General features: G+C 44.2%; 1 long non-coding RNA gene and 7 other non-coding genes across 8 annotated transcripts; 6 read left to right on the forward strand and 2 right to left on the reverse strand.

The window, feature by feature from the left end:
- Positions 1-22023: 22023 nt before the first annotated feature.
- On the forward strand, positions 22024-26127 carry LOC144670496 (uncharacterized). Its single transcript, XR_013573890.1, has 2 exons — positions 22024-22058; positions 23758-26127. It is a non-coding gene; the product is annotated as an uncharacterized LOC144670496 (long non-coding RNA).
- Positions 26128-34835: 8708 nt separating this feature from the next.
- Positions 34836-34926, forward strand: trnar-ucu (transfer RNA arginine (anticodon UCU)). The gene is given in 2 exon segments: positions 34836-34872; positions 34891-34926. It is a non-coding gene; the product is annotated as a tRNA-Arg (tRNA).
- A 2970-nt stretch (positions 34927-37896) lies between these two features.
- trnap-cgg (transfer RNA proline (anticodon CGG)) lies at positions 37897-37986 on the forward strand. Its single transcript is given in 2 exon segments — positions 37897-37932; positions 37951-37986. It is a non-coding gene; the product is annotated as a tRNA-Pro (tRNA).
- Positions 37987-41858: 3872 nt separating this feature from the next.
- On the forward strand, positions 41859-41948 carry trnar-ucg (transfer RNA arginine (anticodon UCG)). The gene is given in 2 exon segments: positions 41859-41895; positions 41913-41948. It is a non-coding gene; the product is annotated as a tRNA-Arg (tRNA).
- Positions 41949-47389: 5441 nt separating this feature from the next.
- trnal-cag (transfer RNA leucine (anticodon CAG)) lies at positions 47390-47472 on the forward strand. Its single transcript has one exon. It is a non-coding gene; the product is annotated as a tRNA-Leu (tRNA).
- Positions 47473-51608: 4136 nt separating this feature from the next.
- On the forward strand, positions 51609-51690 carry trnas-gcu (transfer RNA serine (anticodon GCU)). The gene has a single exon. It is a non-coding gene; the product is annotated as a tRNA-Ser (tRNA).
- A 17283-nt stretch (positions 51691-68973) lies between these two features.
- trnat-agu (transfer RNA threonine (anticodon AGU)) lies at positions 68974-69047 on the reverse strand. The gene has a single exon. It is a non-coding gene; the product is annotated as a tRNA-Thr (tRNA).
- A 1221-nt stretch (positions 69048-70268) lies between these two features.
- trnal-cag (transfer RNA leucine (anticodon CAG)) lies at positions 70269-70351 on the reverse strand. The gene has a single exon. It is a non-coding gene; the product is annotated as a tRNA-Leu (tRNA).
- Positions 70352-72089: the final 1738 nt, after the last annotated feature.

Here is a 72089-nt window from a genome sequence, read left to right on the forward strand (position 1 = left end):
CCTTTCACCCCAAGAGCTATATCTAACTCCTTTTTGAAAACACATATCTCCTGCCTATCCAACTCAAATAATCTATCCACATTGTACAGGATTGGCTGCCTTCACAGACATCAATCATTTCCACTGAAAATGAATGCTTCCCAGGGTTAATTGTCTCAGCCAATGCTGATTACTAATGGGGTTTCAACCACAATAGGGATAACTCGGCATCAGCTTCAGTCTGCAAAACTGTTACAAAGCAGCTTTATAAACCCTCAGTTTTATCATGGGATCCACCCCACTGCAGTCAGCTCCCATTCTCTTCTCTATTACCCTTTACATTCTTTGATAGCAGATATGGTTGCCCTCAGCTGTGTCTGTTCCCTATTCCAATCCTCCTACTGAAGTATACCTGCTTTTATTTGATTACTCTTCTGAAATGAGTAATTAACTAGTTTGGTTCTAGTTTAATATGTTTCCTTCCTTGAAATCTAGGGAGCTACTGTTCTTTGCTTGGTTTAAAACATCATTTTCCAAGTTCACACTTCCAGTGAGAAGCCTGATCTGTCCAGGAGGTAAACGACACATACACTCTACCTGATTTCCAACCATTGAATTCAATTGGCATCCAGACTTCCATTTTGCACTATTCATTAGTGAGACTCCTCATTCACATCATGAGGTCAGATAATTACAGGTTTAAAGTTCAGTTGATAAGTCTGACACGTTTAAACATTTATATGCATCAAGGTCACTTGATAAAACTGACAATCTTTTGTTGTATTGTTGAAAAGAAGGAATGGATCATGAATATTTGAATTTAAAACTGGAGTGGTGAACTTTTCAGACTGGTGGCTGTCGCAGATGTGAGCTTTCTTCTATTAAATCACCGGATGTGGTCCCATTCCTAACTGCCCTGGAGAAAGTATTGGTGAGCGGCCTTCTTGAATAGAACTGAATGGTTTGCTTGGACACTGTAGATGGCAGTTCAGGGATAAGCTGATAACTGAGGTTTGTTCTGAGATCACATATAAACCAGACTGGGTAAGGATTTGGATGGTAGTTTTACTTCCTAAAAAGTTTAAGATGTTAACTCATTTCCAACACCATGCCTGAGATAACCATTGAATATAGATACACAATTAATCCCAGAGTCACAAGCAACATCAAAGATTGAGAGCAACAGAATAAACTCCACATTCACAAAGAACCGGACACTGTGAAGTACCCACAAATCCAACACGTTTCCAGACACTGACATATACAGAATGAAGTCCAAGGCACTCAGCACCAGAGATACACAGAAACAGAATAAATCACACACTCACCGACAGTGCCAGAGATAGTCAACTGCAGAATGAATCCCATGTCTCACACAGCAGAACTGACTGATAGGTACAGAATGAACCTCAAACAGTCCCAGAGATGTAGAGATGGAGAAAGAATCTGAAATTCACACGGTGCCACAAACTTACGCACACACAAAACATTCATGAACACACGTTCAGCCTCAACCCACTACCACTCACACACACATACTCACACAATATCCCAGTAAGTCGCACACGTTACAAGAGTTCCAGGAGGAATCCCGCATTTCCGTTCAGTCCCTCTGTGGAGAAGGGCTCCTCACACGGACAACCAGGCGACAATTCCCGGTGTATCTTCACAAACTGGGACTAGAGAGAATCCTGATAAAATTTATTTCCTGATTGTAGAAAAAGCGCTAATGATTGGTGGAGAAGTCGAAATTTGATTGGTGTCTTTAAAAATGCAATCACAGAAAAGTACAAAATAAGTGGCTGTTGTACTTTTTTAAATGTCCAATCAGAATCATTGTTTCCCCCATCCTCATTAGCATAGGTGTGTCAGACTGTCTATTTAATCGGCGCTCGGAAGGGGTTTGTTTTATTCTGTGTTTGAAACTGACGATGGTTGATTTCTGGGCGGGGACTTCAACTGCATCATCGATGCGGCTGGACGATCCGGCAGGGCCGGCAGCAGATTGGACGCTACGTCCAGATCCCTGATGGAAACAGTTAAGGATGCCAAGCTGCACGACGTCTTCAGCAACCCTGCAGACGGAGCGCAGCGTAGATACACCTGGTCGCGGCCAGACGGGTCCATTCGTTCCAGGATAGACTTCCTGTTTGTGTCCCGTGCATTCACAGTCAGATCCACCGACGTCAAGCCGGTGTTCTTCTCTGACCACTGCCTCCTACTGGCGGACTGCCACTTGGAGGAAGACCTGAGGGTGGGCAGGGGGGCATGGAAGCTAAATGTGCAACTGCTGACCCCAGAGAACATTGAGGAGCTCAAGAGGGATTACAAAGGTTGGAGAACCGTGAAACCCCTCTTTGAGTCCCTGACACACTGGTGGGAAGTGATCAAGGGAAGCATCAAGAGGTTTTTCATCCGCAAAGGCACCCAGAAAGCTAGAAAGGAACAGAGGGAAATGTCCCGACTCCAGGAAAAGATGCAGAATCTGCTCCGGCTGCAGTCGATGGGGGTCGATGTCAAGGAGGAGCTCCAAGAGGTGAAGGGCCAGCAAGCCTCGCACTTTGCCTCGGAGGCCTCCAAGATCATCTTCCGTTCCAGAGTCCGCTCCGTGGAGCAGGATGAGACGTGCTCACGTTTCTTCTTCCAAAAGGTACACAGAGAGCGCTCTGTGATCAGCAGCCTGAAGGAAGAAGACGGCTCAGTAAAGTCATCACGGTCCGACATTCTGAGGATCAGCAAATCCTTTTATGGCGGACTGTATGACGTGAAGCCCACGGACAGCACGGCCTCCCAGTCCTTCCTGTCCTCTATCACGGAGGTCTTAGACCACAGTACGCGGGAGAGCCTAGACAAACCGCTAACTCCTGACGAACTGACTAAGGCCCTCGAGTCCTTCGAGAAGAGTAAAACCCCCGGAAGCGACGGCCTGCCGGCGGAGTTGTATTCGGCTCTGTGGGACTTGATCGGCCCAGACCTGCTAGAAGTGTACGAGAGTATGCTCCTGGCCGGCAGCATGTCAGAATCCATGAGGAAAGGCATCATCACCCTCATCTACAAGCACAAGGGGGAAAGGGAGGAAATTAGAAATTGGCGACCCATTTCACTGTTGAATGTGGACTATAAGATTCTGTCCAAGGTCATCGCCAACCGGGTCAAATCCGCTCTGGAATTGGTGATTCACCCTGACCAGACCTGCTCTGTGCCAGGCAGGAAGATCTCTGACAGCCTGGCGCTGCTCAGGGATACGATTGCCTATGTACAGGACAGGGGTGTGGATACCTGCCTCATCAGCTTGGATCAGGAGAAGGCCTTTGACAGAATATCGCACACCTACATGGGGGATGTGCTCTCCAAAATGGGCTTTGGGGAGGGAATTCGAAATTGGATCCAACTGCTCTACACTAACATCAGTAGCGCAGTCTCAATCAATGGGTGGGAAACAGATAGCTTTCCGATTAAATCTGAAGTCAGGCAGGGCTGTCCTCTCTCGCCTGTCCTTTTCGTGTGCTGCATAGAACCCTTTGCCGAGTCCATCAGGAAGGATCCGGGCATAAGAGGAGTGACGATCCCAGGCAGTGGAGGCACTCAGGTAAAAGCCTCCCTGTACATGGACGACGTCGCCGTCTTCTGCTCGGATCCGCTGTCGGTGCGCAGACTGATGCACGTCTGCGACCAGTTCGAACTGGCCTCGGGAGCCAAGGTAAATCGTGGGAAGAGCGAGGCCATGTTCTTTGGGAACTGGGCTGACCGATCCTTTGTCCCCTTCACTGTCAGGGCTGACGGCCTGAAGGTGCTGGGGATATGGTTCGGAGGGACCGGGGCATGCGTTAGAAACTGGAAGGAGCGAGTGGCTATGGTGAAAAGGAAACTGGGCATGTGGGAGCGACGCTCCCTCTCCATTGCGGGTAAGAACCTGGTCATCAGGTGTGAGGTACTCTCGCTGTTGCTGTACGTGGCGCAGGTCTGGCCCATTCCACACTCCTGCGCGATGGCGATCACTCGAGCCATCTTCCGCTTTGTCTGGAGGTCGAAAATGGATCGTGTCTGCAGGGACGCGATGTACAAGCCTCTAGATAAAGGGGGAAAAAACGTTCCCAACATCGCCCTCATACTGATGGCCACCTTTGTGTGTGGCTGCATCAAGCGGTGCGTAGACCCTCAGTACGCAAACACCAAGTGTCACTACGTGCTGAGGTTCTACCTGTCCCCGGTGTTGCGAAGGATGGGTCTGGCCACGCTGCCGCGGAACGCTCCAAGTAGTTGGACTGTGCCGTACCACCTGTCCCTGGTGGAAAAATTTATGCAGAAAAACACCTTTGACCACAAGTCCATCAGGCAGTGGTCAGCACGTAACGTCCTAGAGGCCCTGAGGGATAAGGAGAGGGTGGACCCTGTGGGATGGTTCCCCGAGCAGACTGTCAAAGTCATTTGGCAGAATGCCTCATCGCCAGAACTTTCCAACAAGCACCAAGACGTAGCTTGGCTGGTGGTGAGAAAGGCCCTCCCCGTCAGATCCTTCCTACACGCCAGGAGTCTCACCCCCTCTGCACGATGCCCTCGAGGTGGCTGTGGTGGGGAAGAGACCGTTGTTCACCTCCTTGTGGATTGTGCCTTTGCAAAGAAAGTCTGGAGAGAGATGCAGTGGTTGCTGTCGAGGTTCATCCCGAGCAGTTCTGTGACACAGGACTCTGTTCTCTACGGGCTGTTCCCAGGGACACACACCGAGACAAACATCGACTGCAGCTGGAGGATCATCAACTCGGTGAAAGACGCGCTTTGGTCTGCCCGAAACTTGTTGGTCTTCCAGCACAAAGAGTTGTCCCCGACCGATTGTTGCGGACTGGCACAATCCAAAGTCCAGGACTACGTGCTGAGGGACGCACTAAAGCTTGGGGCAGCTGCCGCAAAGGCGCAATGGGGAAGGGTCGCTGTCTAAGACCTTTCTACCACAGCGCACCGAGAGACTGGGAACTGTTTAGAGCCCCTCGGGCTGTACAGATCAAAATGAAAGGCTGTAAATGATTGTAATATTGTTTGTACTGATGCACCTGGTGATACATTTTGTAAAAGTTTAACCTGGATTGTACCCTTGTAATGTTGTTTTTGAAATGGTTTTGAATGTGATTGAAGATTTTTTATGAATAAAGTATATTTTTACAATAAAAAAAAAAAAACCAGCTCCTAAGAAGGGAGCCAAGAAAGCCTTAAAGAAACCGGTAGCGAAGGGCGGCAAGAAGCGGCGAAAGTCGAGGAAGGAGAGTTACGCCATCTACATCTACAAAGTGATGAAGCAGGTTCACCCCGACACCGGCATCTCCTCCAAGGCCATGAGCATCATGAACTCGTTCGTGAGCGATATTTTCGAGCGCATCGCGGGTGAGGCTTCCCGCCTGACCCATTACAACAAGCGCAGCACCATCAGCTCCCGGGAGATCCAGACCGCCGTGCGCCTGCTGCTGCCCGGGGAACTGGCCAAGCACGCCGTGTCGGAAGGGACAAAGGCGGTGACCAAGTACACCAGCTCCAAGTAAAACCCCACAACTCCCTGAAAAACACATTCACAACACAACGGCTCTTTTAAGAGCCACCCACAATCTCTTTGAAAAAGCTATATGACTTCATTACTTCTAATTTATGATTTTACTATGAAGCATTTCGAATAGCGAAATTGTTATTTTGATCACGTTTCAATCAGATTCACGGCAATGTAAATTTAACCCTCGTTCAATTGTTGGGTCTCGTTAATGATGCCCCATAAATTAATGACTTGCCGCTCACCCTCTGCGCTTTGTTTTAAGACGCGTCATATTCGACCCCTTTCCCTGGTTTTGGAGAGAGAGCGAATAGAACGCAAATGCTTCAGGTTCCAATTCGGTTCAAGTTTGGCCTCAATAATCGATCAGTTCATTTCCTATAAGCACCGGTTGTGTAGCAACCTTCAGCCTCAACGCTGGCAAATTTACTCCAAGTATGTTCAATTTTGGCTGTCACAAATATCTACAATTTCCCGTCTATCAGCAGAACGATGTAAATGGCACTTTCAGCCGGCTGCTTAGAAGCTTTCATGACGGATCGAGATTTTCTCGAATTGATGCCGGATTCTTAAAGCGAATCTGGAGTTTAGGATAAAATGTGAAATAGTCGCATCAGGGACTGACATTTGTAAAACTTTGTCGTCAGACCGTGTTCGCTATTAACTGGTTTTCTATATGAAATGTATTTCTTGTTTTATAAATATATCGGCGGTAATTTCGACGTCGAATAAAAAAATAGATTATGTAAATTTGCGCCGTTATTTTCGACTTGTTTTCAGATACACATAAACCCAGACAGAAAATCAGAAACTGAAATATACAAAAAACTGCAGTCCGGGGAAAGAGAGAGAGAGATGAAGTGAACGTAACATTCGTATACTAAATACTGAATAACCATTTCCAATTAGTACTCGAAACGTCAACTTTCTTCCTATCAGTAGATGAGCTTTTCCAGGTATTTTTGTTTTAGTTTCAGATTTCCAGCATCAGCAGTATTTTGTTTTTATCCAATTAGTACTATGTTCGATCCGTTCTTTTTTGGCTATTTTTTTACAAATTTGGCGGGCTTTTGAAATTTGAAAAAAAAGATCGGTTGGAATTTCAAAATTTGGCGCCGGATTTTGCGCCCTCCCTCCGTGGAGTCTTCGGATTGGTGAGTTCAGTAGATATCTGATTGGTGATATGAACAACATTATGTGACGCAACACAAAGTGACCAATCAGCAATGCCCGCAGCACCATTCCTCCCGAAGCTATAAGAGAAGCGAATGCGAGTACCTTTCCTCATTCTCTGTGAAAGTGTTTGTGAGATTGTGGAAATGTCTGGAAGAGGAAAGACCGGCGGTAAAGCTCGCTCCAAGGCCAGATCTCGCTCCTCCCGGGCTGGACTGCAGTTCCCGGTGGGCCGTGTTCACAGGCTCCTGAGAAAGGGCAACTATGCTGAGCGTGTGGGTGCCGGAGCCCCGGTCTATCTGGCTGCTGTGCTCGAGTATCTGACGGCTGAAATCCTCGAGCTGGCCGGTAACGCGGCCCGGGACAACAAGAAGACCCGCATCATCCCCAGACACCTGCAGCTGGCCGTCCGCAACGACGAGGAGCTCAACAAACTGCTGGGAGGGGTGACCATCGCTCAGGGCGGGGTGCTGCCTAATATCCAGGCCGTGCTGCTGCCCAAGAAAACCAGCGCCTCTGCGGCCTCGAAGACTAAGTGAAGCGGCTGTTCTTTAATCTAATAACCCAAAGGCTCTTTTCAGAGCCACTCACATAGTCTGTGAAAGGGTGAACTATTGACTACCGCTACGTGCCGAATTTCAGTAATGCTGAAGCGTTTCTAATGATCCGCAAGGACAACCAACTCGCATTAAAAGAGAAATTACATTTCCACCCGCGTGGTTCGGGACTGGAATGCACTCTCTGGAAGTAGTGGAGGCAGGTTCAATAGAGCCAGTCAAGAGGGTATTAGCTGCTTATTTGAATATAAACAAAGTGCAGAGATGGGGCGGGGGGAAAGCATTAGGTCATAACCCTCATTTGGAGAGCAGGTGCAGGCACCGAAGGGCCGAATGGCCTCCCGTGCTGTACAAGTTCTTTGATTCTATGATAAATCTGTGCACCGGAGGGATACACGCTTGCTGCTCAGGGCGTTGCCTTTATTGACATCATGAGCACTGACTTGTATCCCGCAACTCAACCTTTTCCCGGGATTGATGTCTGCTCGCAGTATTTAATACATTATCAGCGCCGCCATTTATTGGAAGTATCCTAGAGCACTAAGGTGACAGCAGTCCCAATTTTCTGCTGAATTTAAGACACCATCTGCGCTAAAATTTACAACTGCATCGACTGTGATTATCAATCCCACAAGAGGTTTGTAGACATGAAAAAATAAACTGATGCAAGGTAAATGGTATCTTCGCGATGTGTAAGTGCTGGAGTGGTCAACAGGAGATCGCAGCTCTTTCATTTGTCGATTTAGTGGCTCTTAAAAGAGCCGTTGTTGTACTTGGTGCTGAAGCCGGGTTTTAGGCGCGTTCCCCGCGGATGCGGCGGGCCAGCTGGATGTCTTTGGGCATGATGGTGACTCGCTTGGCGTGGATAGCGCACAAGTTGGTGTCCTCAAAGAGCCCCACCAGGTAAGCCTCGCTGGCCTCCTGCAGGGCCATGACGGCCGAGCTCTGGAAGCGCAGGTCTGTCTTGAAGTCCTGAGCGATCTCTCGCACCAGGCGCTGGAAGGGCAGTTTGCGGATGAGCAGCTCGGTGGATTTCTGGTAGCGGCGGATCTCCCTCAGAGCCACAGTGCCGGGTCTGTAGCGATGAGGCTTCTTCACTCCGCCCGTTGCTGGAGCGCTCTTCCGGGCCGCTTTGGTAGCCAGCTGCTTGCGGGGAGCTTTCCCTCCTGTCGATTTGCGCGCTGTCTGCTTGGTCCTGGCCATTTTCTGAACAGATTCACCACAATTTGATATGCAAGAACGATTAATACAGTCTGCTCTACAATCCGCCTTTTTAAACTCTGTGAGGAACCGCCCCGAACAGTAATTGGCTGCAGCCTTCCGCCCAGGCAGTTTTATCCAAAATCTAACCAATGAACTAATTCCTGGCAACTCAGGTCCCCATTGGTCGAGTTGATTTTAATCCCTCATTTCAAAATATCCGCCTTTATTTCCAGCCGTTTACCGCCTCGACATCAGAAGACTTCGTTGCCAAATTATTTAAAATTAAAAATTTTCACTGCAAATCATTATTTCCTAACCCGAATGAAATTCCTGTTTATTTAACCTATTTCGACAATTTTTAAACCCCGCATCAACCTGGTGAACCTGCTCATTTTTGGACAGAAACACCAGTCTGTTGTTTGAACTGTGTAAAGTCAGTGCTGGATTTCGCTGGCAAAAATTGAATTACTGTCCATTGCTCCCTACAGCACAACCAACCCTAAAAATCGCCGCTCGCTTAGAGGTCTGGAGTGGGTAATAAAATGGAATCGGTGCTGGGGTCTTCAGACTCCTTCCCATTGCCCTCATTCTGGGCTGTTCATGATGATAAAGAGCGGGGAAAGGGACCGGCTCGATTCTCCCGCTGTTCCCGGCCTGACAGGTACCGGTTCCTGAAAGGAGGTGACAAATTCAAACTGTTCTTAAAATAGCGCCAAGATTTTGTGACAGGGAGTGCAATATAACAGATATAACAGATTAAAAATTGTAGCCTGAACATTAAGGCTATCTTGTATTTTCCAACACTAGAATTGGCGGGCTTTTCGAATTCGAAGAAAAGGAAACCAAACATAATTTTCGACCTCATTACCCGACTCTGCGATTGGTTAAGAATTAGACTAAGAAAACGGTGACCAATCAGAGCTAGAGTCCGGCTCAGACTGCGGGAATTCCAGGCCGCCGAGTGGCTGAGCTGAAACTGTTCAGTTTCCCAAACCCTGTCAGTAACTTCATACGTGCGAACATTGGGTTTCGGAGCAGGAGGAGGCCACTCAGCCCTTCGAGACTTATCCTATTCAGTGAAATCATGGCTGATCTGAGTGTAACCTCAACTCCACTGACGCATTGAACGGCTGGTGTCACCGGGAATAAAACATTTCGAAAATGTGAAGTAGTAGAGAGGCTTTTCAGCGTCAGTGGAGAATGTGCCATCCAGGATAATAAAACAACGATTAAATCGAGTTACTACCCATCGAACCCCGAAACAAATCAGGCACTAAAATGAAAGAAAAATACTGCGGATGCTGGAAATCTGAATTATAAACAGAAAATGCTGGAAACCTCCGTAGGTCTCACAGCATCTGTGGATAGAAAAGAGTTAACGTTTCTAGTCGGTTTGACTCTTCGTTAGAGCTCTTTTTTCTGTTTCAGACACTAACATTCCCGATAACAGACCATCCCAGCTCCCGTTCCCAGGACTCTGCTCTCTCTGTGAGGTGGTGGGTGGCTCTGAAAAGAGCCTTTGTTGTGTGTTTGGTAGAAAGGATCGAGTTGTTCAGCCGCCGAATCCATAGAGAGTGCGGCCCTGGCGTTTCAGAGCGTACACCACATCCATGGCAGTGACCGTCTTGCGCTTGGCGTGTTCAGTGTAGGTGACCGCATCCCTGATCACATTCTCCAGGAAAACCTTCAGCACCCCGCGAGTCTCCTCATAGATCAAACCCGAGATCCGCTTGACACCGCCACGGCGAGCCAGGCGGCGGATTGCTGGTTTGGTAATGCCCTGGATATTATCACGAAGCACTTTGCGGTGCCTCTTTGCTCCGCCTTTCCCCAGTCCTTTACCTCCTTTCCCTCTGCCAGACATGATGATTCTTCACTCAGATCACTGCAGAATATGAGACACGAGCTGCTTCACGTTCCTCTTTTGAAGAGCCCGCCCGGACCTGACTGAAAAAGGCGGTTTGAGAGCAGGGAGGGGAGGAGACAGAGTGAAGATTAAACAGAGAGCGGGAGGGGGGAGAGAGCCGGAGTGACAGACAGAGAGAGAACAGCCCCTGATCTTTCAGCTCCTCCTCCAGTTTCTGCAACCGCCAATTTGAACCCGTTTATTACCAATGGAACCGAGACACAAACCCGGACAGACCCGGGCTTCACAGTCAGGAGTTTCAGCAAACCCGGAGCTTTGAAATATGCTCTCGTTATAATTAACACTCAGTAATATTCCGACCTAAACACAGTCTATTCTACAACGGGAATCATCCTCAGTAACATCACCATCCTCATACACACACGGTTCCAGCATTTTACAAGCTGTTTGGGGGAATCTCCTGTGTTAAAATTGATGTTGTAAAGCGGCCTTTACCCACCAGTGTACCACCGCCACACGTCCACTCGCACCCAACGCCCCTTGCCCCCCGCGCCGACACAGGTTCGGAGATTTTGTTCTCTCTGTGATGAGAGTGAAATGGGGAAAATTCCCATTGATTTTAGTGGCTCACTTGTCGCCGAGAGATGTGCATGCGCTGTTTAAACACGTCCCCGGTTCCGTCACCATGAGGATAACAGCGCATGCGCAACCGCTCCCCCAACAATGGCCGAGAGCGTCATTCACTCAGTGAGCGGAATAGGGTTTAATTCAGCAGCGATCGGAGACATCACCGCCCCAGAGGGAAGTGAACAAACAGCATCTGCTTAAAGCAGCGCATCGGTTTGGAGCCGCGTCCGCAGATATGCTCAGAGATTGGCATTGAGTGTCCGGGCAGCTGAGGCGGAGGCGGCGGCTGTTTTTAATGGGCTCCCTGGAACACGAGCTGCTCCCGGAACATGGAGTGAGCGGGGGGAAGGGAGAGGCCATTCTCGAGCAGTGTCTGGACAGAGTGAGAAGAACTCGCCATTGAAGATCATTGCTGCTTTCTCTCCCCAAACCCGAGTGAAGCTTCCTGGCTTAGTTCCGGCTCCCACTGCCCCTTGTTATTGGACAGAGAATGGCGGGGAAAATAGCCGCACAGTAACAATGTTTCCAGTTACACAAAGAAGATCAATTTCAGGCACCAGGTGAGAAGTGTGAAAGAGACATTTTAAACTGTACCTGCTTGTTTCCGGGTGTACAGTTAGTTGAAAGGGAGCAGCAATTACAAATCTGACCCTTGCCAAAGTCACTCCTCCATCGGATAGTCTAATTCAAGGAGCAGTGCACAGGACGGGATGTTTCTGGACGTCATAAAATTGTTGTAAAACCGCTCAAAATAGCAGCTAAGCAGAAACAGATTGCTCCAGTACCGTGGTGGGGTCAGACACTGGTATGCTGCTAGCTTTGCTTTGTTGATTGTTCATTATAATAACACTTATTTTAAAAATACATTGATCTCTTTTGTATCTTCTACTTCACCTATTCTTCAGGTAAAGGAGTTATGTTTTCTGTGTGCACGGAAAGAATTGAAGGAACCAGATGGTTCTTCGAAACAAGGAAATGTGCAGCCTGATGGTTCCAACTCACAGTAAGTACAATATCACTCACAAAGCGCAGAGATACTGCCAGGTCTTTAGGCCAAAATGAAACAGATAGAGACCGACATAGATACCAAGATTGAGAGGCGCCCTTTCAATATAAGAGTCAAACAGAGCATTGCTGGGAGAAGTTGTTTACATTAAACCAGTACACCTGAGGACGAGATACATCAATCCCAGGGCAAAAGCACAGCCACTATTCGATTTAAATACACGATGTCATCTTGGCCACAAATTAAATACTAATTATTAACTACGTCAGACAACATTTACCCTATTGTAATATGCAGGATGAATTGCTACTAAGCACCTCAGAATGTAGAGTGAGCTACACATTAAATACCAGTTCCAAAATTTCACTAAGTGTTAGACTAGAATATTAAAGTATGAATTCTGTTTTTTTCAAACTGCAGGAATTAAATAATGGACCAGGTTTGAGATTGATGCATATAGTATCACTCGAATTTGTTCTCACAGAGATAAAAATTAAATACCACTACACAACTCGCACAGAACTACTGAATGTATCTTTAGATCATGCCTGAGATGCAGGTGAAGGACCAATACAGAAAACCCGCACAGTTGCATTCAATGGCAGAGACACATAGATCGAGAATGAACCCCACACTCACATAAAATCTAGAGACAGACACAAGAACAACAAATTCCAAATACCACATTCAACCCAGGGACTGACAAATACAGAATTAAAGCTACTTTCGTATCCATTGCCATTGACTGAAAGATGTAGAATGTAGCCCAGTGTCACATACCCTACCAGAGACTGGCAAAGGTATAATAAATTCCAGAGTCTCTTATTGTACCTGAGACTGACGGCCAAAAATAAACACATTCACATCGAGCAGTAGAGATTGAAAAATACAGAATGAAGCTCATAATCCCATTCGGTATTGCACAGTGACAGGTACAAATAAACCCCCCTACTCACACCCTTTACGAGGTAATGACACAGAATGAGCAGCACATTCACATACAATACCAGAAACTGACAGATATTGAATGATTCCCACCCTCAGGGTCTGCCAGATGCTGATGAAAACTGAATTAATGCACACTCACATTCAGTTTGAGAGACTGACTAACACAGAAGTATGTCCACACTCACCAAAAACTGACATACACTGCATTAATCCCACTTTACACAGGGGACCAAACCCTGAAATGCAGAAAAAAAAATCCACAGGACTACACACAGAAAAAGACAATAAGGCATAGACCAAAAGCAGTCATTTAAAGTATCACCGACTGACAGGCATAAGACAAATCTCATTCACAGACAGCAATAGATGAAGATAAAAGTAAAATCAACTTCACTGACACAATTATTTCCAGATATGGACAGCTAAAGACTGAATGCCACAGTCACATATATTAGGGTTAGAGTTAATCTCATTCTCATGTAAATTATCTGGGACCGACTGATACAGAAAAAATAACACATCCACGTGCAAGACAAGAGATGGACACATACAGATTGAATGCAACAATATTGCACTTCACAGGTAACTGAAAGGAAGCACTTGTTTTTAATAGTTCACAAGTGATATATTGAAGCAGATCGAATCCCACTGATATAGTATCAGAGAATGACATTCATATAGTTCATCCTGCACTCATACACAGTTCCACAACTGACAGATACAAACAAAAATCAACACTTGGATACAGGACCAGAGACTGATACTTGCAGAATGAATAAATTACACATATAGTCAAAGACTGATGACTGCAGAACTGACCTTAAACTCACACTCACTTCCAGATATTGGCAGCTTCCAAATGAACTCCACATTCACTTGTAATTCTGGGGACTGACAGATGGAATGGATCACAAAATCACATTCAGTTCCATGACTGACAGGTACATAATTCATCGCATGCTCACATACAGTACCATAGGCAGACAAATACACAATTACAAATTATTTTGCATAAAGACTGACAGATACAAAGTTAAACTGATTGTCACATTCAGTACCAGAGTCTGTCAGATACAGAATATGTCCCAAATCCACATTCCAAACCAGAGACTAACAGATGCAGAATTAAGGCCATAACAACACAGCTCCAATGAATGTCAGTTACAGAATTAACCTGACAATGGATGAGAGATGGAGAGATGCAGACTGACTCTCACACTGGCTGAGTCCCAGGGGCTGATGATCACAGAATGAATCCCACAGTCACATAGAACAATGACAAACAGCGAATGTGACCACACTCACAGATCAGAGCAGAGACTGGGCAGTACAGATTGATATCAGCACTTGCATATAGAAGCAGAGACTGACAGACACATAATAAATCTCTCACACACATTCAGTTCAGCAAGTGACAGATGCAGAGAGAATCCTACACTCTCACATGGTACAAGATTAGCAGATAGAGAATGAATTCCACCATCACAAAAAGAAAAATGGAGATTGACAGATACAGAACAAACCTCTCTCATGTACAAGTCACAGAATTAGAAGGTACAGCATGAACCCCAAAGTTGCATTCAGCACCAGAAATTGCTGGAAATAGAATTATCCCCACATGATCTGAAATTGGCAGGCTTTTCAAATATGAAAATATAAGCCAGTCAGAACTTACAGTTTCTTCTACCTGGCTCTCTGATTAGTTGGGAATTGGATTGAGAAGGGTCTGTCCAATAGAAGCTACAATCTGGCTACAGGTCACCAGCCATTCATAAGAACTAGGAGCAGGAATAGGCAATTCAGCCCCTCAAGCCTGCCCCGCCATTCAATACGATCATAGCTGATCTCATTTCAGCCTCAACTCCAATTTCCTGCCCTCTCCCAATAACCTTTCAACCTGTTACTAATTTAAAAATCTGTCTATCTCCTCCTTAAACTTATTCAGCATCCCGGCATCCACTGCACTCTGAGGTAGTAAATTCCACAGATTCACGACCCTTTGAGAAAAGTAATTCCTCCTCATCCCTGATTTAAATCTACCACCCCTTAGCCTAAAATTATGGCCTCTCATTTTAGAATCCCCCACAAGGGGAAACATCCACTCCACATCTACTTTTTCTATCCCCTTTAGCATCTTATATACCTCAAATAGATCTCCTCTCATCCTTCTAAACTCTAGCGAGTATAGGCCTAAACTGCTCAATCTCTTCTCATAAGGCAAGCCCTGCATCTCTGGGATCAATCTAGTGAACCCCCTCTGAACTGCCTCCAATGAAACTACATCCTTTCTCAAGTAATGGGACCAAAACTGTGCACAGCACTCCAGGTGCGGCCTCACCAATGCCTTGTACAGTTGCAACAACACCTCCCTATTTTAACACTCGATTCCTTTAGCAATAAATGCCAAAATTCCATTCTCCTTCCTTATTACCTGCTGTACCTGTATACTAGCTTTCAGCGATTCATGCACGAGGACACCCAGGTCCCTCTGCACTGAAGCATTCTGAAGTTTCTCTCCCTTTAAATAACAAGTCACCTTTTTATTTTTCCAACCAAAGTGGATAACCTCACACTTATCCACGTTAAACTCCAACTGCCAAATTTTGGCCCATTCACCTAACCTGTCCATATCCATTTGTAAATTTCTTATTTCTTCATTACAACTTACTTTCCCACCTATTTTGGTGTCATCTGCAAATTTAGCTATAGTACCTTCTATTCCTGAATCCAAGTCATTAATATAGATTGCAAATAGTTGGGGCCCAAGGACCGAACCCTGTGGCACCCCACTAGTTACAGCTTGCCATCCAGAAAAAGACCCATATATCCCAACTCCTTACTTTCTGTTGGTTAGCCAATCCTCTATCCAAACTACTATATTACCCTAACTCCGTGTGATCTTATCTTGTGTATTAATCTTTTGTGTGGCTCCTTATCATTGTCTTGTGGAAGTCCAGATATACTACATCTACACAATCCCCATTATCCATTTTGCTTGTCACATCTTCAATGAACCCTAGCAAATTAGTCAAACATGATTTAATCTTCAGAAAACCATGCTGACTCTGATGGATTCCAAATACCCCATTACTACTTCCTTAATAATAGATTCCAACAATTTCCCAGTGACAGACGTTAAACTAACTGGTCTATAGTTTCCTACTTTCTGTCTCACCCCCCACTTTTTGAATAAGGGTATTAAATTAGCATTTTTCCAATTCACTGGATCCTTTCCAGAATCCAGGGAATTTTGGAATATTATTACCAATGCATCCATTATCTCTGCTGCCACTTCCTTTAAGACCCTGAGATGTAGGCCATCAGGTCCTGGGGACTTGTCACTCTTTAGTCCCAATATTTTGCTCAGTACTTTTTCTCCAGTGATGGTGATAGTTTGAAGTTCCTCCTTCTCTATACCCTCTGCTCTACCTATCACTATTGGGGTGGTACTAGTGTCCTCTACCATGAAAACTGAGGGAAAATATTGATTAAGTGTCTCTGCCATTTCTGCGTTCCCCACTATTAACTCCCCAGTCTCATCCTCCAAGGGATCAAGATTCACTTTAGCTAATCTCTTTCATTTTATATACTTGCAGAAACTTTTGCTATCAGTTTTTACATTTTGTGCTAGTTTTCTTTCATAATTTACCATTGTTCTTTTTATTATCTTTTTAGTAATCCTTTGTTGATCTTTAAAAGTTTCCCAATCTTCCAGCCTGCCTCTGACCTTTGCAATTTGGTATGCCTTAGTTTTTGCCTTTACGTTATTTTTAACTTCCTTGCTTAACCATGGATGGTTTTTCCCCCTCTTACAATCTTTCTTCCTCTTTGGAATATATTTTACTTCGGAGGAATTGAATATCTCCTTAAATATCTGCCACTCTTCATCAACTGTCCTACATTGTAGTCTTCCTGCCCAGTCCACTAGGGTCAAATCTGTCCTCATGCCTATGTAGTTACCTTTGTTTAACTCCAGAACACTAGTGTGGGACTCAAGTTTCTCGCTCTCAAACTGAACTTGAAATTCTAGCATGCTATGATCACTCTACTGGAGTGCATCCTATATTCTGAACATTAATCTCATTACTAAAACCAAATCGAGAGTAGACTGCTCCCTGGTTCGTTCCACAACATATTGCTTCAAGAAACAATCTCTAATACACTCTATGAACTCTCCCTTGAGGCTACCCTTGCCAATTTGATTAGCCCAGTCTATATGCATATTAAAATCACCCATGATTATTGCCGTGCCTTTCTTACATGCTCCCAGTATTTCATGGTTTATTGTGTGCCTTACTGCTGAACTACTGTTTGGGGACCTATTGATTACTCCCACCAGGGACTTCTTTCCATTGCTATTTCTTATTTCTACCCAGACTGATTCTACGTCTTGCTCTCCAGTGCCTACATCATTCCTCACTATAGCACTGATCTCTTCCTTTACTAACAAAGCTACACCACCTCCTTTTCCTTCCTGCCTATCCTTCCAAAACACTGAGTACCCTTGGATATTCAGCTCCCAAACCTGTTCTCCCTGTAACCACATCTCAGTAATCGCCACCAAGTCATACCTATTTATCTCTATTTGCGCTTTTAACTCATTAGTTTTATTCCGAATGCTACACACATTCAGATACAAAGCCTTTAAGTTTGCCCTGTTGTCAATTTTCCCTACTCTTATTTGATTCTTTGGTACAATATGGTGTTCACACACTCTGTCCCTTCCTTTCACTTTTTGGAACAATCAGCCTCGTCACTAACCTGCATTCTTACCCTCTCCTTAAACTTTGCTCTTTTATATTTCCATGCAACTGAACCCTCCCCGCTCACTATTTAGTTTAAAGCCCCATCTACAACCCTAGTTATATGATTCACCAGGACACTGGTCCCAGCCTGATTAAAGTGGAGCTGATCCGAATGGAATAGCTCCCTCTTTCCCCAGTACTAGTGACAATGTCCCATGAATTCGAACCCATTTCTCCCACACCAATCTTTGAGCCACACATTCACCTCTTTAATCTTATTGACCTGATGCCAATTAGCTCGTGGCTCAGGTAGGAATCCGGAGATTATTACCTTTTTGGTTCTGCTTTTTAATTTAGCTGCTTGTATTCCCTCAGCAGAACCTCTTTCCTTGTTCTACCAATATCGTTGGTACCTACATGGACCACAACAGCTGGATCTTTCCCTACCCACTCCAAGTTCCTCTGCAGCCCAGATGAGACATCCCTAACCCTGGCACCAGGTAGGCAACACAGCCTTCGGGACTCTCGATCCTGGCTACAGAGAACAGTATCTATTCCCCTAACTATACTATCCCTGATTGCAACTACATTTCTCTTTTCTCCCCCCACTTGAATGGCTCCCTGTGCCATGGTGCTATGGTCAGTTTGCTCATCCTCCCTCCAGTCCCCGCTCTCATCCACACAGGGAGCAAGAATCTCAAACCTGTTGGATAAGGGCAAGGGTTGAGGCTCCTGCAGTGCTACTTCCTGGACCCCTCCACCTGCCTCACTCATAGTCACACCCTCCTGTCCCTGACCAATGGCCGAATGTATGGTAGTTAATCTAAGGTGTGTGACTGTCTCCTGAGCGTCCAGGTAACTCTCCCCCTCCCTGATGTGTCGCAGTGTCTGAAGCCCAGACTTTAGCTCATCAACTCTGAGCTAGAGTTCCTCAAGCAACCAACATTTGCTACAGATGTGGTCATGAGGAACCACAATGGGGTCCAACAGCAACCACACCACACAGCTACAACACATCGCCTGGCACTGCATCTCTATTTTATTTAATTCGTTTTTCAATTTGTTGTTAAATTTCCTACTGGTCTTTAATTTATCAATCTGTAAAATATTTCTCCTATTTACCTTTCACCTGAAAGCAAGTTAGAATAGAGAATCAAAATACACTTTTTAAAATCAACTGGAACTCGCTCTCTCTGCTGAGTTGAAGCTGAAGTGTTAGACCTCCGATCCTGGGCCCCAGTAGTCACCTTTAATCTGAAATCAACTTAGAATAGGTAGTTCAAACTAGAAGTTACTCACCATCCAATGAACTTACGGTTTTCCTATGCTGTCACTCTTTGTTTTTATTTCACTCGACGACAGTGACTGCAGAGGACACTCTTCCCAGACTGCTTCCCGGTGACGGTGACTGCAGAGGACACTCTTCCCAGACTGCTTCCCGGTGACGGTGACTGCAGAGGACACTCTTCCCAGACTGCTTCCCGGCGACGGTGAGTGCAGAGGACGCTCTTCCCAGACTGCTTCCCGGCGACGGTGACTGCAGAGGACGCTCTTCCCAGACTGCTTCCCGGCGACAGTGACTGCAGAGGATACTCTTCCCAGACTGCTTTCCAGTGACGGTGACTGCAGAGGACACTCTTCCCAGACTGCTACCCGGCCATTGGGAATGCAGAGTGCACTCTTCCCAGATCATTCATAATGGTTATTAATAGAGAGATTAAACTAATAAAATCAGTATCTTCTTCCTCACCTGTACTTGAATTCTAAAATATACTTTTTTCCAACTGGGAAATAATTGAAGGAACCAGAATAAATGTGATGTTTCCTCCAGACAAATTAAAATGAAGATTCCCGCCAGCTCCTTCTCACACACAGTATGTGCATTATCACTAACAGAGCACAGAGACACAGACAGGTCATCAGTTTCACAGTCTCAGACAGCATAAATACTTCCAAAGTCATTTTCCATCCATGAATCAAACAGAGCAGGAGAGATAGACATTGTATCCATGTCACCCAAACTCAGTCCTGCAGATGGGAGTGTCCATAAATCCCAGTCCAAATTCTCACCCGCTATTAAATTCTCACTGGGTCAATCCCACAGTCGTGCTGCCTTCGCTACAAATTAAACATCTGATAAAACTGACACGTTTCCAGTTACAAGCTTACAGGCTTAACCTTAATGATGTTCACTGAGATTCATGTTCATTGCCAGCCCAAAATTCACACACATCATGGATTTATAAATTGCACTATTAATTCCCATAGTGTGTCCTGACATATACCTGAGATACAAGTTCAAATCTCAAGCACATTATCAGTTTGAGATATTCTGAAAGCTAGTATAACCTGAGACAGAAATTCAGATTCTAGTTTAAAATTCACCCTTATTATGAAACTAAAAGATACAATATTAATTTGATGAATATGAACTGAGCTATAGATTACATACTAATCCTCCATCCTCACACAGTGTCAAATGGAAATACTGTAACAATTCCAGACTGAGCTCCATTTTACATCCATGTCAAAGTTCTTACTCAGAATCAGACTGAATGTCACAGATCAAATCGATTAGTACAACTTGAGTTACACTTGCACACCCATCCAGTATCAGATTAAAGGATTCATTATCTTTCCCAATTGTGTTCAAAGTGACAGATTTAATATTGGGCCAAAACTCCCACATATCGTTTGCTTAAGCCTACCACATTAGTGGCCTGTGGCTGTGCTGGAAATTTATTTACAATTAACCCAATCTTACAAACAGTCCCAGACACTAAAGGTTACACAATGAATTCTCTACTCACCCAGAGTACCAGTGAGCAATTATCAAACACATGTTCAGTGCCGGATGTTGAGAGACACAGACTGTTTACTGCACTCACTCACAATATTTCAGTGTGAGTGATATCAAATTATTCTGACACACCAATTATCCCACTGAGAGATTGTAGAAAGGGTTCAAGAGCCACAGAGAATAACAGGTGCTGACGGAAACAAATGGAAGTCTACATGCACATGCACATACACACACACGCATGCACATTGTTATGTAAGTTGGGAATCATATGTATATTTCAGTCCCTCATGCTATTTGTGAGCATGAGATTCATTCTGTATCTGCCAGTGGGATTAATTCTGTATCTGTCAGTGTCTGCAATTGTATGAAATTGTGGGATTCAATTGGTGTATTTCATTCACTTCCACATACAATACCAGTGAATGAAATATACCAATTGAATCCCACAATTTCATACAGTAGCAGACACTCACAGATACAGAATTAATCCCACTGATGATACAGAATGAATCTCATGCTCACAAACAGCATGAGGGACTGAAGGATTCATATGATTCCCAACCTACATACAATACAACAGGCAAAGAATGCCATCGACAGACCCAGAATTAAACCCAGGCTCACACATTAGGACAGCCTGACAGATATATATGATTGCCATGCTCATAAACATGAGACATTCAGATATAAAATCAGCCCCAATTTCTTTATAGTGCCAGAGAATGAAATGTGCAATATGGACTCTACACACATCTACTCCCCTATTGACAGACCAGAATGCCTGCCAAACTCAAACACAGCTCCAGAGAATAACAAATGCAGACTGAAACTACACTCCCACGGAATGCAAGAGACATTCAGATTCATAATGGTTTCCACATTCACATACAGTAGCACTGACTGGCAAAGAGTGAAACACATGCACACTCACAAACCACCATCACCATTAAGAAATTCAGATTGAGTCCCGTTCAATACCAGAAAGTGACTGATGGAACACATCCGTTGCATACGTCCCATTCCACTGTCAGGCTCAAGGCGTGACCTAACACTCATGCAGTACCTGGAAATGCAAGATACAGGCTGACTATGACACAGATATATTGTACCAGGTATCGACAAATGCAGAATGGATGCAACATTCACCTACAGTTTCACGGAGAATGTATCCACACTCACATACAGTAACCAAGACTGACAGGTCCAGCGTGCCTTTCACACAGCACCTGTGAGTAACAGACACAGAATGAATCCCACATTCACAAGTTGGATCAGAGAAGGGCCGATAAGAATGTATCTCACATTCACACACAACATATTGACGGCTTTAGCACAACATTATAATTACTGCTTGTATAGCAAAATATAATAAAAGGTCATATCCACCGTTAGTAATTCTAAGACCTTCTCTTCCCCTCTTAATATAATGTGAACAATTCTTGCCTGTTGTGTCCATCTCTGATCTGTAAACTTCGACCTAGCAGAGTGTGCTGACATCTACTGGCCAGAGCCTAGAACTGCAACAGAGCGGAGGGAATTAACATGAACTATTGGTGTTGCAGATTCAGGTCAATGTGAGGAAGTAGTGATGGGATGTGACAGGGTCGACATAGAGTTGTAAGTATTAAATCCAATAAAAAAATCAATATAACTTATTTCTCATGGAATCTGTAGAATGTGGGACTTGTTGTCGTCTTGAGCAGTTAAATCAATGAGCACAGCTGTATTTAAGGGAAAGATAGGTAAGTACAGGAGGGAGAATGGATTTCATGGACCAGCAGATAATGGTACATGAAGTATTCTGGGTGGAGAATCTTGTGGAATAATGTACCAATTAGACCAGATGGCCCAATGAAGTATATTCTGGGTAGAATGAATACCGATTTCCAAAGTGTCTCAGAGACTGACAGATACATAATGAATCTCACACTCATAGTGCACCACAGACAACAATACAGAGTGAATCATACACTCACACACATCCCTAGAGACTGACAGATACAAAATGACTCAGACACTCAAATTCTTTGCCAGAGGTATAGTGAGACAGAATGAATCCTACACTTAAATACATACAAGCTTAGAATAGTTGCAGCACAGCAAGAGGCCATTCGGCACTTCATGTCCGTGGTCTTTCTCCACCAGAGCCACTCAGCTACTTCTGATCCCCAGCCCTCTCACCACAGCCTGTCAAACCTTTTTTCTTCAGGTGCTTATCCAATTCCCTCTTGACACCCCCAAATTCTCCTGTCTTTAGCATACTCTCAGGCAGTGAATTGCAGACCCTAATGGTTTCCTGCATTAAAAAAAAATCCTGATGCCTCCATTAGTACTTTTGCCAACCACCATAAATCGATGCCCACTGCCCACAGGATCATTTTATCATTATCTACATTGTCTAGAACACTTACTATTTCGAACACTTCTACCAAATCTCCTCACAGCTTTCTCTTTTCGAAGGAGAGTAACCACAACTTCTTCAATCTATCCATGTAACTAAAGCCCCTCATCCTTACAAACATTCTTATAAACCCTTTCTGCACTCTTCATAAAATCTTCACGTATTTCCAAAGGTTTGGTGCCGAAAATTAGGCTAATACTAGTGTCTGTGTGACATCTTTCTGAATCTGTGCAAGGGAGCCTGTATCTGTCTGATCTCACTTGGTGTGGGAGGAGTTGTAAGGATCAGGATAGGAACTGTCTGCACAGGCAGTCCTTTTCCATAGGCACACGTGTATGTTAGAGACCGACATGTACACCTCATATCCGACACAGACACAGTGCAAGGGCCAGGCAGACATAAAATTTATCCCACAGTAACAACCAATAATACAATGGAAATATAAAAGCAAAATATTCTGGATTCTGGAAATCTGAAATAAACACAGGAAACGCTGGAAATACACAGCAAATCTGGAAGTACCTCTGCCTTCAGGTCATGACACTTTGTTGGAACTTGGAACGGTGAGAAATGTGACAGATTTATGTAGAAATTGTCACTTAGGAATACAGAACTTGAGTATTCCTGAAAAAAAGAGACATGACGTCGATTTTTTTTGTCTTTCCCTCTTCAGTGTTAATGGGATCCAAATCAGTTGGTGAAGCCGAAAGTAAGACACAGAGTTTGTATTTATCGAGAGATTTTATTTACTTGTTTAGTCTCACAGCTCTGCTGCTTCACAACCCTATCTCCCAGCTATCCCCTATGTATATGTGCTCAACGACAAATAGTACTTTATTTTCTCAAGCTAAGCAATGCAATTGATATTATGTTAACAAACCTTAAATAACTCATTGAAAATACATTAACTTTCAGAGCAGATACAATTATACCAAATCTCAAAGGGAACAAAAACTTATACTGCATGAGAAGGGGGTGCTGATTGGTTGACAAGTATTCACTGATTGGTAGAGGCTTTGCCACGGGAATGCAACAGGGAAGAGTTAACTGCCAAACTTTTGTCTTATTTCAAACAGCCAAGTCGACTCTGATTGCTCCAGGCATTTCCCTGGGAAGGAATCAGGGAATGATTATCCACCAAGCTTTTCTTCAGTTGCAGGAAGTGCAATGCGTGGACATGTTCATTTTGCTTGCCAAGGTAGTGGCCTGTGTGTGAAGAAATGTATCCCCGAGCATGTGTAAGTGAGGCACACAGCGAGCTCGACAGATAATCTTCAATTGCTTGTTAGGAACTATGTATAATTTTTAATGAGTGTGTGTGTGTATATATATATATATTTATATAATGTGTTTAGATAGATAGTGTGTGTGCATTTTTTGTGTCAGAAATGTAGAGTTGTTCCAGTTTCACAAGTTTTTTTTATAAATTAGCCTTGGGACTTAGAAGCCTGGGTGGATCCCTGACTGACAGGTCAGTAAAGGGGTTAGATGTTTAGTGATTTTGGGGAAAAAAGAAACACACAATAGAAAAAAAAACTGGGCTGCTGCCTACCGACAGTGTTCAAGTGACACAGAGACAGAGAAAGAGAGGGACGAGTTCAATGTGCATCAAAGAGTTAAGCAGGGATTTTTTAGGCTCTTGAGAAGAGAAAAGTACAAGGCTACTGGGACAATAGTTAACTGCAGAGTCAGTTATAGGACTCATTGTCGTGATCAGTTCGGTGGTGTTGCTACTGAAACAGTGAGTATAAAGTGCAGTTATTTTGGGTGAGATAAGTCTTGGTTGAGAAGGATCAAGTGAATGCTCAAGAATTCACCACAAGAAAACACTTTGCATGTGTGCCAGCCCCAAGCAAGAAGCCTTTGTGACAAGCCCGTGGTAACTCTTCACTGGTTTATCCATCTGTAAAGATATTGCTGGGCAAAGGAATATTGGGAAATTGAATCAACTTCTTTTGTTGGTATTGAGATCTTTCTGACTGTGTTGTCCGGTTGTTTTGATAAATATTTTATTCTTTGTGTTCAAAGTTCATGAGCAAATACCTGTGAATTTCTTAAGAAACTTTTCTCACATCCTACACATGTTGGGTTCTATCAGGCCAGGTTTCACTCAAGGAACTGACTTACCCAGTTTTACCATCAGCCGGATTGTAACAGATGTTCGTGTAATTCTTAGCACAATCAGGATTGGTCAGTAAGTATTGTCCTTCTGTGAATTCACATCCAATGTTGGACACTATGTTCTGAGCTTTTCAAGCAGGATCTTGGTGAGTATGCTCAGTACTTTGCCTGTTGTGAACAGCTGAAGGCCCAAGCTGTTTGATACGATCCAACAGCCATTGGGGCAAATGTCCACAGACCTCACATCACACTGACACTGAAACTCATACACAACATTAGTTATTTGTGTTGTTGGCAGAACATATTTTTAGTCTTGACAGCAGCATCCTGTTAGTGGAGAATGTCACTGGTGTTGCTACTGCATAGTAGCATTGTGAAACGGGTAGCTCTATTAGTTGTTCACGCTTTTGAGATACCTTAACCATTCCAGGGATATGTGAGGTAGACTGGACACTTTTCAGAACAGACTTTTCAGAACGGGCTTAGGCCCATTGTTGAGTTTGTGTGATATACAGTGAGCAATTATTTGATCGATGGAGCCATTATTCAGCAAGATAGCTTTGAAGTGCCTGATTTTGGCATCATGTTGCATGATTAGCAAATGGCCTGGTCCCTACCTATCAGTTTGCCGACAGGACCTACCTTATACCGCATGGAACTGTAGGAATCCCAACAGTGGCGGTGGGCTAGCAGCAGACAGTAGTAGAGAATGCATTGGCAGATTTCTCAAGTAGTACATTGAGGAAAGGGTCTCATTTGACTGGTCAATTTCAATGAGAATAGAGCAGGTTAGAGCACATTAAGGTGTCACAGGAATGTTTTACATGTAGCTGCAGATGCAGATATAGAAAATGTGTAATTTGTGTATCAGAAAAAGGAAAGGGACAGGATTTTAGGGGTCATTTCCTGAAGATACATTTCTCGTGGAAATTGGCAAAGATGTTTACAAGAGCTGGGCCTAGAGGGTGTCCCATGGCAACATTATCTCTTTGGGCATACATGGTGCCATTAAAACTGAAATGAACTGCATGAGTTGCTGAGTTCATATGTTTATTGAATACAGATTCAGGCAATGGCAGTGAGACTAGATCATCATGAAATAATGACATGGTGCATATGTGAATGGCTTCCTTGAGTGGTACATTAATCAAGAGGCTAGCAAAGTTAAACAAGCAACAAGCACATGCAAACGCCATTGCTATCAATATGCAAATCCTGTATGGGCTTCACAAAGGAGAAGAATCCCTTCACCGTGTATGTGGAAAACTCGCTCAGAACTGTTTGTAGCAACTCACTCAGCCATTTGGCCAATTCATGTTGTGAAGAATCAGTCAGAGATGAGATAGGATGTAAAGGAACATCACTTTTCTGTGTCTTTGGCAACCCATGCATACGTGCACACAGTGAACCATGTGGGCAAACCCTACCATATACTCCACCAGGCAGTTCATTACTCCACGTTCTCATTCCGTGATTGGACAACACTTAATAAACAATCACAATTGTGCTAAGGATTACACCTGCAGTGTGAACTAGGGAACACAGTTTATAAAATAATGGGTCCCCTACTTACGATGGAGATGAGGAGTAATTTATTTTCAGTGGATCATTGGCCTTTGAATTATCTTCCCCAGAGAGCAGTGCAGGCTCGATAATTGAACATATTCAAGGCTGAGCTGCACAGGTTCGACGAGGGAGTCAAGGGTTGCAGGAGACAGGCAGGAAAGTGGAGTTGAGGGTACAATCAGATCAGCCATGATCGTGTTTAATGGCAGAATAGGCTCGAAGGGCTGAATGACCTGCAGCTGCTCAAATCTCTAATGTTCTTCAAACTGTAACTTCTGTCCCCATTTTGACTCCTTTTTTTCACATTTGGTTTTAACCTCATTCTTCTGTTGCGTTTGCTTTCGGGTGGCAGCTGCTCCTCATTTTTCCATTCGCACCTCTTTTCAACACATCTCAGTTTTTTGTTACTTGTTCCTTTAACTCTTCCTTTTGCCTTGCAGCATCAATTCTTTCGTCATTTAATCTCTCCTGCCATGTAGAGCTTCAGCCATCCCCTCTGCCTCCACAGCCTCCCTTTCAGTGACTGTCCATTTGTTGGTAACAGCCTTCAGTGTTACCTTGTGTTACCTGCTAATCTTTTCTCATACAATCTCTCTGCTGTTCAAGTTTACTTTTTGAGTTCTCCTCTGTACTTCCTGTATTCTGCTTGGTTCCCTAATTTATTATGAATCTGACGTCTATCATTAGCCTGTTTTTGGATTTCCAGCAGAGCACAGGATGTGTAGTCAACAGCTCTCAGCTATCCCGTTATTACAATGAAATGAGCTGCCTGTTTAATTAAAGTTTTCGTTATTTAGAATGTTCTGTTCCTTCCTGCTTGTATCTTTGCTGTTGTCTCTCGGTTTAATTTACACAGCAGCTCATTCTCCCTCTACACCTAATCTCCACTTTCAACAAATCCACATTATAAACTCTTCACTCTGCAATTAACTTTTTCTGTGTTTGAGCTCCCAGGTCAATTGAGTTCTTGGTTGTAATTTCATTGTCCCACTTAATTTACCTGAAAGCAACGTTTGTGTTTGAATTATCAACTCATTTGTACTGTAATTATAATTTATATGAATTCCATCTTGCAACAAACTGGAAGTTTTCAATTTAAAATCTAGAGATGACTGACTTGTTGTGCAAAGACCTGTCTATTCGACTTAGTTCAATAAATCCTGTCCTGAACAGATTGCTTTATCCAGGCAATATCTCTACTTGGTCAACTGATGGTGCACGGAGCTCTCAGCTTTTACTCATTCATCTTCACGGGAGTTGATCCAGTTTCGATGTCAACTTGTTCGCTGGTGTCGATTTACTCGGATTCTTCGCCTGATTTCTCTCCTGTCCAAGGAAGTTCTCTGAGCAGAGTTCTCAATAATAACTGGACTATTCCTCACAGAATTTCAGCCTAAATGATTTTTGAACTATTTTATGAAAGAATTTAGTTTTGTACATTCCTCCCTAGCTCTCCTCATGGTTAGGCAGAAAGTGTTACTGCTGTGTTGGCAAGTAGACGACTGATTTATTTGAAAAATCATTGTGACAGGATTTTGGATTTGAACAAGTCACAAACCTGGTGGTGATGCATTGTGGCCCCATCTGTCACGTGACCTGCCAGGGAATGACCTCATAATTGCCCCAGTCCTGTTGCTGTGGATTGGGCGATTTGTTAAAAACTTTCAGTGGGGCTGATTTGGTCGCATTTGCCTATGAAAGATAAGTGTATGTCCCCAAAACCCGTGCCAGAATTTGTGTGTAACAAAGAAGGTTGATACTCCAGTACTGTATACCTTAATGCAAATAGGCTTATTGCAAGATATACCGTTTAGTACTGAGGGAGGGCTGCACTAATGTAGGTGCTGTCTTTAAATAATGATGATAAAACAAGGCCATGCCCAACCTCTTATTTTATCCTAAGTGACCCCATGGCGCTGTGCCAAAGACACACGAGCAGTGGAGTTATTCCCCCGAGACTCAATCATCATCCCAAAGCATGTTCACATTGTTGTTTGTGGGTGTTTCCTGTGCAGAAATTAGCTGCCCCTTTCTGACAGAAAGTGTCTGTTCATTTTTCCTGCATCAGTTTCAGTTTTGCTCCAGAAAACATGAAATCTGACTTCAAACTCAACTCAGGTGGGGCTCAAAATGACAAGAAATCCGTCAGCAATGAAGGGTACAGGCGTTAATTGATCAGAGTGTGTGAGGGACTGTTATGACGTTGCAGAAGATATGGACCAAATCCTGGAGGGATAGTTGGTCGTGTTGTCACAAGGGTTTTGCAATTTGTATTTATTACGAGATGTGTGCACTGAATTCAGAAGCAACATGCCTGCCAGGACATTTAGAAATTTTTAAAAAATGATAATAATATCTTGTTAAAGATAAAAGATGTCAAGCACATACATAAGACTACAAATAGCGCTATAACTCCTCAAGTTACTCATTAACTTGACCCCCTCAGTTACACACCCTTAAAGGTCCGAAATAGATTTTAGAATTAAAGCAGACTCAGCAAGTTAACACAGTATCCTGGACAATGGAATGCCATATGGCTTTTCTTCAACTCCCGTTTAGTTAGACAGCAGACTTACGCCAAAATGCTGGAGGCTTCATTGAGGCCATTTCACACACTCCTGTTAGATCTTACATGGCCTTTTTCAACATAACCTTTCATTCTCCTTTATATGTGTTTCTCTCTTCTTGATGTGTAAATTCTATAGACCCAGATATTGATGAAATTGTATCTTCTTCACAATATTAAAACACTCCCATATCGCCACTATTTCCAGTAACCTTTGGGAAAAATAAACATGTTCCTTAGCTTTGCTTATCCGGCTAATTGAAAACAGACTGAGATATCGTTGAAATCCAAATATCCCTTCATTTATCTAAAAATGCAAATTCCCTTCACACCTTACATGCTAATCTAGGTTCCATGTTTACTCATTAGCATGTCAAGCACCCAGCTTCTTTTGATGAGTTAAACTTGACTCCAAATGTAATTACATTACACACAGACAGACCCAATTATACTAACCCCATAAAATTACTTCGCAATAAACCAGAAAATTATTATGAAACTGTTATACTTGCTTGACAGGAACTAATGCTTTCTGTGAAAAGCATTAATTTCAATAAATGAATATCCTCGGTGTACCACTCCTGGCTAATCCTAAGCAATAACTGGTGGGAGGTTTTTAAAGTGATGAAAGATTTCCTAGCGCTCCTGAAGAAGCACAGTGATTTCTCTTGCTGCCCTGACCAACATCCCTGACTCAATAACACCACCAAAAACAGCTGCACATAAAGAACTAACGGAAGGGTCAATGTTTAATATAGAAAACCATACCCATTCCAGATTTCCAAAAGGACACATTAATCTTCAGAAAACATTCTGCATCAACTCCAATATCTGATCATTGAGAAACAGGTGTCTCCTCCGGCTTGGCTTCATTATGTGCAGAAATTGGAATTGTTTTGTTTCACAAGCTCATGAAAGTACCTGGGAGCAGTTTACTGTGTTTCAATGAGAAATTGTCATCTGATATTTAAAAAATGAATACAGAAAATGCTTGTAACATGGAGCAGGTTTGTTCATCACAGGATTAATACAAGCTCACTTCTCCATCCAATGAATGAGGCACGTCGATATTGAGAGAATATTAACAGAGAGGAAAACAACTGCTTTCTAATTCTGCTCCCCTGCTGACTATTCCCAAAATCACCATGGAAGTGGGGCAATAGACCGATTTCAATTTCCAAATGCTGATCAAAGGATTGTCAGCTGGTAAAATGTGGGAAATGCAGGTTGGAGAGGATAATTTTCTTCCTGCAGGATTTCCTGGGTGACGAGTTGTGTGTGGAATTATAGCTCAGCACTAGAGATTGTCAATGTTGAGAGAATAATGGGACCAACAAGTGATGACACCTCATTTCAGTTCCTTCCAGATTTAGTTTTTCTTTATGAATTCGGGGTGGAGGAACAAAAGTAAAGTGTTCTTCCCCCAAGTTTGTCCTGCCATTTAATGAACTCATGACTGGTCTGTCTTTTTGCTCCATTTATCCCTCTTCATTTCATAATCCTTAAAACACTTAACAAACAAGAGCTATCGATGTCAGTTTGGAACTTTTCGGTTGACCCCCAGCGTTTACAGTTGTTTGGGGGAGGGAGTTTCTACCATCCTTTGTGTGAAGACGTACTTCCTGAAATTACCTTTGAAAGGCTTCATTCTGATTTAAAGGTTAAGCCCCCTTGTTAAGGGCACCACCCCCACCTCCGGCCCCAACCTCCCGTCGCACCAGTTGTAACAGTTTCCCTCTATCTACCCTGTCAAATCATTCACGCACGGTAAACATCTCAGTTGGATCACCCCTTAGTCTCTGATATTCACGGCATTACAATACTAGTGTTTACAATCTGTCCTCGTCATTTGAATCTGGTATCACTCTGATGAAATTCTGCTGCCCCCACTCCAAGGCCAATCTAACATCCCTTAGGTCTGTTGTCAGGAACAGAATGCATTGATCTAAACAGGGTTTTATACAACTGTAATATGATTCCCAATACTTCGTATTCTATTAGTCTTAGATATTATTTTTATCTTCCTGTCCACGAGCTTTTAATGATGTCTGTTCATCTCTCTTGGTTCCTCCACAGTTTCGAGAAACTCACCACAAAATTAAACAACCTTTTCTATATATTATAGGTTTAATTAGATGGCCCTTCACTTTAAAGCTTATTTGCTAAAACTTGCTCACTCACTGAACTTATCAAGAAAATGTCAAACTAAATGTGTTCCGCAAGGACAATGTTATTTTTTTCTGCTCCATCGCCATTACCTTTTCCAGCTGCTCTTTCAGCCATGGTAAATCTGGAGAATGAAAGGGAAGGAATAGTCCTTCTCCTTTTCCTGAATCCTATTTGTTCATCATTCCAATAAAATCTGGGGAAAGGACTGTAATAGCTCACTATCAATTTTGATTAACTCTGAAATAGTCCATTGAAAAAATTTATTCTAGGTATTTGGCCTTCGCTGGTTTGGACAGCAATTATTGTCCATCCCTAATTGCCCTTGAGAATGTGGTGGTGACCTGCCTTCTTGAACCTCTGCAGTCCATGTGGTGTAGGTACGTCCCCAGTGCTGTCAGGAAGGGAGTTCTAGGATTTTTACCAGCGATATTGAAGGAACAGCAATATATTTACAATTCATGGTTTGAAGGGGAATTTCCAGGTGGTGGTGTTCCCATCTTTCTGCTGACCATGCCCTTCTACATGGTAGTGGTCCAGGGTCTAGATGGTGCTGTCGAAGGAGTCTTGCTGAGTTCCTGCAGTGCACCTTGAACATGGTACACACTGCTGCTACTGTGCGTCGGTGGTGGAGGGAATGAATGTTTTTGGATGTGGTCTCCATCATGCGAGCTGCTTTGTCTTAGATGGTGTAAAGCTTCTTGGGTGGTGTGGGATCTGCACTCATCCAGGCAAGTGGGGAGCATTCAATCACACTCCTGACTTGTGCCTTGTAGATGGTAGACAGTCTTTGCGGAGCCTGGACGTGTGTTACTCGTCACACGATTCCTAGCCTCTGACCTCCTATTGAAGCCATAATATTTATATAGCTATTCCAGTTCAGTTTCTTGTCAATGGTAACTCCCAGGATGCTGATAGAGGGGGATTCAGTGATGCTAATGCCAGTGAACATAAAGGTAATAGTTGGATTCTTACTTTTTGGAGATGATTATTGCCTGACACTTGTGTGGCGCAAATGTTACTTGACAGTTGTCATCTCCAGTGAGACATTGACAACCATCCGATTCCAGGCCTTTTTTATGTGAAACCTACACAAACAGGAAGAAGCAATTAACTAAAAATATCCAATAACTTGATTCGAACCCACGTGTGAAAAGCACAATGGTTTCACAATCCCTCATCTTAACATCCCCTCAGACCCGATCCTAGCTTTAAGTCATGGCCTCGTATCCTTTTTCCCAGCCGTGAAGAGTTGGCAAGAAGGTTCTGAAAGTGCAGCCAGGTGTGCAATGTTGGAAATGCGGCTCCAGTAAGCAGGAAAAAAATGTATCACGTCAAGTCAGGAACTGTTTGGAATGGAGCAGTGTGAAACATTTCTCCATGATTTATTTTTTATCTAATCATTGGTTTTCAAACATTCCATCAATGGGAAAAATATCGCTTAATGTGTATAAGAAATGAATACCTGGGCTGATATTAAATACATCGGCTAATCTTAAATATCTGTGCTAAATCTCCCCTTAACATTCTCTCCAATAAGAGCATCTCCAGTTTGTATTTTTCAGTCCATCCACATATGGAATCCCTCACCACTGATCCAATTCCAGAAAATTTCCACTGTATGCTCTCCAAGGACTTGATGTTGTTCCTAAACCCCTCACCAAGATCTTATATTCCACATTACAACGTGTTACCCCTCCAATTCTTTGAATCCTATCAATCCGCATTATTTTTATAAACTTAGCTAATGATTCCTTATAGATGAAGGCAGGCTTCTTTCAACATTAATCTCCTTAAAGATTTGGAAAAATGACCTTCCAATCTCCAATGAATAAATCCTAATGAAATTCTCCAGTCAGCCAATGAACAGCCCGCCTCCTTCATTCCACTTATTGTTACTTCTATTTTCACTGATCCCACTTCTTCAGCACAAATGCTTCGCTCCTCTCCTTTAAACCCTCTTCAATAAGAGGGCACAAATCCGCCATCAACAATTTGCAAATGACTTCTTTAACATATAACTCGTGTTAAAGAAGAGATACGAGAAGGTCTGGCTGTGCTAAATGTTGATAAGTCAGTGGGATCAGATGGAATGCATCTGAAAACGCTGAGGGCTGTAATAGTGGAAACTGTGGAGGTATTGGACTGAATCTACTGAATATTATTTACTTTTTTACAGTTACAAACCACTTTGTTACTCTAGGATGCAGAAATGAATAAAAGTGAATCAGTGATGAACAGATTCTGACATCCCACATCTCCATTTAATTTTACATGGAGCAACTTGTCGTCAGTGTAAGTGTGTTGCTCTAAGAATGAGATCACCACGTCCTGGGAATATAGCAGCAATCCCACCAAGGTCTGAACTGCAACCTTGAAACTCAGTGAAAGCTTGTCACCATCCTCTCCGAATCTGATCGCCACCTCAAGCCCAACATTCAGCTTGGGTGGGCAAACAAAACAACCTGATTCCCCTCGTCCTCCAACGCAAACTGAACTCCAGAGGTGAGTTGAGAGTGACTGCCCTTGACATCAAGGCAGCTTTTGACTGTGTGGCATTATGGATCCCCAGCAAAACTGGAGACAATGGGAATCGGAGGCGAGGGGTGGGGAGCTCTCTGCTGGTTGGAGTCATACCCAGCGCAAAGAAAGATGATTGTGGTTGTGGAGATCAATCATCCCAGTTCCAGGACATCACTGTGGGAGTTCCTCGGTGTTGTGCCCTAGGCCCAACCATCTTCAGCTGCTTCACCAGTGACCTTCCTTCCAGCAGAATTGGGAATGTTCGCTGATGTTTGCTCAATGTTCAGTACCATTTTCAACACCGCCGATACTGAAGCAGACCATGTCCAAATCATCACCCACCCTCTGTCCAGAAGACACGGGACTGCAAAGAATTCTAAGAAATCTCCTCTCAAAATCCTCGTCTCCAAGGTAAATATCCCCTACCGCTAAAATGTATCGAGGTAATTTAAGTTCCTCGCTGCGACATATTCTCGTTAAACTTTATTGCTTCCTCTTCAATGCATTCACATCTTTCCGAAAGTGTGATACCCGGAACTGGGCGCAATGCTCCAGCTGTGGCCGAAATACTGTCTTTTCCAAGTTCAAAACAACCGCTTTGCTCTTGTAATCTATGCTCCCATTCATAAAGCCGAGGATATTGTATGCTTCATGAACGATTCTTTCAACCTGCACTGCCTCCATCAATGATTTATGCAGGTGTACATCATTTCCCGCTGTTCCGGCACCGTCTTTGAAATTGTAAACTTTATTTTGTCTTTTCCCCCGTGTTCTTCCGACCAAAATGAATCACTTCACCCTTCTCTGCAAAACAATTCAGCCGCCCTATTTTCCAACCTGAATATGTCCTTTTGAAGGAAATTGCTCTTTCACTCGAATTTCTATCGCTCTTTTCACAACCACAGGACGTCCAAAACACTTCACAGGCAATGAGTGCTCTTGAAATGTTGTCATTGTTCAAACGTAGGAAATTGCTGACCGTTTGAACGTTTTGTTCTACAATGTCAGAAATTCCCTTATATGGAATAGGAAATGAGCCATCCATGTGCTGGGCTCTGTGGCGCAACGGATAGCGTGTTGGACTTCTAACTGCTGCTCTATAAGAGATTCAAAGGTTGTGGGTTCGAGTCCCACCAGAGTCGAAATTTAAATAAAAGCAAATCAGCAACTGGTTCATCAGAGAAGGGAAACTGCCATCACCAACCCCTCTCTGTACAGGTGAATCCAGTCACACCCCACTTTCCAATCTGAACCACTTAACAGAACAAAACTCGCCACCGAGTAGTGAAACAGGTGGCAACAGGAGGAGAGCCGCTTCGCCGCTACAAGGATACAAAATTGGCTGAGTGGCAGGAAACAGAGATTGGTGGTAAATGGTTTTGTTTCGGCCTGGCGGAAGGGTTGGGACCTTTGCTGTTCCTGATAAATATCAATGACCTTTGTGCCCAGGACACAATGTCAACGTTTGCGGAGGATACAAAGTTTGGAAGCATTGTGGAGAGTGTGCAGGATAGTGTAGAACTTCAAATGGACTTGGACCTGTTGGTGGAAATGGGGAGACAGGTGGCAGATGAAGTTCAATGGACTGAGGTTTGGTAGGAAGAACTTGGAAAGACAATATAAAATGAAGGGTACAACTCTAAGGGAGGTGGAGAAGCAGTGGGACTTGGGTGTTTATGAACGTAAATCATTGAAGGTGGTAGGACATTTAAACCCAGCGGCAGAGTCATGGAACGAAAGTACATGGCCCCTTTTTACAACATTAACTGCCATATTCTGGTCGTTTAAATATCGAGTCATTGACTGTGCGGGAGAGAATAGATGACTGACTGGGTGAGCTAGTGACTGAATGAATGGTTAGGTGGGTGACGTGTGTAGGTAGATAGCTGGCTGAGTGAATGAGTTTGGTGGGTGAGTGCGTTGGTGGGTCTGGTCGTTTAAGTGCGTGACCGCGTCAACATACAGGTTGGGAGCCAGTCAGGAGATCCGCGGAGAGGTCAGGTGGTCGGATCGGGGCGACTGAGTATTCGGTTGCGCAGTAACCCAGGTGATAGACAAGAAGTTAAACTGTTTAACCTTTCCTGGGCATCTAGCAAGCTAATTGTTTGGGATTTGTCCCAAGTTTCTGACTCTAGTTCAGAGTCGGAGGCATTCGAGGAGGGTCCACGGCAGGAGGGGTAAATGTAAACTTCCCGGGAAGTTCCCACGTTGGTCCACATGGGAAAGACATTTTGGCTGAGTTTGTTGACACCGGAACAGCAGAGAGCACGCGCTCCACACGTGGAGTTTCAGTGTCTGTGACGTCAAAGCCAGTGACGCTCCAGGTCACTTTAGGCAGCGGAGATGGTGCAGATCAAACTCAGCCCGAAATGAACACTGTTTTTGCTGTGTTCCGCTCGCTGGCCCACTCCCGAGCCGGAATTCAGTCTATAAATGTTTATAAATATTTCTTCAAGTGCATGTTGGTCCCGCAGATAGTGAGACTGGAGAATTAATAATGGAAAACAAGGAACTGGTAGAACTGTTGAACGGGTATTTTGTTTCTGCCTTCACTGTAGAAGAAGGACATATAGAGTGTACAGAGCGATTTAGATTGGCTGGGTGAGTAGACAATAATTGGGAGATGCAGAATAACTTGGGAAATTGTGAATTTGTCCACTTTGGCAGGAAGAATTTAAAAGCAGTACATCATGTGACTGGAGAAATGCTGCAGAACTCTACAGTGCAGAGGGTTCTGGGGGTCCCGGTTCATGAGCCTCAAAAAGTTGGTATAGAGATGCAGCAAGTGATTAAGAAGGCGAATGGAACGTTGGCGTTTATTACAGAAGGAATCGAATATAAAATTATGGAAGTTTCCCCACATTCATACAGGGCGTTGGTGAGACAGCATCTGGTGAACTGTGGACAGTCTTATTCTCCTTAATTAAGAAAGGATATCATTGCATTACAGCAGGTAAGAGAAGATTCAGTCGACTGGTTCCTGGAATGCAAGGGTTTTCTTTTGAGGAAAGATTGAGGAGGTTGGGCCTATACCCATTAGAGTTTTGATGAATGGGAGGTGATCTTATTGAAAGATATAAAATCCTGAGGGGACTTGACAGGTCGGCTGCTGAGACTATGTTTCCTTTTGTGGGGGACTCTACAATCAGGTGACTCAGTTTAAAAATATCGGGCTCTCACATTTCAGACTGACAGAAGGTAATATATTTGTTTCTCTCTCTCAGTGGGACATTGATCTGTGGATTTCTCTTCCCCAGAGAGCAGTGGAGGTTGGGTCATTGATAATGTTCAAGGCTGAAGTGGAGATATTTTTGACAAAAGAATGAGTAAAGAATTATGGGGGGCAGACAGGAAAGTGGAGTTGCGGCCATATTCAGATCAGCCATGCTGGAGCACCTTCGAGGGGATGAATGGCCTCTTGCTGCTCCTGATTTTCGTGTTATTGTTCTTGTGTGCCTCTCTCGGCACTGCTGTCCCTGTCATGCTCACCGTCTCGCTTGCCGGACTGCTCGGCGCCTCAGTAACCTCCCGCTCTCCGGCCTGCTCCCTACCCCTCACCGCCTCACTTGCTGTTCTGCTTGTCACCATCTCCTCAGTTCTTCTGGTGAGATGGGCGGCGACAGGGGTCAGGAGGGAGGTGCCGAGTGGGAGGTGAGCGGCTTGGTAGTCGGGTAGCGAGCGGTGCGGCATAAGGGTTGGCGTGTAGCGCAGCGAGCGAGGCGGCGAGGGCCTGGGGTCAGGGCACCTGGCATTCGGGAGCAGGGGAGTGAGTGGGAGGCAGCAAGTGGGCGACCGTCAACGGCTGAACAACGAGGACGTCAGCGGTGGGAGGAAGGGCGCACGCACCGGCAGACCGAGTGGGTGCCGAGTTCCTGTTCCAGCTCGGTGTCAGGAGTTACAGTGTAAAACTGATCACAATTCTAGCATTGCTGAGTTCTGATGAAACGGCATCGACCTGAAAGGTGAACACTCTTTCACTGTCCACACTGCTGCCTGCCATGAGGTGTAATTCTTAATTGTTTTCTGGTGTTACGACAGGAATCCAAAAGGAGTGTTGACGCACTCTGGAGGACAATGAATACACATAGCGGTTATCTCGTTTACCTGTGGCAGGCTCGTTGGTCTAGAGGTATGATTCTCGCTTCGGGATTTTCGTTAACTGATCGTGCGAGAGGTCCCGGGTTCAAATCCCGGACGAGCCCTCTTGTGTTACCGCTTGTGATGCATATTTCTTTACAAGCGAAAAGGCGGGTTTTACTTAAACCCGGCCGAGTTTTTAGGACCTGAGAAGTCATTATAACGAAATTATCACTGCAAAACACGTGGAGTAAATGAAGAAACTGTTGCTCATGTAATCGGATGGTTAATTTATCCGAACAAGAGAATGAGTTAATTTATCCCAAGAAGAGAATGAGTGTAACTGAAACTTGAGATTTCTTGCCGTCTCCATGGATACTGCCTGGCCTAGACACTGCCTGGTGTATTTCTTCAATGTTCTCTTTTACCCAGAGCGCTCTGAAAGAATGGCTGATATCTTTTGGGTGCCAATGAATGTCTATATTGGCTGAGTTATATACATACAGTTACATTATTGGTTTCGCCGTGTGATTCTCGCTTTGGGACGTTTCATAAGTGAGAATGTGAGCGGTCTCTGTTTCAAATCTCAGGCGAGCTCTCACGTGTTGTTATTTGTGGTGTAAATCGCCCAGTGCATTGTCTAAAACTCATTGCGGTCTAGGTGGAGCGGTTTACTTATATCAGGGGTAAGTTTGAGAACTGGACCCACCATTGCAGAGAACTCATCAATGAAACACACCTGAAGGAAATGAAGGCAATTTGAAAAAAAAAATTGCCCACTTAATCGCACTGTAATGTTACCCGAACACACTAATTAGACAACCCCGTTTTCTGGATGAATGCATTCGGCTGTTGTATTCTCTAAGAGAATTGTAAACTTCTCTGAGACGGCCAGGTCTGGTAGCCCCATAGTGAGAATTTGATTTGATCATATTTTGTTCGTAATGTCGGAGTTGTCCTGAGCAGAAAGTGAGCCGTTTCACCTCGATCGATATTTTAGTGTAAAGGCAATAAACAATTTCAGGAGAAGGTATTTGATAGGCGGTGTGTGCTTAAAGTTGTTTAGGACCAGACACAGACGAGATGCATCCAGAATACGGAGGGAGGAGAGCAGGAATTGCAGGGACGCTGGCCAGAATTTTCCAATATTCCTTAGACTCGCGGTGGTGACAGCGGAGTGGAGAACTGCTATTGTAACATCCTTGTTCAAACAAATATGTAAGGATAAGCCCAGAAACTACAGGTCAGCCAGTTTAACCTGGGTGGTGAGCTACCTTTCAGAAAGGAAAATTCCCGACGACATGAAAATTACCTCGGGAAAATGCACATTAATAAGTAAAACCAGCTTGGATTATGTTATGGTACCAGCTGAGATTACCCCTGGACAATCCTAAACCCAGAGTGGAGCCCATCTTGATAGATCCTAACTTTTATTCGATTGTTTAAATACGTGGAAAGTAGCTACTGAACAGAGTCACAGGAGTCAGCTGATCAACTTTTATCAAAAAATAAATAAAACATTTATTCAACGAGAAAAGATGAACCATGTTACAATACTCTTTCATCCACAACTATAACTTTGCAGGTGGAGACAAATTTGTAGGAATAATGCAAGTTGCAAAATTTATTTTATTCTTTAATTTCCACAGTAATTACATAATCCATGTATCAATAGGCACACTGTGGTAAGGAACACCAGACCCTGAAACCAAGTGAAAAATACCACCATAAAAAGTTGCTATGCTGCTATTCAACTCCCCACAGAAGCTTGACAAGCCGTGAGTCAACCAGTTTCACTGCACTCCGCCTTTCACGCAAGGATTGAAGCCATTCCCTCTGCCCCTCCTCTTAAATTCATTAACAGGACCTGTTCCAGGTTCCCATCCTTCCTTTGACCAGAACGTCTGTTTTGGACTTTCACCTCTTCCACTCCCCTGGATTTTGGGATTTTTCTTTCGCTTGGGACTAAGTATCTGCCCCGTTTTCCAGTCTCTCTTGGCAGCAACTTTCAAAAACCAGCCGATGTCCACAGCTTCCAAATCAAAACTGCAGTTTCCCTCCTTCTGTGTGTGTGTCTGTGGGAGGGACCTGCCTCTCTATCTTCCTGTTGCTAGGCAACAGCCCAATTCTTTTACTGATGTGTTTGCTTAACTTCATAAGTCGTAAGCCTGAATAGAGATGCAAGCACCTTTTTAAAACGAAACTAAAACTCCATTTGACCTTTCTTAACACAAATACAGAAATACAAATCAAGCTTAAACTTTAAAGCTAAAACTAATTCCTAACAATTGCAATTACCAGTATAACTTACTTAAACCTCTCTACTTCCTAACAATTTAGTAAGAACAAATCGTGTTATTTAACTTCAGTTAGTTTTTTTTTGATGCGACAGCAAAGAATTTTGATGAGGGTGAAGCCCTTGACGTGATTTACATGGACTTGAAAAAGGCATTTGATAAAGTGCTGGACAAAAGACTTCTGAGGAAAGTTAGAGCTCATTGAATAGAAGGGACAGTAGCAGCACAGATACGAAATGAGCTGAGTGACAGGAACCAAAGATTTGTGGTGAACTGTTGCATTTTGGACTGGAGAAAGTTATCTTGTGCAGCTCCCCAGGTCTCTCGGGGACTTGTGCGATATCGGGAACTGGGGGAAAAATAGAGTTGAGGCCCAAGGTCAACCCCATGATATCATCGAATGGCAGGGTAGGCGCAATGGGCCGTGTGGTGTACTGCTGTTCCTATTTCTTGTGTCCAGTGTCAGGGACCCTTCCATTCGTGTAATTCATCAGCCAGATCTTGTTGCAAGCTCACAATTCCAACATTTGCCGATGATACAAAAGTTAGAAGCACTGTGAACTGTGAGGAGGATAATGTAGATCTCCAAAGGGATCTAGAAATGTTGATGGAACGGGCGGACAATTACCAGGTGAAATTTAATGCAGAGTAATCTGGTGTCATTCGTTTTTGTAGGAAGAACAGGGGGAGGCAACACGAAATGAAGGTTACAATTCTAAAGGGATTGCGGGAACAGAGGGATGTGGGTGTATATGTGCATAAATCATTTATCATCACAGGACAGTTTGAGAGAATGACCAGTAAAACAGACAACGTCAAGGGCTTCATCAATATAGCATGTAGTACAAAAACAATAAAGTTATGTGAAGCCTGTAGAAAACACTGTTTCGGCCTCAACTGGAGTATCGTATCTAATCCTGTGCACCACAATTTAGCAAGGGTGTGAAAGCATTAGTGACATTGCAGAAAAAAATCACAAGACAGATTCCAGGCATGAGGAACTTAATTCACATTGAATGATTGGAGAAGTTGGGAATGTGTTTCTTGAAGAGAGCGAGTTTGAGAGGAGAATTGATAGAGGTATTCAAAATCACGAGCTGTGTGGACAGAGAAAATATGGTTTAACTTTTCCATTGATGGAATGATCCAGAACAAGAGGACACAGATTTAAATTAATTTACGAAAAAAGCAATTACCTAATAAGGCTTTATTTTCATGCAGAATGTGTTTAGAATGTTGGATGCAGTGTCTGAGAGTGTGCTGGAGGCAGGGACAATTGAGGTTTTCAAAAGGGAATTTGACCTTGATCTGAAAAGACAAATTAGCCATGTTACAGGGAAAAGGTTGTGGAGTGGCAACAGGTGAGCTGCTCGTTCAGATGGCCAGCCGAGTCCAGACGGGCCGAATGTTCTCATTATGTTCTGTGATTCAATGATCCCATATAGAATCAGGGACGTTAGTGAAGACTATGATCAATAGGTGAGCAGCAAATGTCTAAGTGAGTTTCTCAGGGCAGTAAGTGTTGGAATTTCTTGGGACAGGATGTGACTAGGTGGCAGTTTCCTGGACATAGAGTCAAACTCAGACCCTGAGGCCATGGATCTGGGATTCAGCGGATCATCCAAAAATCGAATTGAAAAATCTACAACCACGATATTTATTTACATGGCACTAGCATCAGTTCCAGTATCGTATTGCCTGACCGCGTGGCCTAATGGATAAGGCGTCTGACTTCGGTGGTATTTGCAGAGGTTATCAGAAGATTGCAGGTTCGAGTCCTGCTGTGGTCGTTTTATATGGAAATCTCTTTAACTTCCTGAAAACCGCGGTCTCACTCGTCAGCTGAAGGTTCTGCCTTTCCTTCCTAACATGGCAGGGCTCTTTCTCAAAATGTCTGCTCTTGTTAATTTGTGCATTAATTGCTAACTCATTTTGTTTATCTGATCAGTTTCGTTAAATTGTTGATGTGTCCAACTGGAACAAAAGCTGTGCATCAATCGGTTTAATAAAATGCTTTGGGAGAATTCCAATCTCCTCATGAAGCGGCTCGATCATTAGCTGAATCTGCTGTCACTGGACTAACAATACAGAGGTGCCAGGCTAATCTCTGCGGGCACGGGTTTAAATCCCAACAGAGCAGATTTAAATTAAAATATTTCCTAAATTTGGAATTAAAATCTCGGCACAGTAATGGCGGCTATGAAACTATGATCGATTGTGGTAAAAACCCACCCGGTTCACGAATGCCCTTTACGGAAAGAACTCATCCGCACTTCCCTTGCCTGCCCTACATGTGACTCCAGACCCACAGTAATTTGTTTCACTCGTAACTTCAAGGATAATGTGAGATGATCAACAAATGCTGGGCTTGCAAAAGACGCCCATACACTATGAAAAATTAAACAAGTGGTAAACAGACACGACATAATTTTCAGGATGTCTACCTTTTCCCTTGAAGAATGAAGGCTGGGGGGTGGTCTCATACAGGTCTTTAAAATTATGAAAGATTCTGGGAGGCTGAATTCAGGGAAAGTGGAGCAGAGAAGTATCGATAACTATGTGTCTCGCTCTCACACACAAGACAACGGCTGACGGGTCGAATGCAACGTTATAACTACTTAACTGTGCATCGGCGACTCATAAGAGCGGTAAATAAATTCCATCCGCAATGTCTCCGCGGCACCCTCCAGATTCCGTGGGAGCACTGCCGAACAAACTGTAGTGTCGTTCTTGAAGGCAGCTCCACCAGCACTCAGGCCAAACTCCTGAAAAATTAAGATAAAAGCAAAATACTGCGGATGCTGGAAATCTGGAACAAAAACAAAAATACCTGAAATAACTCAGCAGGTCTGAGAGCATCTGCGGAGAGGAATACAGTTAACGTTTCGAGTCCGTATGACTGTTCAACTGATGAAGAGTCATTCGGACTCGAAACGTTAACTGTATTCCCCTCCGCAGATGCTGTCAGACCAGCTGAGCTTTTCCAGGTATTTTTGTTTTTGTTCCTGAAAAACTAAATTGCATGGACTGCGCACTGTGTCCGGATAATCGAAAAGCGCCGCATCCGCCAAGTCCTGTTTCCTCAACTCTCAAATGGACAACATTCCAGGGGAGGCCAAAGAAAATACTTCAAAGACACTCTGAAACGTTAATTCAAACGCTGCAGCATTTATATTAATGACTGCGAGGAACTTGCTTCTCACCATTCAAAATGACCAAAATCTGTCCCCAAGCTGCAGCGCGCTGTGAGTCCCCATGTCTTAATGATGAGGCAGAACAGCGGCTAAGAAGAAGTAACAGGAACCAAATCCTGCACTCCGGATCTCACTACCTCGTGGGACATCCTGTCCCCATGTGTCCTAAGGTCTGTGGGCCGAGAATCGGCCTGTTCACTCTCATGAAGGCCCATGGCAGAAACTCACGGCCCTGACTGGATGTCATCCTCGTATCGAGGGACAGACGATAACCACTGCTTATTACATAATACATATAAGAAGAGGTCATCTCCATCCATAGTATTTCTACAACTGTCCCCGAATAATATGAACAAGTCGCCTCTGTTGTCTCTGATCTGTCAACTTCACTATATCAGAATGTGCTGCCATCTACTGGCCGCAACAGAGCGGTAGAAATTCACGTTGTCGGTGTCGCGGAAACAGGTCAATGTGAGGAATTTGTGATGTGACGGAGCAGACATAGAAATGCAAATATGAACTATAATTTAGGAAACACAATTAATTAATTTATTCCCGTTGAATCGGCAGCAGTTACAGGCCAACTATTGCCTGGAGCAACTGAGACGATTAGATAAACTGCATTTAAGGGAAGCCTAGATAAGTATAGGAGGGAGAATGAATTTCAGGGATAAACAGAGAATGTTACATGAAGTATTCTAGGTGGAGGATCTTGTCGGGCAGTTTGCCTGTTAGAACAAATGGCCCACTTTCAGTGAGGTATATTCTGGTTTGAATGAATCCAGATTTGCAAAGTGTCTCCGGGACTGACATATATGTAATGAATCCCACATCCAAACTGTGAGCTAAAGACAGAGAGACCCAGAATGAATTATTAACTTAAGCCTGGCATCAGTGACTGACTGATACACATTGAATCGCACACTCTCACAGTATTCAATGGACAGAATGATACAGAATGAATCATACACACAGGCACATCACCAGAATCTGACAGATCCACGATTAATCCCGAAAACAAATCCTGTCCCAGGGACAAGCGATAAAGAATTAATCCACAGAGACCGACAGATAAACAATGAATTCCAAACTCATATCCTGTTCCAGAGACAAATTGGTACTGAATGAACCTCACACACATGCACATAGAATAGCTACAACAGAGAAGGGGACTATTCGGCCCTCTGTCTCTCCTGAGATCCTTCAGCAGAAACTCAGCTATCCCAGTCCCCAGCCCTGTCTCCATAGCCATGTAAACTTTTATCTTCAGGTGGCTGTCCAGTTCCACTATGAAAGCCCAGAGTGGTTGCATATCTTACTGATTGGACAGAGGAGTTGATCTTTCATCGGTCCAGTGGAATACAGACCAACTGAATATTAGTGCAATTTCTGATATGGATAAATTTCAAATGCAGTTCATTTATCATTTTGCCAATATATCAAGAGATTCAAACTAGTTCTGTTAAAGCAGAATGACAGTGAGTTCAGTAAGAAATGTTTACAAAGTACAGCAATTTCTTTCTGCTCACTGTACACACATATATCGAATTGTTTCAAATAGCAGGGGCGGAAACTGCAGCCCGCAGTCTTCACGTTAGCATTGACCTGAATTTCAGTTTTGTGGGTAGAGGGGTACAGGGAGCGCGGATGTTATTGTGGGAACTGAAGTCACTTTTCCTGTGAATGGAGCCGGTTAAAGAGCTTGGACCGGCCTGAGAGTCCTAGAAACCGGGGTCAGTGGGTAGCCTGGGGAGAAGACAGGCCCCAGAGACAGGAAATAAGATTTGAAAGAGAAATGGGGTGCGGGACGGGGTGATGCGAGGAGGGGGAGGGAGAGCCGGGGAGGGAGATAGGGAGGGAGACAGCGAGGGAGAGAGGGAGGGAGTTAGAGAAGGGTGGTGCTGAAGGAAGAGAGGCAGCGGGCGGGCGGGAGGGAGGAACTTGAATTTTTCCACCATATTTTACAACCTAAGGAAGACTTAAAGCCTCACGGCCAATGGTGCGGGAGCGGAGGTGTGTCTTGGTAAGTGAGATTGCTGCTTGAATGTGCACAGCAACATCCCACCGCTGCAACCTGATCAATGACTTTATAATCTGGTTCAGAGATCCTGTTTGATGGATTAATATTGATCCCAGGACTCCGGGTAAGACTCCACTTCTCTTGTTGTAAATAGTCTGGTCGGATTGTTCGCATCCGTCCGATAGGGGAAATGGGGTTTCGGTTTAAATTGTGGTGTATGAGTGAAATAGTTATGTCTCTTTATTGCCCCTCTGTGGGGCATTACACAATTTGTGAAACATATTTGCCTCTTCTAGAATTTCAAGCAGTTGGAAGCACTGAAGAAGTCCTGGTTCTATCTTTACTAATTCACCTGAACTGTGATAATGAAATATAACATCTTCCAGGCAGTGGAGATATAATATCGGCACCAAAAATACTCACACACCACCGCGGATGTTGTTTTTTTCCCCCAGGGAGACTCGGTTGAAGAGTTTCCCTTTTTTGTTACTCTGAGCTTCTCAATGTTGTAATGCTGTCTGCTTCATTCCTGGGAGACAAGTGGGAATCAGAAATGATCACTCCCTCCCTGTGTGACTCCGACTGATACAGTTGTTATCATTAAGGTCAGTCAGCCTCTGACCCCTTATCAGGTCCAACATTTGACTCAAAGTTAACGTTTTCTGTCATCTACACTGGGAAGCGAAATTCCTGCTGCACTCTCTATCCCTGCCGTAATAAAAAAAAATCCGTCTCTTTCAACTGTGGGTGTCTATCTCTCATTGTCTGTGACACCTCTTCAATTAACAATCTACTTCTGCTTCTCCTTACAGAGTGCAACCTCTTCTGTCTTTTGCCCTATGCAGTGAACTATGATTCAGTCAGCTGCTCCCTTGCTTTTTACAATGAGGAGGTTGTGAGTTCAAAACTCATTCCCGGATCCTGACCACAAATTCAGGGTCACGCTCTAGTGAATTCTTTGCTGTTACTGGTGCCAGCTTTTAGACGATATGTTAAACTGAGCTGCCATCTGCCTTCTCACGTAAAATATACCAAGGCACAATTTCGGAGAGGGGCGGGGGAGTTATTCCATGATGTTGGTGACATTCAAAACAGATCCTATTGCCTTCATCACATTGCTGTGCCTGGAACCTGACTGTGTGCAAATCCTTTGAAAATTTTTTCAAACACATGATGACTGAAATCCTGTTAGGAAAAGACAAGTTATTATTGAAAATTCTGCTGAGTGACCTTCATTGGACAGCAGAGAAATCAGGTGAGGAATTCGAGTAAATCGACACCAGAGAACAAGTCACCGTCAAAATAACTTCCGTCCATCTTAAGAGAGTCGCAGTTCCCTGTATGTGAATGTGGATTAACCCCTTATATTCCCTCACAGACTCTGTGATCCCCAGGCCTTTGCGAATTCCAAAAAAAAGCTTAGACGACCTGAGAGCTGAGCAGTCGGGAGAGGGGATGGGAGTGGGGCGCGGGACTGGGGACAGAGAGGGAGGTGCGGGAGTTGGGGGTGGTGGAGGTGTGGTGGTGGGGGTTGAAAGCCATGGCGCAGAGTGATGAGTGTGAAAACAGCCGAATTTAAAGGTCACAGGAAAGCGGTGCCTGGAGCTGCCCCGAGAGACAAGCTTTGGGTTGTCAGTAAAAAGATCTCCTGTAATAAAGGCACAAAAACAAAAAGAGGAAATGCGGGGAATATTCAGCAGGTCCGAAAGCAGCTGTGGAGAGATATTCCTGTCGCCAGGATGTAACACTCCAATTGGATACTTCACGTCGCTCAGATCTTACACTCTCAACACCTTCGTGTGAGGAACAGGTCGGGCGGGAATTGGGTCTTTGTTGATTTGAGCAAACAGAGCAATGCAGCAATGAGAAGCTCCTCACCCCCCGGCGGCTTGGGGAAGGATGGGACTCAGATACAGGAACCTGACAGGTGCTGAAAAAAGGAAAATCACATCGAGTTTTTGAAAGCAGTGACAATGAATGTGGAATTTAAAACCATTTATGCAGAAGTGCCAACTGAGTCAGGACGGCCGAGTGGTCTAAGGCGCTGCGTTCAGGTCGCAGTCTCCTCTGGAGGCGTGGGTTCGAATCCCACTCCTGACACTTTTTTCCTTCAGCACCTTCCAAACCCGAGATCTCCACCACCTGGGAGAAAAAAGGCAGCAGATGCATGAGAACAGCAGCAAGCTCCCCTCCGAGCTACACACCATCCTGACTTGGAACTGTATCACCCTCTCAAATCCTGGAACTCCCTTCCTAACAGCGCTGTGGACCTACTTACACCATATGGGCTGCAGCAGTTCAAGAAGGCAGCTCACTGCCAGCTTCTCAAGGGGAATTTCGGTCGGCCGAGCAAGACTCGAGGCAACCGGATCCCCTGAAAACAGCTCAGAAAGTAAACTGGATCCAAAAGCAACATACTACGAATGCTGAAAATCAGAAATAGTAACAATCAGAAAGTGCTGGAAATACACAACAATTATACAGCATCTGTGGAGAGAAATATAGAACGAGCAGGATACAGCGCTCCAGATGCAGATCTAAGTACAGTTGCCCTTCTCGACCGTAGTGGTCATGGGTTTGGAAAGTGTTGTTTAAGGAGGTTTGTTGAATTCCTGTATGCATCTTGTAGATGCTTCACACTCCTCGACTGTGCGTCGGTGGTGGAGGGAGCGAATGTTTATGGATGTGGTGCCAATGAAGCTTTCTCCTGGATGATGCCAAGCTTCATGAGTGTTGTGGGTGCTGCACTCCACCAGGCAATTGGCGACCATTCCATCACACTCCTGACTTGTGCCATATAGATACTGGACAAGGTTTGGAAAGTCAGGAGGTGAGTTAATCGTTGCACAATCCCTCGCCTCTGACCTGCCCTTGTAACGACAGTGTTTATAAGGCTAGTCCAGTTCAGTTTTTGGTCATCAGTAACCCTCAGGATGTTGAGAGTGGGCGATTCAGTGGTGGTAACGCCATTAAACGTCAAGGGCCAGTGGTTAGATTCTTTCTTGTTGGAGATGGCTATTGCCTGGCACTTATGTGGCGTGATTGTTACTTGTCATTTTTCATCCCAAGTTTGGATATTGTCCAGGTCTTGCTGCATTTGGATATGGACTGCTTCAGTATCTGAGGAGTCACGAATGGTGCTGAACTTTGTGAAATTATAAGCGAACATCCCCACCTCTGACCTTATGATGGAAGAAAGGTCGTTGCTGAAGCAGTGGAAGATGGTTGGGCCGAGCACATTACCCTGAGGAACTCCTGCAGTGATATCCTCGAGCTGAGATGACTGAACGCCTTAGGCATGACTACAAACTAATGGAGTTTTCCACCTGATTCCCATTGACTCCAGTTTTCCTAGCGCTCCTTGATGCCACATTCAGACAAATCAGGCCTTGATGTTAAGGGCAGTCACTCTCACCTCTCCTCGGGAGTTCAGCTCTTTTGTCTATACTTGAACCAAGGCTGTAAGGAGGCCAGGAGCTGAGTGTCCCTGGCGGAACCCAAACTGTGCATCAGTGAGCAGGTTATTGTTAAGCAAGTGCCGCTTGATAGCACTATTGATGACCCCTTCTATTACATTACTGATGATCGAGAGTAGACTGATTGTGAAGTAATTGGCCCGGTTGGATTTGGCCTGCTTTCTGTGTACAGGAAATACCTGGTCAATTTTCCACATAGCCGGGTAGGTGCCAGTGTTGTAGCTGTACTGGAAAAGCTTGGCTCGGGGCGTGGCATGTTCTGGGGCACAAGTCTTCAGTACTATTTCCAGAATATAGTCAGGGCCCATAGACTTTGCACTACCCAATGCCTTCAGCTGTTTCTTGATATCACTTGGAGTGAATCGAATTGGCTGAAGACTGGCATCTGTGATGCTGGAGACCTCTGGAGGAGGCTGAGATGGATCATCCACTCGGCACTTCTTGTAGCAAATGTATATCGCTTGTGCTGATGTGCTGAGGTCCTCCATGATTGTGGATAGGGATATTTGTGGTGTCTCTTCTTCCAGTGAATTGTTTAATTGTCCATCACCATTCCCAACTGGATGCAGCAGGACTGCGGATTTTAGGTCTGCCTGTTAGTTCTGCGATCGCTTAGCTCTGTCTATCACTTGCTGCAGATGTTGGTTGGAATGCAAGTAGTCCTGTGTCATAGCTTCACCATGTTGACAACTCATTATCAGGTAAGGCTGGTGCAGCTCCTGGAATGCCCTCTTCACTCTTCATTGAACAAGGGTTGATCACCTGGCTTGATGGTAATGATATAGTGGGGAATATGCCAGCCCATGAGTTTACAGATAGTGTTCGAATACAGTTCTATTCCTGCTGATGGCCCACAGGGCTTCATGGATGTCCGGTCTTGTGTTGCTAAGTATGTTCAAAATCTATCCCATGTAGCACGGTGGTAGTGCCACACAACATGATGGAGTTTGTCCTCAATGTGAAGGCGGGACTTCGTCTGCACAACTTCTGTGTGATAGTCACTTCTACTGATAGTGTCGTGGACAGATGCACCTGCAGCAGGCAGATTGGTGAGGATGAGCTCAAGTATGATTTTCCCTCTTGTTGGTTCACTCAGCACCTGCCACAGACCCAGTCTCGCAGCGATGTCATTTAGGACTCGTCCAGCTCAGTCACTCGTGGTGCTACCGAGCCACTTTTGGTGATGCACGTTGAATCCCTCCACCCGGAGGACATTCTGTGCCCTTGCCATCCTCAGTGCTTCCTCCAAGTGGTGTTCAACATGCAGGAACACTGGTTCATCAGCTGAGGGAGGGCGGTACGTGGTAATCAGCAGGTTTCCTTGCCCATGTTTGACCTGATGCCTTAAAAATTCATCGGGTCCGATGGCGATGTTGAGGAATCCCAGGGCTACTGCCATCCGACTGTATACCACTGTGCCACCACCTCTGCTGGGCTTGTCCTGCCGGTGGGACAGGGCATATCCAGGGTTAGTGATGGTGGAGCCTGTGGACGTTATCTGTGAGGATGAATATTTCAGGCTGAAGCTTGCCTAGTCTGTGAGGCAGCTCTCCCAATTTCGGCACTAGCCCCTGAGATGTTAGTAAGGAGGACTTTGCAGGGTGGACAGGGCTGAGACTGACGGTGCCGAGGTCGATGCCACCTGGTCCGTCCGGTTTCATTCCCTTTTTTGTGACTTTGTAGCGGTTTGTTACAACTGAGAGGCTTGGTAGGACATTTCAGAGGGCAGTTAAGAGTCAACCACATTGGTCTGTCTTCGACAGTGCGATCAAGTGGTGCTAACTCACCAATCACCTGCTCACTGAAGCTCAGTTTGGTTTCCGCCAGGGTCACTCAGCTCCCGACCTCATTGCAGCCTTGGTCCAAATATGGACAAAAGAGCTGAACTCAAGGCGTGAGTTGCAAGTGACGACAGTTGGCTATACAGAAGCATTTGGCAGAGTGTGGCATTGAGAAACCAAACAAAACTGAAGTCAATTTATACAAGGAGGGAAACTCTCCACTGGTTGGAGTCGGCCCCGGGATTTCTAATACATTCCAAAAGATTTCTAGCATTCACAATATTTCGCATTTTGTTAATTTTCTGTGGGTGGCAATGAAAGGATATGTTGAATACTTTTATTGTGGCAGCTGGCTCGTTGGTCTAGGGCTATGATTCTCGCATGTGGTATTTGTTGTGAATTAATATGCGAGAAGTCACGGGTTCAATTCCCGGACGAGCCCAACCAGCATTTTAATACATTAATTCATGTGCTCGCGGCGGTGCCAGTTGGGGAAATCAGGACCAGGTTTGAACATCCGCGAAATCATTGCGGAAAATAAATCACAACACAGAAAACCAACGCAAAGTTTCTCCTAATGCATCGAATACGGCAACTCTCTCCTTGTGGGTTCAGTCGGAGGCTGATTGCAGTCAGTTACAGTCTTGAGTGAAAAACCATATTTCAGTTGTGTTCCGGTACTTGCAGTTAGTCGGAAGGAGTTTCTTTATTCTTCCCGATGAATGTATGTTTCGGTCTTTCCGCGGTGGGTTTTCACACTGTCTAGAAACATGTTGGATATCGTGTTGAAGTGTTGAAGTGATTCACATCAGTCGATTTACAACAGTTCCTACCTGATGTGATGGAAATGTATTTTATTGACAAACTACATGAGAGACCTGGATGGTTATTCAGGACCTGAAACAGGCAGGATCATTTAGTTCAACAGTTCATGGATGTAAAACAGTACAGGAGAAGGTTTAATAAGGCGACCGCACGTGGCGAGGTGGCCGAGAGGTTAAGGCGACGGACTGCTAATCCATTGTCCTTTGCACGCGTGGGTTCAAATCCCACCTTCGTCGTCAGTTTATTAACTGGTTCTTCGTGAACGCGGTGCTTTTTTCAGAAGGCATGTCTGAAATCACTGATGTAATCGTTCCGAGACCAGGTTTCCAGAGGTGGTGGCGTTGGGATAATGTCGCTAATCACTCCATGATTATCTGAATTTAAGGCTGCTCATCCATTGTGCTTCCCACGCGTGAGTTTAAATCCTGTTTTTGTGTGGGACTGCATTATGCAGAAAGGAAATCTGAAATTACCATCAGACCCAAGTTATGACGTTTCCTGTAATACCATGAATATCAATGTTTCAGGGTCGAACTGGTTGAAAATTTTACGATGATTAAATAACATTCTAGCTTCGTTTTTTAGTCTAGCGGGCTGTGTGCAAACCATTTAGCTTGTACTGGGGTGTTAACAAGAAGCATTGGGAATCGAAATTCCTGCTACAATCTCTCTCCCTGCCGTGAGAAAAAGTCGGTCTCTTTCAACTGTGGGTGTTTATCTCTCATTGTCTGTGACATTTCTTCAATTAACAATCTACTTCTGCCTCTCCTTGGAGTGAAATGTCTTCTGTCGTCTTTCCTTTGCTGTGAATGATGATTCAGTCAGTTGTTCTCTTGCTCTTTACAGTCAGGAGTTTGTGAGTTCTATACTCACTCCAGAGTCCCGAGCACAAATCCAGGCTGACGCTTTAGTGCAGTAATCAGTGAATGCTTCACTGTTAGTGGTGCCATCTTTTAGATGATATGGTAAACTGAGGTTCCCTCTGCCTTCTCAGCTGCAGTATACCAAGCAGCATTTCGGAGAGGGGCGGGGGAGTTATCCCATGGTGTCGGAGCCCACATTCATTCCTCAATTAAAATCACTTATTAACAGATTTATTGTCTTTAGCACGTTGCTGCTCCTGGAAGCCGGCTGTGACCATATTTTTAAACAAATTGTTCCAAAACATGGTGATTGAAATCCTGTCAGGAAAAATCAAATTCCTATTGAAAACTCTGCTGAGTGAGCTTCATTGGACAGCAGAGAAATCAGGTGAGGAATTCGAGTAAATCGACACCAGAGGAAAAGTCAACGTCAAAACTGGATCACCTCTTGCGAAGATCAATGAGTAAAAGCTGAGAACTCCGCGCATCATCATTTCATTGACCAGAGACACTCACGGAAGTGTTTTGTAAAATGTGTCTCTAATGCAAACCTGAAGGAATGAAACCTTCCCAGTTCATGGTGATACTGGGGATGGAATTCCATTTTTTAAATAAGTGATTAAGAATGAACGATCATGTCTGTCAAAATAATGATTATCTATGTCTTTGACGTGATGATGTCTCCGCTATGCTGATAATCTTGACCTTCTCATGGTCTATGTGTCAGGGAGGACGCCGCTGTCCAAATAAGCATGGGAATTATGGCAGGGTGTCCTGTATATCCGACATAATGAAGCTAATATGTATAAACTTCACTATATCGGGTGCAGATAAGATATTGGTTTTCGTTTTTGTTACTCAGATATTCTTAGAGTGATAGAGAGCAAGGGAAGGCCGTTCAGACCATGGCCTGAAATGGGCTGAGAGAAAGGGGAAATCCTCGACTGGTGTATTTTTGCAGCACTTCTGCTGCGCCCGTGTTTGAAATAAAACGATTTGAGAGATTGGGTACAGATTGAAGTGTTTACTGGAAGCAAGAAGCTGATGTAAATTTATTTTGAAGCAAATTCAGAGGTGATTTTGTGTCACAGACAAATGTTATTTTATAGTGTTAATGAGAATTTAAATAAACTGAGTATGGTTTCAATCCATCGATCGCTGGGTTAGGAGGCCAGCACGCTTCTGCAACGCCAGTCTCCTCCGAAGCAACATTTTTCTACTGCCTATTACCGTTGTTTGGTAGCCAAACACATATTCACTTCCTCATTACTTTTTAAACAGGAGCACAACTATTGGGAAGCTCACCCAAGCTCCACAAATCCACTTACGCTACCATGAATGTACCAGACAGAGAAAGTCACACAAGAAAGTAGCAAGAGACTATCAGGATAAACACAATTGCTGACACTAAAAGGTGCCGAGCAAACCAGCAAGATATTACAATGGAGAAACTGATCATTTATGAAAAGGTATTTCCTGCTGCATAAAGATGGGGCCTGTTTTAAATGTAATTCCTATTGCGTAACTGCGCTCCCTGCTGTACCACTGTTCCCTCTGTGGTGAAACTGTGATTCTGCCGTTGAAACATCCTCACTGTCGTTGTGTAAAATGCTTCCCTGTTGTGCAAATGTGCTCCCGGCTGTGTAAATATGATCCGTTGTGTGCAAAAATTTTCTCTGTTCGATAAAGATATTTCCTCTAGTGTAAAGATGTTCTCTGTTCTGTGAGGAGGTTTTCTGTGGGAAAATATGTTCTTCCTGGTTTCATGGTCTTCCTTGTCAAATGCTGCCTTGATATCAAGGGCAGTCGCTGTCACCTCGCCCGTTCAGTTCAGCAGTTTTGTCTATGTTTGGGCCAAGGCTGCAGTGCAGTCAGGAGCTAAATGGTCCTGGTGGATCCCAAACTAAGCGTCAATGAACAGGCTATTGCTGAGTAACTGCTGCTGGATACCACTGTGGAATACCCCATCCATCATTTCTTTATTTTGATAGGGGGAACAGTAATGGGGCGGTACCTCGCCGGGTTGGATTTGTCCTGCTTATTTTTTGTGGACATGACATACCTGTTGGCATAGCCAGCGACTTCCACATCTCGTTGGGATGGGGGGTGGAATTGTTCCGGGTCTTGTGTAAAGCTCTCGTTAAACCAGAATGGGATTATTGTCAGCAAGCCTCGACTGTGGCTGTTAAACCCTGGGAGAAAATGTGATTGTGGGAATCATGAAGCACCTAATAAACTCTGCTGCTGTACCTGAATGAGATGTGTTCTGTATCTGCCAATCACAGGTAGTGCTTGCGAGTGTCAGATTTATTCTGTATCTCAGTCTGTCGAACGGTTTGTGAGATGGGATTCCTTCTTTATCGGTCAATGTCTATTACTGCATGTGAGGGCGGGGTTAATTCTGGCTTTCCCCTTGTCTTCATCCTTCTCCCCACCATCCTCCACATTGAATGGATCATTGCTTGTCATTTCTTTACAAGGCAGGGAGTTGTTGTGACCTGAATATTCTGCCGGAAAATGTGGTGGAAGCAGATTTGATGTAAACTTACAGAAGTGAAATGAAAAATATGGTATGGAAAAATATTTTAGGGCTATTGGAAATGACAGGGGAGTGGGGCTGATTTGCTACAAAAGAGCTTGCTCAGAAATGGTTAATACAAACGCATCCTCTTGATTTGCAATTTATAATGAAATGGCGGACAGCGCTTCCCAGAATGCTCGGGGTGATATATAACGGCCTATCTCTAACAGATAGGCACTGCGCAGGTGCAATAGGTCGTCCAACGGAAATTCTGCCTGCGACGAGCATGCGCGCCACAGTTTCCGGAACCTGAGGGTGGCCGAGCGCAGTCTCAGTAACGCCGAGTTTCAGCGGCTCTCAGATCCCGAATCAGAGCCGCCGGGTCCGGCGGACGTGCGGAGAGGGACCCGGGGGACGGCACCATGAAGCCGATGGTGCAGCGCCTCCCCCATCCCAGCCGCCGCTTCCCGGATTCTTCTCCCGTTTGCACCGAGTCTTTGATGCGGTAACAGAGAGGGTTGGGGAGGGTGATGCTGTTCATGTTGTTTCCATGGATTTCCAAAAGGCATTTGATAAAGTCTCACACAACAGACTTGTGAACAAAGTTACAGCTCATGGAATAAAAGGGACAGAGCAACATGGATATGGGATTGGCTGAGTGACAGGAAACAGAGGGTAGTGGTGAATGGCTGTTTTTCAGACTGGAGGAATGTTTATAATGGGAGGAATGTTGATAGTGGAGTTCCCCAGGGGTCGGTGTTAGGACCCCTGCTCTTCCTGATATATGTTAATGTTGGTGCACGGGGCACCATTTCAAAATTTGCGGATGACGTTAAACTTGGTGGTATTGTGAACTGTGAGGAGGAAAGTGTTAAAACTTCGAAAGGACAAAGGCAAGTTGGTGGGATTGGCTTACAAGTGGGAGTGATAAAAGGTCTACCTCGGAATTTCACAGGACCGGCTCTGGGGAGCATGCACACTCAATGTCTTGGGAAGTCAGTACATTGAATAGAGCGGTTTCTGAGATGCAGGGAATTGTGGGAAGTGCAACCACCATGAGCAGATGTTTGTAAGTGTTTTTTTCCAGGCTGACTGTCAGTGACCTGAAATGTGATCTCTGCTTCTCTCTCCACAGATGCTGCCTGACGTGCCATGTATTTTGAGCATTTTCTCTCCTCATTTCAGATTCCTAGTATCCACCTGATTTTGCACGTGAATTATTGCTGGTCTTGCTCACAAAACCGAGGCCAGAAACACAAACTGAGAAATGCAGATCCCTTTTGCTTCAGGGTGGATGTTGGACGTGGAAATCGTTCCTCACTTTCTTTGAAGGGATGTTCTTGTTGGCTGACTTTGAATTGCGGAGCAGAGAGAGGAGACATTGATGGGTTTAACCACGAGCACTTTTAAGAACAGTAGGGCCCAACCATTTCTGATAAAAGGTCATTAACCGTTTCTTGTATAGTAACAGAGACTGACAGGAAGTGAATTTCACATTTACATACATGAACAAAGAGTGACAGAGTTAGTTCCACCAACACTGAATGTAAAAGAGATTGATAGAGAGTTAATTCATTGAATCATACCTTGATTATGACACGGTGGAAGGCCATTCAGCCCATTATGACTATGCTGGCCATCTGAAGGAGCAATTCACCTCATGCCACTTCACTGTCTATTCCCCATAGACCTGCACTTTGTTCCTTTTTGGATAATAATCCAATTCTCTCTCGAATGCTTCGATTGAACCTGCCTCCCCCACATTCTCAGTCATATTCCCCAGCTGCTCGCTGCATGACAAGGTTTTTCCTCATGTTACCATTGCTTATTTTGCCAATTAACTTCAATCTGTGCCCTCTGGTCCTATTTCTTTCTAACAATGTGAGGAAAAAAGTCTTCCTGTCTACTCTGTCACACTCACAGTAACAGAAACTGACAGAAAATTAATTCCACATACATAGAGTAATGCAGCTTATTAGAGTTTTGATTCGAACTCATGTACGGTAATGGAGTCAGACAAAGAGTTAATTTCACATCACATCCAATACCAGACTTTGGCTGGAAGGTAGAGCCATAGAACCATAGAAAAGTTACAGCACAGAAGGAGGCCATTCGGCCCATCTTGTCCATGCCAGCCCGAGGACACCCGGGTGCCATTTCTAATCCCACCTTCCTGTACCTGGCCCATAGCCCTGTAGCTTACAGCAATTTAGGTGCAGATCCAGGCACTTTTTAAAAGAGTTTAAAATTTCTGCCTCTACCACCAACTTGGGCAGCGAATTACAGACACCCACTACCCTCTGCGTAAAAAAGCTTTTCCTCATGTCCCCCCTACACCTTCTGCCACTTATCTTGAATCTGTGTCCCCTTGTTCTAGAATTCTCCGCCAAGGGAAACAATTTTATCCTGTCCACTCCGTCTATTCCCCTCATAATGTTGTACACCTCAATCAAGTCACCTCTCAGCCTTCTTTGTTCGAAGGAAAATTACCCCAACTCTTCTCGTAGCTACACTTTTCTAACCCTGGCAACATTTTTCTAAACCTCCCCTGCATTCTCTCCAGAGCTATTACGTCCTTCCTGTAATGTGGTGACCTGAACTGCACACAATATTCCAGTTGTGGCCTCACCAGGTAATTCCACAATCACACATAGCAACCAAGTTTGACTGAAATTTAATTTCACACTCACTCACAGTAACTGAGACTGACACAGAGTGAAGAGCACACTCACTGCATGAATCAGACTGACAGACATGGAATTAATTCCACATCTATGTCCAGTAACAGAGCTTGACATGTAAGGTATGAATTCCACACCCATAGACAGTACCAGAGACTAAGCAAAAGAGAGTTAATTCCTCTCTCACATACAACAGAGACAGAGAGTTAAAGTCACACTCATATACAGTAACACAGGTTGACAGATGATTAATGTGGAATTAACTTTTTTGAAGTAACAGAGCCTGAAAGAGAGTTACTTCCATAGGCCTATATAGTAACAGAGACTGACAGACGCAGAATTAATTCCACACTCCAATAATGTAACTGACAAACTTAATTTTATTCACCGAAAGTAACAGGTTATCATGCAAAGAGTTAATTTCACACTTTTGTACAGCAACCAACATGGTCGGGATAGAAAGCTAAATCAGCACTTGCACACATGACAGAGGTTCACACTCATATGCAATAAGAGAGATTTGCAGAGAATTAATTGCACACTCTAAGTAACGGAGGCTGACAAGTAGTTTGTTTATTCCTCACTCACATAGTTTAACATGGGCTAATATGAGAATGTGGAATAACTGTCTTAATTACTCTCAGTCTCTGTTATTGTAGGTTAATTCCTCACTAAAACATTAGTGGAAATTGACAGGTCCTTATTTCCACTCACAGTGATCCTAACAAAGACTGTGAAAGAGAATTCCACACTTACAGTAACTAAGACTGACCGATAGAGAGTTAATTCCGCACTCACATACTGTAACTGAGACTAACCCATGGAGGCTTTGATCCACACTCACCTACAGTAACAGAGACTGACTGATTGTAGTTAATTCCACACTCACATTCAGTAACAGAGACTGACCAATAGACAGTTAATCACGCATTCACACACATTAACAGGGACTGATATAAAGATTTAATTGCACATTCTCATACAGTAACAGAGACTGACCGACAGAGAGTTAATCCCTCATTCAGATACATTAACAGGGACTGATATAAAGATTTATTTCCACGTTCTCACACTGTAACAGAGACTGACTGAGATTTAAATTTCACACTCACATTCAGTAAGTGATGGACAGAGACTGAATTCCACACTCACATGTAGATCAAACTGAGGTAGTTCCACACTGAAATAGAGCAAAAGAGATGAACAGACAGGTCAATCCCACATTGACAAATTAAAAATACAAGAAAGAGAAGCAGGAGAAGGCCATTCAGCCCATCGGGCCAGCTTCGCCATTCAATACGACCATGGCTGATCTGATTGTGGCCTCAACTCCACTTTCCCGTCCATCCTATAACCCTTGACTCTCCTGTAGATCAAAAATATGTCCACTCCACTTGAATATATTCAATGACCTGACCCACCCTCCACTGCGCTCTAGGGTTCTGAATTACAAAGGAAATAAATTCCTTCTCATCCCCACCTTCAATGGGAGATGTTCATTTTTAAACTGTGCCCTCTGGTTCTAGTTTCCCCATAAATGGAAACATTCCCCTCAACATCTACCCTCAGAATGTTATATATTTCAACGAGATCACCTCTCCTTCTTCGAAACTCCAATGGTGATTGGCCCAACCTGCTGAAACATTCCTCATAAGACAACTTCTTCATGTCAGGAATCAGTCTAGTCAAACTTCTCTGAACTGTCCTCAATGCAAGTATATCCCTCCTTAAATAAGGAGACCAAAACTTTACACAGCGCTCCACATGTCGTCTCACCAATGACCTGTTTTCATAGCAAGACTTCCCTACTTTTATATTCCACCCCGCCTTAGAATAAAGTCCAACATTCCATTTACCTTCCTAATTACTTGCTGCAGCTGCACTTTAACATCTTGTGATTCATGTACAAAGACACCCAGATCCCTCTGTACTGCAACATTGTGTAGTCTCTCTCCACAGTATCACAGTATTTTTACAGTGCAGAAGAAAACCATTCGGCTCCTCAAGTCTGCACTGGGTCTCTGAAAGAGCATTCCATCTAGTCCCACTTCCCTGCCTTATCCCCGTAACCTTGCACATTTTTTCTTTTCAGGCAGCAGTCCAATTCGCTTTAGAATACCGCGATCAAACCTGCCTCCACCACACTTTCAGGAAGTTTGTTCCAGTCTCCAACCACCCTCTGGGTGAAAAAAAAATCTTCTCATCACATTTTCTCCTTTTGCCAATTATTTTGAATCTGTGCCCTCTAGTTCCTGATGTTCTCTTGAGTGGTAACAATTTATCTCTATTTGCCCCATCCATACCACTCAGGATCTTGAACACCTCTCAGCCTTCTTTTCTCCAGGGCAAAGAGTCCCAACCTCTCCAATCTGTCCTCATAGCTACAGTCCTTTACTGCTTTAATCATTCTTGTGAATCGCCTCTGTACTCTCTCCAATACCTTCACATCCTTCCTCAAGTGTGGTGCCCAGAACTGGAGTCAGTGCTCCAGATGAGGCCTAACAAGTGTTTTATACAATTTCAACATAACCTCCTTACTCTTATACTCAATGACCCTGTAATTAAAGCCTATGATACTATATGCTTTATTAACTGCTCTTCAACATGCCCTGCCATGTTCAATGACCTATGTACGTATGCACAGAGGTCTTTCTGTTCCTGCACCTCCTTTAGAGGTTCTCCGTTTATTTTATACTATCTCAGCAGATTGTTCCTGCCAAAATGAATCACCTCACACTTTTCTGCATTGAAATTCATCTGCCATTTGTCTGCCCATTCCCCCAACATGTCTATGTCCTTTTTAAGTTCACAGTTGACAATATTTCTAATCTTTGTATCGTATGCAAATTTTGAAATCATACCCAGCACACCCACAGTCTCGGTCATTAATATATATCTTTTAAATAATGTTTTGTTTTTCTATTCTTCCTATCAAAGTGGAAAACTCACATTTTCCCCACACTGTATTCCAAATGTTTGCAACTCACTTAACCTATCTATATCCTCTTGCAGACTCTTTGTGTCCTCCTCACCACCTGCTTTTCCACCTATCTGTGTGTTGTCTGAAAATTTGTTGATGGTCTGTACCTTCATCTGAGTCATTAATATAGATTGTAAAAAGCTGAGAACCCAGCACTGATCCCTGTGGCACTCTACTATTTGCAGTTTGCTTACCTGAAAGTGGCCCACTTGCAAACAAGAACAGAGACTGATGGACAGAGTGTTAATTACACATTATTATAGATTGACAGAGAGTGAATTCCGCACTCATACAGTAACAGAGACTAACAGTGTGTTTTTGCCATACTGAAATACACTATTGGAGACTGCAGGATATAGAATTAATTCACACTCACAAAGTAACGGAGACGATGGAGAGAGAATTAATTCTACTTTCAGTTACACAATAGAGAAGGAGAATGATTAATGCTGCCCTCATATGCAGTAACAAAGACTCAGTTGATTACACTCTCACATGCAATAACAGCGATGAACAAAGGATTAATGCCCCACTCACATACACTAATAGAGAACACCAGATACAGAATTAATCCCGCCCTCTCTCACACTAACGAAAATGGATAGAGATGTAATTCTGCACTGAAACACAGGAGCACAGATCGACTAACAAAGAGTTAGCTGTGCGCTCAAACACAGTAACAGAGATTGAGGGAGAGTTAATTCCACATTCACATGCAGTAATAAAGGCTGGCAGATACAAAATTAATTCCATTCTCAAATAGACTAATGGAGACAGATAGGTAGAAAGTTACCATGATTCTGCCCTGAAACACAGTAACAGAGACTGCCAGATAGAGAGTTAATCATGCACTCACGTACAGATTGACAGATACCAGGGATTAGTTAATTCTACATCCCCATAAAGTAACAGAGATGGACAGGAAGAGAGTAAATTCCACACTCTCGTACAATAACAGTGACCTGGTTCTCACTTGAATAATTCATCTGACGTGTGTCACACGGCCTCTTTATTGTTTCAGCATATTTTCTATCTTCCTCATCATCCAAGAAGCCCAGGCTTTGGTTTCCCTCCCGTCTCCCTTATTGGAATGTACCTAGTCTGTACCTGAAAAATCTCCTCCTGAAAGATCATCCATTGCTCTGTTACAGTTTTTCCTTTCACTCTCTGCTTCTATTTCACCCTGGCTAAATCCCCTCTCTTCCCATTGAAGTTAACGCTCTACCAATCACTCTTACCCAAGGGTTCACCCACAGACACTTCGTTCACGTGGCCAACCTTGGCCCACCTCCTTCCCCAGCACCAGATCCAGCAATGCCTCCTTCCTAACTGGACTGAGAACATTCTGGTCCAGGAAGTGCCTCTGAACACATTTCAGAAATCCCCAGATATCACCACTCTATAGTTCTTATACATCTGTGATTTCTCTGCAGATTTGCTTCTCTATCCCTCTCACTACACCACCCTTTTTTCCTTATCTCTCTTTCCTGAACACTTTGTACACTTGAATATGAACCCGACCCTCACCATTTATAAACCATGTTTTAATCATTGCCACTACATCATTTTCCCACATGGCTATTTGTGCTTTGAGATCACCAACGTTATTCACCACGCATTATGCGATTACAAACATCCAATCTAAACAGTCCCTTGTATCCCTCTTAGATTCTTCTTCAACTACTCCTATCTTATATGCTCCGACTTCCTTCTCTAGTTATTCCTCTTTTCTACTTCTATATACTGATTCCCAGCCCCTGCGAGCTTAGTTCAAACCCTCCCAACCACACGAGTGACGCTCCCCACATGGACATTGGTCCCAGTCTTGTTAAGGTGCAACCTGTTCCTTTCAAATAGGTGTTTCCTGTTCCAGAACTGGCCCTAATGTCCCACGAATCTTAAGCCCTCTCACCTCCTGCACTGGCCTCAAGCCACATATTGACATTTACATTTACATATTTACATTTCTACTCCCACTAGCACATGCCACAGTAGTAGTAATCCAGAGATTACTGCCTTTTAGGTCCTACTTTTTAACAACCTCCCTAGCTGCTGAAATTCTGACTGAGGGACCTCAATACCTGCCCTCCCTGTGTCATTGATACTGACGTGTACCACAACCTCTGGCTCACTCTCTTCCCCCTGCAGAATATTCTGCACCTTCTCCGTGATGTCCTTTACCCTGGCACCAAGGAGACAGCACACCATGTGGGACTCACAATGACGGATACAGAAATGCCTGTCTGTCCCCCTGACTATGGGATCTGCTCTAACAACTGCATTTCTACTCTTCACTTTTCCCTCCTGTGCAGATTCTTGCCCATTGACTGCAGTTCTTCAGGGTGTCACCATTCCCAGCAGTCTCCAGTGCTGAGTACCGGTTTGACAGTGGCACACACCCCGCAGACTACTGCATTTCCTGCCTGTTCCTACTCTTCTGGATGGCCACCCAACTTCAATCCTGAACACCCTCTTTCCCTTTGGGGTGTTCACCACCTGGAATGTACGATCCAGGAAACTCTCATCCTCCCTGATTCTCTGCAGTGACTCCAGCTGCCCCTCAAGCTCAGAAATCCTGAGCTCGAACTCAAGCAGCTGGAGACACTTGTATACAATTGGCCCCAAGACACATGAAGTGGCCTGAGGTTCCCACATGGGGCAGGAACTGCAAACAACAGGTCACAGCTGCCCATCCATGATCTAAAACAAACCTCTATTCCCTCTTTTAGAATCCAGTTTGTACCTTGTTTAAATTATTAATTTTATTTAATGCCCCTCGACCTGCTCTGCATTAACAGTCTTATTACGCTTATACTTACTGTTGTACTTACCCTGATTGAAACGTTTAATTTTCCAGCTCCTTGTTTAAATCAGTGCCCTAATTTAGAGAAATCGGCACAAACCAACCAGCTCCCTTCTTTCCCATGATATCATGCTTTGACTATTTATTATAAACATGGCCGGTTTGCTCCAACCCCTCCCTCACAGCTCTTTATCCCCCCCCCCACCGCTCTCACTCTTCTCTCCTTCTCTCTCTCACTGCTGCTCTCGGGCTGCTCTACCGCTGCTCTTTATCCACCCTCCAGCCTCTCTCAGCTCTCACTCTCACTCACCCTCAGCTCCTCCACAGTCCCAAGTTTCTGACTGTTTAGGAAATTCTCGGATCTTTGCTCCAAGATGGATGACCTCACACTTCCCCATGTTGAACATCTTCAGCCAGTTTTGTTCACTCACGGAATCTGTCAATGACCCTTTGAAACTTGCTGCTCCCACCTACACTACTAACCATGTCACCTAACCTAGTGTCATCAGCAATCTTGGATATAGGCACCTCCTCTGCACCATCTCCAGTGCAATCACTTCCTTCCTATAGTGTGATAACCAGAACTGCACACAGGACTCCAATTGTTGCCTAACTAGTATTTTATACAGCTGCAACCTTCCTGCTCTTATATTCTATGCCTCGACTAATAAAGGCAAGTATCCTATATGCCTTCTTACCTACCGGTGCTGCTCCCTTCAGGGATCGATGGACATTTAAACCAAGATCCCTCTGATACTCTATGAAATTCTGTGATCAGTCCATAACAACCTGCCCCCATCATTCCACTTATTGCTACTTTTATTTCTGCTAAACCTACTTCTTTATCACAAAGGGTTGCCTATTCCCCTTTAACCCCTCTTCAATAAAAGTGCTCACTTTCTCCACCGACAATTTGCAAATGTGTTCTTTTACATATAACCCTTGTTAAAGAAGAGGTACCAGAAGGACTGCCTGTGATTAATGTTGCTAAGTCTCTAGGACTTTATGAGATGTAGCTGAAGATTCTGCGGGATGTAATAGTGGAAATAGTGAAGGTACTGGCCAGAATCTTCTGAATTCTATTTCTTTTGGTAATGGACAGCTACAAACCACTTGTTTATTCCAGGACACTAAATGAATCAATGTGAATTGGAGCCGAGCAGATTCTAACGTCCCACATCTCCAGTTTTGTTTTTTACTGAGAAACCGGTCCTCCATGTAAGCTTTTTACTCGAAGAATGAGACCCCCGCTTCCTGGGAACACTGCAGCGACACCTCCAAGATCTGATATACAAACTTCAAACTCGGTGAAAGACTTTCACCCTCCCCTCGGGGTCTGACCGTCACTTCACAACCAACATTCGGCTGGGATGGGCAGACAAAACAACTTCCTTCCCCGCAGTCCCCCAGCACGGACTGGATAATCTCCCAAGATCGTATTCCGCGAATGTCACATTACTCCACCGATTTGTGTTATTCCCACAAGCTCCGGCAATCTCAGCCCAAATCCCCAGGCCTTTTATTCTCTCTTTAACCTACATTTTGTCCCCTTATTAAGTCCATCCTGAGAAGAGGGGCTCGGCATTCCGAGTTCCTCTGCAGACATCCGGTTGCTGCTAATGGACCAAAAGAGGCCTAAAACTTGAAAGAAACCCTCTTGCACAGCCCTCTGAGCTTGTCTCCATTAGACCGTGCAGACAATACCTGCTTCATAGAGAACAACGGCGGGAAGTATGAGCAATTTCACTGTCGGCATTCTGTGGAAAGAGAGGATACAAGGTAAAACAGAATTAAAAATACTGAACAGATCCTGTGGGAGCAGGACAGTAGAGGACGAATTCCTGGAGTGTATACGGGATGTTTTTCTGAACCAATACATTGAGGAACCAACGAGAGAACAGGCCATCCTCGACTGGGTATTGTGTAATGAGAAAGGAATAATTGGCAATCTAGTTGTGCGAGGCCCCTTGGGGATGAGCAACCATAATGTGATAGAATTCTTCATCAAGATGGAGAGTGACGTAGTTAATTCTGAGACTTGGGTCCTGAATCTTAATAAAGGAAACTACGATGGTATGAGGTGTGAGTTGGCTATGATGGATTGGGAAACATTACTTAAAGGGATGGTGGTGGGTAGGCGATGGCAATCATTCAAAGAGCGCATGGGTGAACTGCAACAATTGTTTATTGCTGTCTGGCGCAAAAGTAAAACAGGAAAGGTGGCCAAACCATGGCTTACAAAGGAAACTAGAGATAGTATTAGATCCAAGGAAGAGGCATACAATTGGCCAGAAAAAAACAACAGACCTGAGGATTTGGAGCAGTTTAGAATTCAGCAATAGAGGACCAAGGGAATGATTAAGAAGGGGAAAACAGAGTACGAGTGTAAGCTTGCAGGGAACATAAAAACCGACTGTAAACGTTTCTATAGGTGTGTGAAGAGAAAAAGATTGGTGAAGATAATTGTGGGTCTTTTACAGTCAGAAACAGGGGAATTTATAATGGGGAACAAAGAAATGCCTGACCAACTAAATAAATACTTTAGTTCTGTCTTCACAAAGGAGGACATTAATAACGTACCAGAAATGTTGGGGAACACGGGGTTAGTGAGAGGGAGGAACTGAATTAAATCAGTATTAGTTGGAAAATGGTGTTTGGGAAATTGATGGGATTGAAGGCCAATAAATCCCCATGGCCTGATCATCTTCATCCTAGAGTATTTAAGAAAGTGGCCCTGGAAATAGTGGATACATTGGTGGTCATCTTCCGAGATTCCATAGACTCTAGAACAGTTCCTACAGATTGGAGGGTAGCTAATGTAACCCCACTATTTAAAAAGAGAGGCAGAGAGAAAACAGGGAATTATAGACCAGTCAGCCTTATGTCGGTTGTGGGGGAAATTCTAGAGTCCATTATAAAAGATTTAATAGCTGAGCACATGGAAAACAGTGGCAGAATCGGACAGAGTCAGCATGGATTTATGAAAGGGAAATCATGCTTGACAAATCTACTGGAATCTTTCGAGAAAGTAACTAGTAGAGGTGATGAGGGGGAGCCAGTGGATGTGGTGTATTTGGACTTTCAGAAGGCTTTCCACAAAGTCCCACGTAAGAGGTTGGCGTATAAAATTAAAGCACATGGGATTGGGGGCAGTGTATTGAGATGGATAGAAAGTAGTTTGGCAGACAGGGCACAAAGAGTGGGAATAAATGGGTCTTTTTCCGAATAGCAGGCAGTGACTAGTGGGGTACCGCAGGGATTATTGCTGGGACCCCAGTTATTCACAATATATATTAATGATTTAGATGAGGGAATTAAACGTAATATCTCCAAATTTGCAGATGATATAAAACTGGGTGGGAGGCTGAGCTGTGAGGAGTATGCAGAGATGCTTCAGTGTGATGTGGACAAGCTGACTGAGTGGGAAATGCATGGCAGATGCAGTATAATGTGGATAAATGTGTGGTTATCCATTTTGGTAGCAAAAACAGGAAGGCAGATTATTATCTGAATGGCTATAAATTGAGAGAGGGGAATGTGCAACGAGATCTGGGTGTCCTTGTACACCAGTCGCTGAAGGTAACCATGCAGGTGCAGCAGGTAGTAAAGAAGGCAAATGGTATGTTGGCCTTCATAGCCAGAGGATTCGAGTGCAGGAACAGGGATGTCTTCCTGCAATGGTACAGGGCCTTGGTGAGACTACATCTGGAATATTGTGTGCAGTTTTGGTCTCCTTATCTGAGGAAGGCTAAACTTGCTATAGAAGGAGTGCAACAAAGGTTTACCCAACTGATTCCTGGGATGGCAGGACTGACATATGAGGAGACTGAGATGAGGAGAGTGGTGAGCCTGTGGAATTTGTTACCACAGAAAGCAGTTGAGACAAAAACATTGCATGCTTTCAAGAAGGAGTTAGATATAGCTCTTGGGGCGAAAGAGATGAGAGGGTATGGAGAGAAAGCGGGAGCAGGCTATTGAGTTGGATGATCAGCCATGATCATAATGAATGGCGGAGCAGGCTCGAAAGGCCGAATGGCCTACTCCTGCTCCTAGTTTCTATGTTTCTATGACTCAAGTCAAAGTCGGAAAATCCAGTGGATTTTTAGAGGAAAATTTAACCACTGGAAAATGGCAGCTGAAATACAGACCAAAAAAGTTCCTGCACTTATTCCCTTTATTTCAAGTTGTTTACAATCAAATGAAGAAATAAAAACTGTTGGAGGGAATTTCCATGATTTATGGAAACACCAAAAACCACCAGTTGTCAATCACTCAGCCCCATCAGACACACACTCACTGACGGGAGCTTCCTGCATCCAGCACTGGCCCTGTCGCACTCACCAGCTGCTCACCCAGACCCCACTCTCACAAACACTGAACATTTTTATCCTGACCCTTCAAATTATTGTTAAAATGAGAAAAAAAATGTTCACATTTCATTGCAGTTTGGTTGAACGGAACAAATGTTAAACTTTTCACCGTCACTCGGTAACCACGCTCGACATTCCTTCAATCAGTTGTATAAATTATCGGCTGTAAGGATTTATTTCACTGGGTTAAACAATTTCCATGTGAGGAATGTTCCAGCGTGAGAATGGAGGGGGCCGGGCTGACTGAGCTGTGTCTTCACCGCTTCTGGGCAGTGGGAATGTTCACCCTTCATTCTGCTCCGGTTCACTTTCCCAAAGGGAATCTACAGATTCTCCAATCTGGGCCCTGGGATTTATTCTTTGGTTCCTTTTGATTTGTCCCTTTTCCCGACTCACAATATCTTCCGAAGTTCGGGGTAAACATCCCCCTTGTATCGTGCCTTAGTCTCGGCTGGAAGCGGCGGATAGTGACCCCGAACTGGTCACCTCCACACTGACAGACACAACACGGTCACACTCTGCTTCACTGAGATTAATGCTGAGAGCGGTTTCTGGGTCCAATGCAACAGTGAACACGTTTCATTTGAAGGAATTGTGGGTGGTTAAGGTGTTTTGAAAGTCCTTATTTTTTATAGTGCATCCATCCTAAATGCTTTGGGATTTTCCTGGAGTGATACCTAGTATCCCACTTTGGGAAAGATTAAAGTTAATTGGAACGTGATGACCAGGTCATGAGGATAACTCCTTGAAATTGTTACGCGCTGCCAGCTTAACAACACCTAAACACTTGATACTTTTGTTCACAAATGAATTATAAACCAAATTTCCGCCCCGATGTAAATGCAGAATATTCAGTATTTTAACCGGAGTGGGAAACAGGTTAGTCACAGATATTCAGTGAGTTGCCGGAAAACAGGATTTAGAAACTGCTTGTTCCAACGTTCATACAGTAATCTGCTTTGATCTCTCTTCCTCTTATTTCCCAGGATGATGTTTGAATTCTGACCCAGTGATGTTCCCCCTGTCCTTTCAAAATCTCGGTGTTCGTGTTTCGAGCATCAATTGTTAAATAGAATAGAGCCCAGCTCTTCCAGTAGCGGCACACTGGGGAGAGTTTCTCATTGTGTGTGGTAACTCCCACAAGGTCTCTTCTTCGACGGTCGCAGAAAGGAAAACCTGTCATTGTTAAAGCCTTTGCAGATAGTCCACTGTAAAAGGAGAGACCATTTTAACCTTAAATTCCAAATTTGGCCCTGTTATAAAGCAAGCGCCCAACTGCCCAGATGAAATCCAACGAAGTCAGGTTCTGCTGGGATTTGGACCCAGGATCTCCTGCTTACTCGGCAGGTGTTTTAACCAATTAAGCCACAGAACCTAACGATGCTCAATTACCCGCAAGGAATTGCTAGAAACCCTTCGCAGATCTGGTAGTATTTGTGAAGAGTGAAACAGTTTAAATTTCAGGGCGCGAACTTGCACCAAAAAGACCTGAAACGTGAATCTGTTTCACTCTCCACAGATGCTACCAGATGTGCTGAGCAATTGCAGCATTTTCTGGCGTTGTTTCAGATTTCCAGCATCCGCAGTATTTTGCTTTTGTACCAAAGGACAATGAGCTGCCTTTCTTGCCCTGAGGGTTATTGCAGGACAAAACAAAAACCTTTAAATATGCTGACCAGAGTCAGTCTGCTCAGCTTTCAGAAAGATTTCAAATGATGATGTGAATCTGCACCACTGAATATCAAGGCCATCGCGGTTTAGACAGCTGTAATGAATAGCTCCTGTTACAGCTTTAGATCAGACAGTGGAGGATTATCACAGGCGCTCTGCCAGACTGCATGTTCCTTCAGACAGGCTTCCAACTGGACACATGGAATGAGCGGCTCTGAACATTAGTGGTTGAGGTGGAGATTTCTCATTGGCTGAACTGGAGTTCCAGTTCCATTCCCAGATATCTCCCTTTCTCTTTCTAAATCTATCTCTGTCCTCTTGCTCATTTACACTTTTCATTGTTTCATGATTAGCGGCCACGTCTTCAGCTGTCTGAGCCTTTAGCTCTGCAATTCCTTCTAGAAACGTCCCCAGTTCAATCTCCCCATTAACGTCCCCTTAAAATCTATCAGTTTTACGAAGGTTTTGTTCAGTTGTCCAAATATGTGACTCGATGTCGAATGTTGCTTGATAAAGCTCCTTTGAAGCGTTTTATTAAATCTCGGAGCTGTTGCTGAAATCGATCAGTGAAATGAGCTGTGTTCCGGTGACCAAGAGCTTTTGTTTTATTCTTTCACGGGATGTGGGCGTCGATGGCTCGGCCAGCATTTATTACCCAACCGAAATTGTCCTTGAGAAGCTGGTGATCAGCTGCCATCTTGAACCGCTACAGTCCATGTGGTGTCGGTACACCCACAGAGCTGTTAGGGAGGGGGTTCCAGGGTTTTGCCCCAGCGACAGTGAAGGGACGGCGATCCAGTTCCAAGTCAGGATGGTTTGTGGCTCGGAGGGGAGCTTGCTGCTGGTGGTGTTCTCATGCATCTGCTGCCCTTTTCCTTCCAAGTGCTGGAGGCCTCGGGTTTGGAAGTTGCTGAAGGAAAATTAGTGTCAGGAGTGGGATTCGAACCCACGCCTCCAGAGGAGACTGCGACCTGAACGCAGCGCCTTAGACCGCTCGGCCATCCTGACCCTTCTGTGCTAACTGCTCGGCCACTAAATCCATTGCATTCGGTACAAATGGTTCTGAGTTCCACCTTCATCGTCACTGCTTTAAAACACTCGATGTGATTTTCCTTTTTTCAGCACCTGTTCCTGTATCTCAGTCTTATCCTTCCCCAAGCCGCCGGGGGGTGAGGAGCTCCTCTCTTCTGCGCTGCTCACCTTCATTGCTTTCCATTTCTCTCCTGGTGTTTGACAAGGTGTTTACTAAAACCCGCTTTCACAGCCATATTTCCACCGATGCTGCCAGACCTGCTGAGTTTTTCCAGGTAATTCTGTTTTTGTCATTGCTGCATTGCTCTGTTTTCTCAAATCAACAAAGACCCAATTCCCGCCCGACCTGTTCCTCACACGAAGGTGTTCAGAGTGTAAGGCCTGAGCGACGTGAAGTGTCCAATTTGAGAGTTACATCCTGGATTAGTAAATTTGCGGATGGCACAAAGATTGGCCGAGTGGTTAACAGTGAGGTTGAGTGGCTTGGGCTACAGGAAGATATAAACGGGATGGTCAAATGGGCACATAAGTGGCAGATGGGATTTAACCCTGAAAAGTGTGAGGTGATACACTTTGGATGGAGTAATTTGACAAGGAAGTATTGAATGCATGGCAAGACATTGTGAGGCTGTGAGGAACAAAGGGACCTTGGCCTGTGTTTCCATAGATCTCTGAAGGCAGAGGGGCAGGTTAGTGGGGTGGTGAAAAAGGCATTTGGGACTCTTGCCTTTATCAATCGAGGCATAGATTACAAAAGAAGGGAGGTCATGTTTAAGTTGTATAGAACCTTATTGAGGCAACAGCTGGAGTACTGTGTGCAGTTCTGGTCGCCACATTATAGGAAGGATGTGGTTGCACTGGAGGGGGTGCAGAGGAGATTCACCAGGATGTTGCCTGGGATGAAACATTTAAGTTATGATGAGAGGTTATATAGACTTGGGTTGTTTTCCAAGGAGCAGAGAAGACAGAGGGGCGACCTGATGGGCAGAGTGGATAGGGAGCAGCTGTTCCCCTTAGTTGAAGAGCTAGTCACAAGGGGGCATAATTTCAAGGTCAGGGGCAGGAGGTTTAGGGGGATGTGAGGAAAAACGTTTTTACCCAGAGGGTGGTGACGGTCTGGAATGCACTGTCTGGGAGGGCGGTGGAGGCGGATTGCCTCACATCCTTTAAAAAGTACCTGGATGAGCACTTGGCACGTTGCAACATTCAAGGCTATGGGGCCAAGTGCTGCTAAATGGGATGAGGTAGGTAGGTCAGGTGTTTCTCACGTGTCGGTACAGACGCGATGGGCTGAAGGTCCTCCTCTGCACTGTGATTCTGTGGGATTCTGTGACTGAGGAAATTCACCAGAAACTGCTGCACACAAAGCTTACTGGAAGGTCAAATTATATCGTTTCAGTGAGTCATTAAAGCCTCCTTCGAGCAGATTAAGCAGCATTTCCTGTGTTTCAGTGATACATTCTGATCTGAATTTAAAAGGAAAGGGTAAATATTTGTCATACTCAAAAGATCCATCCGCCGCATGACTGAGGCGAGCTCGCTTCTCGATCTCATCACTGACAGATACAAACACGAATAAAGCATAATAAACGAGAGGGAAGTGATAGATTACAATTCCGCTCCCCCCAATTAATGTTAACCAAAGCATGAATGAAATGGATTAATCGGCGGATTTTTCAGGATTTACATTTCCAATGGTTGATCGAGGAACTAG

The sequence above is a fragment of the Cetorhinus maximus genome, chromosome 31 (genome assembly GCF_964194155.1).
Source record: "Cetorhinus maximus chromosome 31, sCetMax3.hap1.1, whole genome shotgun sequence".
NCBI lineage: Eukaryota > Metazoa > Chordata > Chondrichthyes > Lamniformes > Cetorhinidae > Cetorhinus > Cetorhinus maximus.